The sequence below is a fragment of the Myodes glareolus genome, chromosome 14, assembly GCF_982192425.1.
Source record: "Myodes glareolus chromosome 14, mMyoGla1.1, whole genome shotgun sequence".
Classification (NCBI taxonomy): domain Eukaryota; kingdom Metazoa; phylum Chordata; class Mammalia; order Rodentia; family Cricetidae; genus Myodes; species Myodes glareolus.
Genome location: NC_142039.1, coordinates 4,738,299 through 4,804,049, shown reverse-complemented (window position 1 = coordinate 4,804,049; position 65,751 = coordinate 4,738,299). Strand labels below are relative to the sequence as shown.

Below are 65,751 nucleotides of genomic sequence, written 5' to 3'. Positions count from 1 at the left end.
CAAAAATAAAGGGGAGCTCCATGGATGCATTCCCATGACTTTACAAGTGGAACTCCAGACCGGCAGTGGTGGCACACACCTTTAATCCCAGCACTTGGGAGGCAGAGGCAGGCAGATCTCTGTGAGTTCAAGATCAGCCTGTTCTACTAAAACTAGTTCCAGGACAGGCTCAAAAAAAAGTGTTAAAATACAAAGAACATTTTGTATCATTATTAAAAATGTTTTTCAGAAACAATCATGCAGTGTAGCTCAGGCTGGCCTGAAATTTGTTTCAACCTCTGAAATCTGCCTTGTTACATGAAAATGATTTTTAACCTAGGTTCCACTGAAAAGGTCTTTAGTCTTGTAGAATATTGCTTTAAGATGTGTTACATTTGTTTCTGCTGTGGAGCATTTGTTTAATGATGCAGAGATGTGTAGTATTCTTTTACATTGTATATGTTTAACTCTGCAAAGCCATGTTACTTTGCCTGTGTAAAACACCTGATTGGTCTAATAAAAAGCTGAATGGCCAATAGCTAGGAGGGGGAAAAGTCAGGTGGGGCTTCCAGGCTGAGAGAATAAATAGAAGAAGAGATCTGGGGGAGAAAAAGGAGCAAGATACAGCAGGAGAGATCAAGGAGTGAGGAAAGAAGGGGCAGGCCAGCCAGTCACAGAATAAGAATGAAAGTAAGTCTGACTGCAGAAGTGCAAAAAGGAGAGAAGCTCAGAGGTGGAAGGTAGATGGGTAATTTAGCTGGAAAAAAAGTCAAATTAAAGCTGGGCATTTGTACGAAAGAATAAGACTTGGAAATATATAAGAAAGAATAAGACTGGGCTGGAGAGATGGTTCAGTGGTTAAGAGGGCTGGCTGCTCTTCCAGAGGTCCTGAGCTCAATTCCCAGCAACCATATGGTGGCTCACAGTCATCTGTAATGAGATCTGGCGGCCTCCTCTGGTGTGCGGGCATATATGGAGGCAGAATGTTGTGTACATAATAAATAAATAAATCTTAAAAAAAGATTATTTATTTACATAATAAATAAATAAATCTTTAAAAAAGATTATTTATTTACTAAATAAATAAATCTTTAAAAAAGATTATTTATTTACTAAATAAATAAATCTTTAAAAAAAGAGAGAGAGAGAAAGAATAAGACTGTATGATTTATTTGGGAGCTGGGTGGCTGGCCCCCAAAACAAGCCAAAAGAGAAAAACAACAACATATTTATGTAACAACATGAGTTATATATCCATGTAGGGCCTGAGAAAGCTGGGGGGTAAAATGTTCTTTCAAGAAACCCTGCTGTACAGGGGAGTGCTTAATCAGCATTTTTCACACTAAATAGAAAGTAAAAACTATATAAAAAGCGTCTGACAGTGCAGGGCACAGCAATTCCGTAGCTGGGGGGTTGATGTGGTTCCAGGTCAAACAAACTTCCAACCAGGCAGCAAGCTTTAGGCTTGGCTCTCATGAGCTTAGAAGTAGACAGAGCCAGACAAGAAAGCCACATGGAGGATCCAGGTAGCTTAGCAGTCTAAAGTTTACGCATGCGATCAAAAAGGACTAAAAGAAATGCAGTAAAAGAGGTCCGGACAGAAAAACCTCTAAACAGGTTCTAGTGTGTTTTACAATATATGTAGGCTTAAGAAAGAAAGAAAAAGGGTATAGACAGTCATAGAAAGACATAATTTAAAAATTACAGTCTTTTTTGGGTTTTTTGTTTGTTTGTTTGTTTGTTTTTCATGACAGGGTTTCTTTGTTGCTTTGGAGCCTGTCCTGGAACTAGCTCTTGTACATGAGGCTGGCCTTGAACTCACAGAGATCTGCCTGTCTCTGCCTCTCGAGCACTGGGATTAAAGGCGTGAGCAAAGAGAGCCTGAAAAATATATATAGTAAAGTCTTTAAAGAGAAGTAAAATAATAAAAAAGAAGAGATGGGAAATACACAGGAAGTCTGGATCCTATATAGTATTGTGTTAATTTTGTTTTTTTATTTTTTTATATATTTAAAATATGGAACGCTTCACGAATTTGCGTGTCATCCTTGCGCAGGGGCCATGCTAATCTTCTCTGTATCGTTGCCGAAGCGAGCACTATTGTGTTAATTTTGAACTTCTGAGTATTGAGTAAAGAACAGCTGCGAGGAGACCTGGAAATGAAGAGGGATTGTTGGAAGAAACCAGCCTATATACTTGAGGAATGCCTTAACTTTAAAAAAGTCAAAAAACGCATTTATCAAGGGGAAGTTAAAAATGTTTTTGGAGAAGAGGTTTTGCTTTTGTTTCCACAGGAAACAAGAGGTTGTGAGTTCATTACAGGTTAATATAGATCAGGTTTGATCAAGGGAGACTTCCTGAATCTTGTCAGGTAATATCTATCAATGAGGGTTATAGCTGGTCTTCCCTGGACTTGATCATTAGCTCAAATTTTGTCAAGGACCTTAAAGATGCCTTTACCCACATTCATCAGGAAGCAGTCTAGAGAACATGATGTCCACATTCCTAAGAGTTGGGCTCTGGGAGGCTTTTGGCTATTGGCTATTTCATGAATTGTAGATGTTTGTTCATAATTTAGGGGGATATAGAAATATAGGAGTATAGGATTAAAAAGACAAATATGAATCTCAGATATTTTGTATTGGCATGGATTTTGGTATAGTAACACAAATTTAAAGTTATTTTTCTTCTTTCTTTTGTTCTTTTTTTTTGGTTTTTTTTTTGAGACAGGGTTTTACTGTTTAGTTCTGGCTGTCCTGGAACTCACTTTGTAGGCCAGGCTGACCTTGAACTCACAGAGATCCACATGCCTCTGCTTCCCAAGTGCTGGGATTAAAGGTATGTGCCACAAACACCTGGTTTAGTCATTTTTCTTATACTGTATATATGTTTCTACTCTTGTTTGGGCTATTGTGCTTATGCAGTTCATTTAAAAATACAATATGTAGATAAGAAATGAGATCAGCAGTTAATCTATAGTAATAATCAAACCAGTAGTGATATTAGGTACATTTTCTGGATTAAATGGGTATATTTTAGATAGATAAATGTTCTTCAAACACTTCAAAGATCTATAGAATATCTCATTTAAAATGTTTTGTTAACATAAGGTATTTTACGACAATGAGACCCATCTGCTCCTGGCAGTACCAATTTACTTCAGAGATGATGGTCACTGAAGACACTCCTTATGGAGTTTGTCTTCACTGTGGAAAGCTTAGCCACTGGGCAAAGAAATGGCTCTTTCCTTTGATGGTGATGTGCTGTGAGGACTGGACATACAGAAAACATGGGGGGAAATTTGTTGAAGTTCGTCAAAACAAGGTAGGACAGTCCTTCAAAATTCCGGATTTACAGAAGAATTTGCAGACATTCTCCAGGACATAGAAGAAAGCAACTGACAAACTTTGCCAAGACAAGGCAGGAAATCTCTCAAATTTCCTGCTTCACTGGAAAGTCTGCTGTATGTTCTAGGCCTGTAGCCTGAAGATGATGCCCCAACATTGCAGAGGAACTTTGGATAGACTGTGCAGGCAGCAAGATGTCTCTGTTGTTAGGTAATATTGCATCCTTCTGCGTCTTTGATGGAGTTAAGGACTAAATAATTAGAGTTTCAGTGTTCCTTCTGATAGAAAGTAGGAGTCAACTGAGATGGGATGGACGGTAGAGTGTTTTCTCTGAGTTTGCTAAGTACAAATGGACTGAATATTGTAAATGTAACTCTTCTTACCTGATAACTGTTTTTGTTGTATATGTTTACTATGTTAAAGTTAAAATTTTTCATTTTTATTTAGGCGCAAAGGGGGAATGTAGAATATTATTTTAAGATGTGTTACATTTGTTTATGTTGTTGAACATTAGTTTGTTGCAAAGATGTGTTGCATTCTCTTATGTTGCATTTGTTTAACTTTGTGAAGTTGTTACTTTGCCTGTCTAAAACACCTGATGGTCTAATAAAGAGCTGAAAAATCAAAAGCGAGGCAGGAGAAGGGATGGGCGGACTGGAGACAGAGAATCAATAGAAAAAGAAATCTGGGGGAAAAGGAGAAGGAGAAAAATAGAGCAGGAGAGATCAAGGGGTGGGGAAAAAAGGGGGGGGGCAGCCAGCCGTGGAGTAAGAGTGAAAGTAAGGTTACAGAAGAAGATAAACAAAAGCCCAGGGCCAAAAGGTAGGTGGGATAACTTAAGAAAAGCTGATTAGAAAAAAAGCAAGCTAAGACCAACCATTTATAAGAAAGAATAAGACTCTGTGTGTGGCTTATTTAGAAACTGGGTGGCAGACCCCTCCCCTCCCCAAGCCAAAAGATTAAACAGAGTAAAACAACCAACATTTTAGGAATTTCCAGAGGTCCAGATATTGGAATCTGAGGATTCCAGCGTAAGAGAGACTGGCAGAGTGTGCTGCTGTAGTTATAAACCCATCACTTACATTGATACAAGAGGATCATGAATTAAAGGCCAGTCTCAGCATCTCAGCTACACAGGGAGTTTGAGGCCAGCCTGGGTTGTGTCAGAGTTTGTCTCAAAAAAAAAAAAAAAAAGAAAGAAAGAAAAAAAAAAGTACAAATTCAAGTGCTATGAGAAGAGAGATTGGTATCATATCTGGATAAGATTTTATTTTGAGATGGTCTCACCACACAGCCTCAGGGATGGGCCTGGGAACAATGAAGGGACAGGACTTCCTAGCCTACTGTCTCAGCCTCCTAAATACTGGGATTGCAAGGTGAGAGCATCGTACCTGGGTCGAGGATAGGGTATTAAATGTATTTTAAAGGATTGGCACAGATTGGAAGAGGTTGGGAGGGATAAATTCATTCATAGGTAGAAATGGAGATGACGCCTTCACGTCCAAAGGCGACTAAATAACAAAGGCGCGTGTTGACCTTGTATTTCAGGTTGTTTTTTTTTTTTTAACTTTTCTTTTCTTTTCTTGTTTTTGTTTGTTTTTCGAGACAGGGTTTCTCTATAGCTTTGGAGCCTGTTCTGGAACTCACTCTTGTAGACCAAGCTGGCCTCGAACTTACAGTGATCTGCCTACCTCTGCCTCTTGAGTGTTGGTTTTAAAGGAGTGTGCCACCACCACCCAGGCCAGTCCCATCTTGTATTTCAAAGGGGGAAGTTTAGCTATCACTGTTGTAAAGAGATATTATTATTATTTTTAATTTGTCTGAACGTAAAAACAAGAGGCCGGGCGGTGAGTTCGAGGCCAGCTTGTTCTATAGAGAGGGAGTTCCAGGACAGGCTCCAAAGCTAAAGAGAAACACTGTCTTTTTTTTTTTTTTTTTTTTTTTTTTTTTTGGTTTTTCGAGACAGGGTTTCTCTGTGGCTTTGGAACCTGTCCTGGAACTAGCTCTTGTAGACCAGGCTGTCCTCGAACTCACAGAGATCCGCCTGCCTCTGCCTTGCAAGTGCTGGGATTAAAGGCGTGCACCACCACCGCCCGGCTGAGAAACACTGTCTTGAAAAACAAAACAAAAACCAACAAGAGCCCGGAGTGGTGGCTTAATGGGGAGGCTGAGACAGGAAGATTGCTAGTTCAATGCCAGCTCAGGCTGTAAAAGCAGTCCAGGCCTGCAAGAGTCACCTAGCTTGACCCAGTCTCAAAAACTCAAAACCACATACAAATAAAACAGACACCTCCCTACCCCCAGTGATTTGGATATCAATAGTCCCCAATTTGGTAGGTACTGCTTGAGCTCAGGGAACTGCGATTGCCTCATTGATAAGTGTGCTGGATGATGCATTACTTTGACAATTGATTGCAAGGGCTTCGCGATTCTCGAAGCGTGTCTCCCTACGCTTGCCGTAACCTGGACTGGACCATTGCATCCTGCGGGTGTGTGAGTGCAAGAGGCTGAGAGAGCAGAGCGGAGGGCGTGTGTCGGGCAAAGCACAGAGCCCTGGAGGACGCCTAGCTCCCCGAGCCCGCCACCTGCCCGTCCTCCTCCCCTGACCCCGTCCCTCCCCGCGGCAGCGGCCTGGTCGGTACGGCTCCCTCGGGAGCAGGTGAGTGGCGGCGCCTTGCTCCGGGCACCCCCGTGGCCCCCGGGCGGTGGCGGTGGCCGGCCGGGGAGGCGGCCTCGGCGCACAGTAATGGCAGCGCTGTGAGCCGGGGAACGCGAGCTGACAGCCGCCGCCGCCCACCCTCCGAGCCGGGGGCTTCGTCCTTCACGCCTGCGGGTTGCCTCCCTCCCCGGGCCCCTGCCCTCGCCCTGCTTCCGCTAAAGGTAACCCTGCTGAAAGCTGGGGAGCCGGGCTGTGGGCGCAGGGAAACTTCCCTTCCCGGCGAATGGGTGGCGGGGATGGGGCGGAGGAACGGAGTTAGGGGCGACCTGGCGGAGGGGACCGGGCTGCAGGCCTGGCAAGATGGTGTCCTGTGAGTGACCTCGGCTACCCAGACTTCTGACCCTTAAGCCTAGACCGGATCCCAGGCCTCCCCGATCCGCTACCGGCCGCCCCTCCCTCGGCCTCATTTTCCTCCTAAGGAGGGAAGGTGAGCGTGTGCTCTCCGGCTTATTTACGTGCGCACATTGAGACCAAAGTCTCTGTTGAAGAGGGTGGCATCAATCTCATCCATCCTAGCCACGAGTATTTTCACTTTTGTTTCCGCAGACAGTGAAGATTGATAGCTTTGGGGAGGAGTATTCTACGTGCATGCTGCACCTCCTGCCTCAACACTTCTGGGGTGGTGAAATAAGAGTCTTTGGCTCTCACCAGCACTTGTTTACATACTAGAGTCTAGAACCCTTTTCTACCATTACGTGTGTGCAAGTAGTACATCTTTGAATTTCTATTGTTATAACTTACCCACCCCCCATATTCCTGGTTGGATGGCGGTACCCTCTAAGTTTCAATTTGTAGATGTAAACTACTAAGTAGGAGCTGTAGCCAGTGCTTCAACACGTGCCTAGTATGCAAGAAGCCCTGGGTTCAACTCCAGCACCGCCTTCTGCAAAAAAAGGAGAAAAAAAGCACGTGCGTGTGTGTTTCTTTATTGACTTCAATAGAAAGTTCCCAAACCTAGAACTTACCTTAAACTCACATTCATACACAGTATGAAAGATCACTTTATTCTCTTCTTTCATCTTAGTGTCATTCCACGACATAAAAGTGATCTAATTAGCTAGTTTGGTTCATTTTTCCCCTATACAGTATTTGGAGGCCTTTCCCAAAAAGTCACAAATGAATTAACAATAATGGACATTTTTTTTTTTTAGTTGCTCCTCCCTCCCCCATGCTGTTTATGAGTAGTGGGACTGTTTGGTGTGTGTGTGTTGGGGGCGGTGTGGTGATGGTTATTATTTATTTATTTATTTTTTTGCTTGCTTGATTGCTTTGTTTTTTGTCTTTTTGTTTTTCGAGAGAGGGTTTCTCTGTAGCTTTGGAGCCTGTCCTGGAACTAGCTCTTGTAGACCAGGCTGGCCTCGAACTCACAGAGATCCGCCTGCCTCTGCCTCCCAAGTGCTGAGATTAAAGGCATGTGCCACCACAGCCAGGCGATTGCTTTGTTTTCTTTGAGACAGGTTATATGGGGCTCACTGTGTAGATCAGAGGGTCCTCACCTGCCTCTTTCACCCCAACTGCCTTTACCAATTGAACCGCTTTCATAGACCCACTGGAATCTTTTATATTTATGATGCTAGTCATTTGTTAAATAATGGTCCTTAGCCAGGCGGTGGTGGCACACTCCTTTAATCCCAGCACTCGGGAGGCAGAGGCAGGCAGATCTCTGAGTTTGAGGCCAGCCTGGTCTACAGAGTGAGTTCCGGGACAACCAAAGCTACACAGAAAAACACTGTCTCGGAAAACCGTAAATACATAAAGGTAGTTTTCTCTTAGAAGAGCTGGTTCCTGTGCTGAGCAGTGTTGCAGGAGTTAGGGCTATGACTTTGAACTCTGCTGAAATGGAGACAGTAGATGAAACAAACAGTGGACTAATGGTGCTCTGGAGGAAAGAAGTACAAGTGATCGGGAGAAGTGGGTCCAGATTCTGTGGTTGAGAAAGGCCTGTCTGAGGTGACCCTTGACTTATTTTAAAAAGCCAGCAAGAACAGGTCTTTGAAAGAAATGCAAATGGAAAGCCCTGAGGTGGAGTGGACTAGAGTCCAGCCAACTGGAAGCAGCTAGAAGACCCTGTGGGAGTGCTTGAACCATAGCCAGGGGCCAGGGTTTGGTTTTGTTGTTTGTTTGTTTTTATTTTTTGCCAGTTTTTTTATTTTTTTGCCTGTTTGTTTTTCAGAACAGGGTTTCTCTGTAGCTTGGGGGCCTGTCCTGAAACTAGCTCTTGTAGACCAGGCTGGGCGGGATGGTTATGGTGCACACCTTTAATCTCAGCAATTGGGTGGCAGAGGCAGATGGATCTCTCTGAATTCTGGGCCAGCCTGGTCTTCAAAAGCTAGTTTCAGGACAGGCTCCAAAGCTACAGAGAAACCTGGTTTCAAAAAAAAAAAAAAAGGTTTTGGAATTTGAAAGTCAAGAGTAATTATCTGATTTATAGTCTTTAGGTTAGAGAGTAGATGTCAAAAGATATCCCCCACCCGGGGTCTGAGTTTGGCCTTGGACCATTAAAAGACTAGTAACAAGGTTTCCAGCTACGTTGAAGATACTTGTTGAACGTGTTGTTATAGTTTGGATAAGAGTGAAGTTGGTGGAGATAGGGGTGTCTCTTGGGTTTTAGAGCTAAAACTGAGGATGATGGTACCATGTAAGGGATGGGGAAAAGGTGAGAGAAACAGGAGCTTATATAGAACGGAGTTGGAGTGAATGTCTTATGAGTGAGTCATACAGTTTGTTCATTGATTTCAGGAGGGTTTTTCAAGGTATGGACCCGGCAACTGGAATAGTGAAAAATAAGACAAATCTCTGCCCTCATGAGAAGTTGAAAAGATGGATATAGAGTTTTATCAGTCTTTAGCTGGTGGCCCATTGAATAAAATCAAACCTTAGATTCACAATTGGAAAGGTTCAGTAGGGCATAGAATTGAAACCCTCTTGTCTCCCTCTTAGTTTTCCCTGGAGACAAATAATGTTAACTTTCTTACATGTTTCCAAAGACATGTTTCTGTGCCTCTAAGCGGGTGTGTATATATTCTTTGCAAAAATGGTAGCACACCTTACTTTGATACTTTGTAATTTTTAGAGAATTAGATAGTCCTTTAAAAGTTACCAACAGGTTAAGGACACCTAAAGAAAGTCTGGGAGGAAAAGGAGAACGCTGCAGGGAGCTGCACCATTTTCTGGTCTGCTCCTTGCCGTTGTTTAGTATGTGACTTACAGATGGGATTTCTGGCAGGCTGAGTGTGCTTAGTTAACCCAGGCCTAGCACATGTGCTGTGTCTCAGGCTGGTCTTTATGTTTGGGTATTTCCTGCATCAGTCCCTTTCCGAAAGTACAGGGATTCCTGATGTGTTTACATTGCTTGCTCGGGTGTATGTTCTTGGAAGAACATTACTTTATTTACAAGAAACTTGTACTTTTCCACCTTGCCTGCCATTTCTTCAAATGTGCCAGAAAATGTTAGGTATTTATTAAAAGGAACATTTTCTTATGTGTACTACCCACTGCAGTAAGTTCATCACAGGGTCAGCCCCTGGAGGTCAGTATTAGAAAGACTTAAAAAAATAAGGCTAACACCAGGCCTGAGGGTGGGGAATGGGTAGGTAGGCTCCGCCTCTGATTGATTCCAGCCACTCAGGGTTCAGATTAAACTCAAGGTCAATTTGAATTTAGCAGACCCTGCTTTAAAATAAAAATCAGTCCAGGTGATGTTGGCACACTCCTTCAATTCCAGCACTCCGGAGGCAGAGGCAGGGGGCTCTCTGAATTCGACTTCATCTTGGTCTACAGAGTGAGTAACATGAGAGCCAGGACTACACAGGGAAGCCCTGTCTCGAAAAATCCGAATAAATAGTAAATATGGGCCTGGACATCACTTATTGATAAAGTGGTTGTTTAGCGTGTCTGGGGCCCTGTGTTCCATCCCTCCTACTGGGCAAAAGCAAGGAAAGATAAAAGCAGAACTTTGGTGTGGTGGAGTTGGGAACTGATTCAGTGGTACACTTAATAGGCCTGTGGAGACAGGGGTGCCGGAAAAGAAAGGGCATTGCTCTGTAGGTGATCGCTGTTGGAGGTGTGTGGACTTGCTTCCTTCCTTCCTTCCTTCCTTCCTTCCTTCCTTCCTTCCTTCCTTCGTTTCCTCTCTTTCCTATTTTTTCCAGACAAGGGCTCATCATGTAACCCTGTCTCACTGAGCCTGCCTAGTTCTGGGGTTAAAGGATAACATGCCACTACACCTAGACCTGAATTCATTTGTATTAGTCAAATGACTGGTCAGAGTGATCTGTTTAGATTAAAAATGACTGGTCAGAGTGATCTGTTTAGATTAAGTCTTAGTAATGTATCATGTTAAATTGCAGAAGTTAGCATAATTCTTGTGTTGCTGTATTTAAGAGCTCTTGAAACATCTAGGCTGGAGATATGTTTGGTAGCCTGTTTACATAGCATACGTGAAGACCTGGGTTGGATCCCTAACACTACTGGGCAGGCCTGGCTGTAATCCCAGCACTGGGGAGATGGAGGCCAGAGCTACATAAGACCTTACCTCAGGGGAAAAAAAGCATTAGATACATCTGGTGTTATTACTTGATATTTAGCTTTTAATTGGGACAGACTTAATTGAAATTTTAGAATATATTATGAGCCTTAAAGTTTTAGGACCTTTACCATTGCTGAGATTGTTGTTTGTTTTTTGAGACTTGGTTTCTCTGATAGTCCTGGCTGTCCTGAAACTCATTATGCAGACTAGGCTGGCCTCAAACTCAGAGATCTGCCTACCTCTTCCCACTGAGTCTTTGGATAAAAGAGATGTTCCACCATGACCGCCTAAGATTCTTAATTTGTGTGTGTGTGTGTTTGTGTGTGTGTTGAGACTGGGTTTCTTCTAGCGCGACCTGATTTGGGACTTAGTAACCTTAATCACCCCCCTCACCAACCCTCCCCCACCTCTGAAGTGAGAGTTGCAGGATTTTACCTTGCCTGTCTCTGGTTGTGTTTAGCTCTCATGAAATGTTGACCATTTTGAATTCTGTCGACTAAATGTTTTAGAGGGGAGATAGGAGTTTTCTTTAAGTTGCTTTAAGTTTTATTTATTTTACTTTGAGATCTGGTCTTGCTGAACAGCCTAGATGTAGTGGTATTTTGTTTGTGTTTTAACAGATAAAGCTTGCCTGAAGTCAAAAAGTGGTGGCACACACCTTTAATCCCAGAGTTTAGGAGACAGGGGTCTCTGAGTTCAAGTCCACCCTGGGCTACCTGAAATCTATCTGAAAGAGAAACAGCTCTTACAAAGGCGGTCCGAGCACTTGGGCTCCACGCCTTTAAGTCCAGCACTGGGGAGGTGGAGGCAGGGGTGATATATATGCCTGGGTGGAGGGAGGAATCTAAGGTGAGAGAAGACCGGAGCAGTGCTGCCTGAGGACAGGGTCTCCCTTTTGTCTGAGCGTTGGTAAGAACTCTCAGGGCTGGTGCTTTGCTTCTCAAACACTCAGCTTCCATTCTAACATCCGGACTCTGGGTTTTATTTATTAAGACCAGTTAGTGGTGGTGCACACTTTTAATCCCAGCACTCGGAGGCAGAGGCAGGTGGATCTCTGTGAGTTCGAGGCCAGCCTGATCTACAAGAGCTTGTTCTAGAATAGGCTTCAAAGCAACACAGAGAAACCCTCTTTCAAAAAACCAGAAAGAAAAAAGTTTTAAAATATGTTGTGTTATGCTTAAAATGCTCAAGTGCTCAGGTGTTAATGTCCAGTTTGAAGGTTTCAGTTAATTAAAGGTTTTTCTTTATTTTATTTTATTTTGGTTTTTCGAGACAGGGTTTCTCTGTAGCTTTGGAGCCTGTCCTGGAACTAGCTCTTGTAGACCAGGCTGGTCTCGAACTCACAGAGATCCGCCTGCCTCTGCCTCCTGGGTGCTGGGATTAAAGGCGTGTGCCACCACCGCCCAGCAAGGTTTTTCTTTTATAGACTTAAACATTTAGTGTTACCATTGTTAGTCATTGAATTGTAGCCTCATAAGGTATGCCAGAAGTTTTCATAGAACAAGTTGGCAGTTTATCATGCTTTGTTTCTCTGATGTGCTCTAAACTTAAGTTTTGCAAGATCTCCAGCATCCTTTGGAAGTTGACTACACTAAATATTTAGTAAGTATATTAACTCAGTAAAATCTTTGTTCTAACAGAAGCTTTTTTTGTAGCACGATTAATAAAAACCCGTAAACAGATAATCAGGTTCAACCTGAAGGCCAGAAAGGTAAAACAGCCAGCCACTGGCTCTTATCTCTCTTCCTCAGTCCGAAATGGCGACTCTGCCTCCAGGAATCTAAGAGACTGTGTCTGCGAGCTGTCTCCTCCTATTGTATATTCCTCTCCAGGGCTGGATTAAAGGTGTGCGCTACTACTGCCTTGTTTGGATGGCAAACTAACGTGGTTACTATTAAAATACAAATGTAATATCACTACACTTTTTTAAAAGACAGTATGTGGTGGAGAGTACTTGTTAAGGCCATATCTGTGAATGGACCTGCACTTCACACTGGGATTAAAAGCACCACTACCGCCCAGCAGCGTTCTTTTCTGTTTTTTTTTTTTTTTTAAAGATGATGTGGATAGAAAAATAAGAATGCAGAGAACAGTAGAAAACTCCATCTCATCTTTGAACAATATGTTTGTGTACTTCTAAATACTGCTTTTTTCATTATTTTTTATACTGTTAAATGGAGAAAATTCAGGAGCAGCTAGGTGGAATTAGCAGTCCTGATAGTATTAACTCATAGCCACCACTTAGCTCATTTCTGAGACCGATGCTGGATTTCTGAGTTTGAGGCCAGCCTGGTCTACAAAGCATACTGGGTCCTACAAGAGCATCAAGTGTTCTCAACCATTAACTAGAACACAGGAGGACAAGGGACAGTTTCAGAACTATCTGCTATGTGATATGCCAATGGACTCTTTCCCACCTGACCCTAGTAGGTGGCTCAAACATGGTTGGTAAGACTTGTATAGTCCATAATGAAAAGCTTTATTGAATTATATTTTTACTAAATCAGTGGCTTAGCATTTTTGTTTGGTTTTGGTTTCTCAAGATAACGTTTCTCTGTGTAGCCCTGGCTGTTTGGGAACTCACTCTATAGAGAAAACTGGCCTTAACTCAAAGATCCACCTGTTTCTGCCTCCTGAGTGCTAGGATTAAAGGTGTGTGCTGCTGTGACCTACTTTGGTATATTAATCATGCATATTTAAATAGTGCTATAAATAGAAATTTAATATAGAAGTGTTCTAAAATGTAATATAAAATTTCATATTTGTGATTAGGGTTGACTTTTAGCAAGAATTAAGTATCTTTGTAACTTTTCTTTCCTATTTTTTTTTTTCTTTTTGGGGGTTGTGTTATGTACTCAAGACTGGCTTAGAACTCACTGCTCTTTTCACCTTCCTCGGTGATGGGGGTAGAGATGTACCACAGGCATGCTATCACATCTAACTTAGTAATTTGAAATTATTTGTAGCCGATGATTTACACTGTGACTAAGGATGGCTTGAAACTCATTATAGCCTAGACTGTATTGTCTCAGCCTCCCAAGTACTGGGATTACATACAGGCATGTGCTACCATTTCTGGATCTGGAGGGTTTTTTAGGGTCCATGGTGTTCGTGGGGCCTACGAACTATATGAGTTCAAACAAACAAACAAAAATCCCACCTCACCAATTCAATGATAAGATCAAAAGAAAGCTAAAAAATTGAATTTCTGAGGGCATTCAGTAGGACACAATCTGATTGAGAATAAAAAGTGTATTGTGTCCCGAATTAGAACAAGAATGGAGAATTCACACAGACGTGTATTTAAACTGTTTCGGCCAGGGATGGACTGATGTGCAGTGGTGGTGCCCTGTGACATCATAGACTTAGTTTGTGTGAGTATGCCTTATGAGGGTCACACTGTCGAACAGTATGTATTCTGGGGTGTATCTCACGTGCAGGGAAAGTACGCAGCCCATATTTATATGAGCTTTTCAGTAGCTTGGAAGGCGGAAAATAGTATTGTGGTTGTGATTTTGATTCGCTTCTTTGCCCTGTGTTCCATCTTAGTGTAAGTTTTCCTTGAATTTAAATGTTATTTAAAGGATTTGGAGAAAATGAAGCAACTTAAAAAGGTGTTCTTTGAGGTTTTAGAGGATAAACCATCTAACATTATTTTTCGTGTTCTGTATTGGTTTGATGTTTGGTGTTTCACTAGGTTGGTGAAAATGCTGGTTGTTCCCTCCTCTTTGCTAGAATGGTTTCCTGCCAAGCATGGCTTATCACTGTATCACTACTGCCCAATGCTGGTCTCATTTCTTGGCTCTGTAAAGAGGAGTGGAGACTACTGCCATTAGAATTGCACACTAGAATAGTTTACATGCCTGGTTATATCGCCCTCACCAAGAAAGTTTTGTTTTTATGAAGCAGAGTTGGAGATTTTATTAAAAGCATTTTCATGTGGCTTACACAGGGAGGTTAAAAGAAGGGTGGTGAGAATGTAGGAGACTCAAATGTGAGTCTGGACCCAAGGTTTCTTAAAAGCAGTTGGACATGGATCCAGGTGGTATTTCATAGGAGTTGGGGAGTGTGTGTGAGGGGGAGTTATTTTAGGTTGAGAATCAGGAAGGATCAAGGCAGGATTTATGAGCCAGGTTAGTGAGTCAGTCAAGTGACCTCTAAGCAGAGAAGTGACTGTCAAGACACAGCTCCTGCCAGAGGAAGCTGTCTTATCTGGAATCTTTTCATGGAAGCTTGGAGTTTGGTGTTGTAAAGGAGTCTAAACTGCTTCCTGTAGTGGGCTAGGTCAGGGGATGCTTAGACCTAGGAGTGAGTCAGTCAACTTTTTGCTTAGGTTATCTCTGATAAGAGCAATTTCTGAGGTTCTTAAAAATAAAAAAAAAAAACCAACACGGCAACTATGTGTTTAGAAGTATGCACACCTGAGTGCTGCCGCTCTCAGGGTCTAGATCTGATTCTGATGTTAAGAATTTAGGACTCCTAATTTGGTCACCATCATTTTGGTGCCTTAATCATGGTAACAAGCACACTAGTACTGAACTCTGTAGCACCAGCCCAGAACTTAGATTTTTACAATGCATCCACGGAACCCAGGATGATGAATTCGGAAGGGTATTCTCTAAAAATGAGTGAAACCATGTAAGAGCTGAAAGAAAGGACGTGACCCAGGCGCTGTCTCCTGATGGCACCTGGTGTTTCTATGACTCTTACCCAGAAAGTGGCAAGAGCAATGGGATCTATCTACTTGTTTATTGGTAGGACTAAAGAAATGTAGTTTATGTCTATAATCCCAGCAAATAGACTAAGGCAGTGTAGGCTTGACTCTAGCTTGTGTCCAGTCAAGCTTGCTTTCTCAAGAAGTGTGTGTGTAGATGTGTGGAGGTCAGAGATCAACCTGTGAGCATTGATTTCTGGGTTCTAAGCATCAAACTCAGGTTGGATTTACTGGTGTGTTGTACACAATACTGGTTTTTTTTTTCTTAAGCCAATTTTCTGTAACATTGCAAGCAACTCATTAGTGCTGTCTGCCAGGCATTGGGCATCTTCTGGCCTCACTGGATCCCATATGCTGAAATGCTTCTTCAGTACTTTTGCTGTGCAACCTGAGAATCTGTTTAAGCTCTCTCTTGGGCAAGCCTGGCATTTCTAAGTCTTAAAGTTCATGTGAGCTTTGCAGTTTTTACTCTAAAACTCTTCCCTGCTTATTTTTTATCTTTACAGTCTTTATTATGTGTTGCCTGCGTCTATGTATGCATACCACATGCATGCCTGCTGCTCATGGATACCAGAAGAGGGTGTCACATCCCTTTGAATTGGAGTTAGATATGGTCATGAACAGCCTTGTGAGTCCTGGCAAGAGGAGCCAGAACTCTTAACTGCTGAGCCATCTCTCTAGCTCCTCCTGTTTATTTATATAAATGTAAACAATCTTTTTCTAAATTATATTTCTAGGAAGATAAACCCTTTCACTTGTTGATTTTATATTCCCTTATGTATAAATCATTTTCCAGATGAAGACCACAGGCAGCAGAATTTGTGGTCAGAGTCTTTATTTAATGTCTTTGCATATTTTTTATGAGAGTCTAATTTCTTCTGCAGTATACTAATTGAAGCTTTTTTATTTTTACTTTTTTATTTTCTGAGACGGGGTTTCTCTGTAGCTTTAGAGCCTGTCCTGGAACTAGCTCTTATAGACCTGGCTGGCCTCAAACTCAGAGATCCGCCTGCCTCTGCCTCCCAAGTGCTGGGATTAAAGGCGTGCGCCACCACCACTCAGCAAAGCTTATCAATCTTTCAAAGCACACACTGTTTATAAACAATTCGATTATGAAATGGTGGTGGCTAGCATTTATTGTGTTCCTGAGTTCATTTGTATTTCTACCCCTTTTACCTATCATGTGATTCAATTATGTGATACTTTAAATATTTATTTTTATTATTTTCTTAATTATGTGTCTGTGAGTATTTGCACATATGCAGGTGCCTGTGGGTGCCAGAGGCATGGGATGAGGAACCAAAGTTGCAGGAAGTGAGCTATCTGTCATGAGTGCTGGAAACCCAGCTCTGGTCCTCCACAAGAGTACTTGTTCATAACCTCTGAACCATATCCCAGCCCAAATTAACTGGTATTTCAAAAACAACCATCTTGTGGGTTTCCTGCTAACATGATTGTTGTTTTTAATTCACAGGTTTCAACACTAAAGTTGCACAATGTCTTTAAAACCAAGAGTAGTGGATTTTGATGAGACATGGAACAAACTCCTAACTACAATCAAAGCTGTTGTTATGCTGGAATATGTTGAAAGAGCAACATGGAACGACCGTTTCTCGTATCCTTTAGTAGAAGCCACAAGAAACACTAAAGCGAAGCCTGTTAAATGAAAACAAGGTCTTAGGTGTAACTGTTCTGGGTATATTTATATTAATTTCACAACCTTCTATCCAAATTCCGAGCACAAATCCTGAGTGTGTGTTTCTGGCACCACTGTGGTCTTTGGGAGTGTAGCAGATGAACCTAAAAGCATAAAATCTTTAGTGAAGGGTCTCACTCCAGCCCACACTTTTTTCAAACTCACAGGGGCCTTGCAAGTGCTGTTATCTTAGATGTAAGCCACCATGCCTGGATTTAACAATAGCAAAAATCTGGTATCAGGGCCTGGAGAGATGGCTTAGAGGTTAAGAGCATTGCCTGCTCTTCCAAATGTCCTGAGTTCAATTCCCAGCAACCACATGGTGACTCACAACCATCTGTAATGGGGTCTGGTGCCTTCTGGCCTGCAGGCATGCACACAGACAGAATATTGTATACATAATAAAATAAATAAATATTTAAAAAAATCTGGTGTCAGTGCTTCTAGTAATAAGATTTAATAGCTATTACCAAAGGAAAAAAAGAACAGGGTAAACAGCTGAGCCATCTCTTCTGTCCTCCCCCCATACTGTGTCTTTTTAATCAGGTAATTTGGTTTATAAGGTTTATTATATACTACAGATAACACAAGTGTATTGGTGATTTTACTTTACCTGTGTGGTTGTGGCACATAGCATGCTTCATGTCCAGAAAAGGATGTCTGCAGCTGAATTAGTAGACAGCTGTGAGCTATCATTGGGTGTAGGAACCGAACGCAGGTCCTCTGACAGCAGCGAACATCCCTCCAGCCCTTTCTGTGTCGTCGTATTTCCTGTTCTTTGTGTTTAAAGTACGTATGCATGACTCCACCCTAAATAGCCCTATGTTTTCAGTTTGTATCTGCATCTTTGGTCTTGATGGCGTACACCTGTATTCCCAGCAATAGAGGTAGATGTAGCAGTTCAGGATTACAGAGCACCATAGCACCCAGGCTGATGTTTCTTCTTTTGATGCCATACACAAGTATCATGTTTTGACAATGAGAACCTTAATAATCAATCTAGAGATATCTATGCTTTATGCGTGGCCTATCCTGAACCACTTGGAGAAAGACTTTATGCAGAAACAAAGATTTTTTTGGAAAATCATGTTCGGCATTTGCACAAGGTAAGGGATGATACAGTTGTGATGTGCCTGTGCTTACAGCTGCAGAGTTATCTGACTAGCTCACTGATTTCCAGAGGAAAACATTCCATCAAATTAGGGTGGTATTTTTTTGTTTTGTTTTTAGAGACAGGGTTTCTCTGTGTCCGGCTGTCCTGAACCTGGAACTCTGTAGACCAGGCTGGCCTCGAACTCAGAGAGATCTGTCTGTCTCTGCCTCCCAAGTGCTGGGATTAAAGGCATGCACCACCACTGCCCGGCTTGACCTAAATTTCTTAAACAGCAGTGTTATTTGGTTAACAAGGGAAATCAATTTGGTATTTCAGTGTTTATTTATATCTGCTACCTAATCTCAAATTTAACCGATTTAAAATGAACTTTTGTGACCCCTGAATGGTCTCTGTAGACCATTGGAACTGGAGATCAGCTGCAATCTAAACTGGAATTTGCCATCTGTCTTAATTAGTAGTTGGGCAACCATCAGGTCTTACTTCATAGTCAAACAACACAGCCTCTCCCTTGATAAGGAATGGATGCCCTGTTGATCCAGAGAGCTGAACAATTAATATTTCTCTTAAGACATGTGGGAGAAATATATTGCTTTTAATGTGTGTTTATTACCCATTGCATGTATTCTTTAGTGTGTGAGTTTATCAGCTTATGGCAGTGGTTTTGATAGCAAGTACTTTAAAATTGTTCAGTGTTTAATATGTTGCATTGGGTCAAAGTTTGACTATTATAAGCTAGTGAGCTTGGCTATAGATAATTCATAACCATGTAAGATATTGATTAATGTTGGAATTTATTAACTTAGGCTGTGATTGGTTGTTTTCTTTTTGTTGCTGTTTTGAGATAAGGTATCATGTTATCCAAGATGACCTCAAACTGCTAAATAGTCTAAGCTATTAAATAGTCTAAGTCTTGAACTCCTGATCTATCTCCTATGCACTGGGACAGTAGGAATGTACTGTTGAGGCTATGTGGGTTTTTTGTTTATTTATATTGTTTGTTTCTTTTGAGAAGCAGAGTCTCACTGTAGCCCTCGTTAGGCTAGAAATCAGAGAACTGTACTAAAGATGCATGTCACTATGCTCAGCACAAATTCTTTGAGAATTAATTAGAATTGAAGCTGCTTATGGCTCAAGCCTATAATCCCATCACTGGGGAGGCTGAAATAGAAGGGTTTCTGTGAGTACAAGGTGATCCTAGGCTACAGAGTGTTCTGGACCAGCCTAGCCTACAAAGTCACATTATCTTAAAGAAGAATTGAAGACTGACTTAACTCAGTAGGCTGCTTATCTAACGTGAAAACTAGGTTTCTTTCCCAGCAGTGCACACACTGGTTGTACTGTTGCACACCTGTAACCCCAGCTTAGGGGAGCATTGCAAGTTACAGGCCAACTTAAGCTGTGAGTGGTCCTGTCTCAAAAACAATTGTTAAAATAACTTTCATGCAGAAATCCATGAATATAGTAGGATTGTTTTCTATTATTTTCATGGTGCTACAGATTGAACACAGAGCTTTGCTCATACTAGGTGAGCATGCTACTACTGATCTACAATCTCAGCTCATGTCATCTGTCTCACATAGAAAAATCTAAGCCAGGTGGTGGTGGTGGCCTCCGAGTTCAAGGCCAGCCTGGTCTACAAGAGCTAGTTTCCAGGACAGGCCTCAAAGCTACAGAGAAACCCTGTCTCAAAACAAACAAAACAAAACAAAAAACCCACTTAATTATAATCATTTTTCCTTTTATTTTGAAGAAATTTTTGGATAGTCACTTTCTTATTCTAAGGCTCACATTTTTTCCCCCAGTTTCATTTGTAGTAAAAAAAAATAGTTAAAATTTAATTTATAAATGTGGATGATAATGCTTGATTTATGCTATCTTTAGGAGTTTGATTCCGTACCTTCTATACTTTTATTGTAATGAAAATGATTAGTACTTTCAAAGCAAAAATGTTTTTTCTGTTTAGAGAGTTCTGGAGTCTGAAGAACAAGTGCTTGTTATGTATCATAGGTATTGGGAAGAGTACAGCAAGGGTGCTGACTACATGGACTGCTTATATAGGTGAGTGCTTCAGAATCCTGACCACTTACAGTACTGCCTGCATTCATAGCTCATTTTTAAGATTATTTTTATGTATATGGGTGTTTTCCCTGTGTTTGTCTATGCCTGGTGTCCTGGGGCCAGAAGGGCATCAGATCCCTTTGGTTGTGGCTATTAGAACTGGAAGAGCAACCAGTGCTCTTAACCACTGGGCTGTCTCTCCACCCTAATAATTTATTTTTAGTGTATATTATACTAATTATTAAGGAGTAATTTATATTATTTCCCAGTGGAATATGGATTACTAATAGGAACTTTGTTAGATAGGTCTACAGTCAGAGAAAGGTGTATCTGAGACAGGTAGGTATGTAGGCACTTAACCCTGTGGAAAAGACAAATGTTTTGAGTCTGTTCCTTCAAATGTGTGGACCACATGGTAAATTTCAGCAGGAAAGGTGCAAGAGCTCTGATTGGATGAAGCTTAGGGTAAATCTAAGCCATGTCCCCATGTACATTTGGAGAAGACTAATGTCTTCAGGCTTTATTTGGCCACTGTTAAATACTTGGTAGTTTTCTTTAAGGTCCTCTAGGCCATGTTGATTCCGCCGTAGCTGTGCTCCCTGCTCTCTCTTCCTGTCTTCCCCCCATTGCTCCGTCTGGCTGTACTCTGGATGACTAATTCTGGCATGCTCTTCTTAATATTCCCCTTTCTAAACTTCCCTTTTCAGCATCATCTCCAGCTTAGGTCTTGTATTTCTATGGTTCTCTGTGCTGCTCCTATTTGATTCAGTCTCGTAGACCATAAAAATAGAACAGTTGTCTATTGCATAATGACAGATCTTAAATTCTAATAAATGTCATTGATTGTTTATACATAAGCTAATATGGTTGTGCCATAACTAAGCACTATAGTCTTAGGGATCCTCTGAAAATGACTAGGACTTGCTCAGCAAAGCAGACTTTTTTTTGGTCTTAATTAGGGTTTTTATTGTGAAGAGACACAGTGACCATGGCAACTCTTATAAAAGAAAGCATTTGAGGTTTTGTTTTAGATGTTTAGCCCGTTCTCATCATGGCAGGAAGCATGGTAGCTGGGAGTATGGTGGAGTGCAGGCAGACATGGTGCTGGAGAAGTAGCCAAGAATTCTACACCTTACAGGCAACAGGAAGTGGTCTGAGACATTAGACAATACCTGCCTCCACAGTAACACTTCTTCCAACAAGGACACACCTCCTAATAATACCACGATGTCCTATGAGATTATGGGAACAATTACATTCAAACTACCACATTACACTTCCCGGCCCTTATAAGCTTGTAAAAATATCATAATGCAAAATTCATTTGGTCCAACTTCTAAAGTCCATATTGTCTGTCAGTCTCAACAATGTTTAAAAGTTCAAAGTTGAAAGTTTCTACTGAGATTCATGCAATCTCTTAACAATAATCCCCTATAAAATTATAATAAACACCACATACTTCCAACATAAAATGGCACACGATATACATTACATTTATCGACAGATAGTAAGTGAATACCAGACACTGACATGAAGTAAGTGTAGCTCTTCCTCTTGGGCCTAGAGAGTCGATAATTTTATCCTGTGTTTTCTGGCTTGGCCACAGATGGGCCCAAGTTTCAGCATCTTCCTGTGGAGAAGCTAGCTCTCCAGGCACAGTCTGCTCTCCCACCCTGCTCTGTGGCAGTGCCTACCTCAGCGCCAAAACACCTCAGTTCTCCTGATTTGCTGGTTCAACAGAAGTATAGTTACTTTATCTAAGTTGCCAATGTAGAAACTGGACTTCACAGTGGCACGGTGGCTTTTAGAAAAGCAAAAAACGTAATTTAAAAGATTGCCGGGCAGTGGTGTCGCATTGCCTTTAATCTCAGCACTTGGGAGGCAGAGGCAGGCGGATCTGAGTTCAAGACCACCCTGATCTACAAGAGCTAGTTCCAGGACAGGCTCCAAAAGCAACAGAGAAACCCAGTCTAGGAAAAAAACAAAAACAAACAAAAAAACCCACTGATCTTTATCAGTTTACTATGAAGTGCAGGTTTATTGTGGGGTTAAATTCTGAGGTATTATTAAAATAATGTTTAGCTAAATTGTAGTGTTTGGAATTTGAAGAGTGAGTGTGTGCATGCTTTTGCCGTTGCTTATACGCATGGGCCTTTAGTGTAGAGCATACTGTGCCATGGGGGGGGGGTCTCCTTAGCTGAAGTGGCTTGGGAAAGAGCTGCTTTCCTTGGTTGTAATTTGCTCTGTGGTCCTATTCATCAGGATGGATTGACAGCTGAATACTTTTTAATACTATTATGCCAGTACTAGGTTTTTTTGTTTTTTTTGGGGGGGGTTTTTTTTTTTGCTTGCTTGTTTGTTGATTTGTCTTGTTTTTTGAGACAGGGTTTCTCTGTGTAGCCCTGACTTTCCTGGAACTAGCTCTGTAGCCCAGGCTGACCTCGAACTCAGACATCCACTTGGCTCTGCCTCCTAAATACTAGGATTGAAGGCCTGTGCCACCGCCTGGCTGTGTTAGTACTGGTTATAAGGCCCTGTGAGGTCTGTAGTGACTCTGAGGTCAGCTAGTTGGTGATTGAGGCAAGATGGAAACCCCATCAGTCCAACTACAGAGCTCGTTGGTTTTATTATACTATACAATTTCTACATGCTTTTAAGAAAATTTGATTTTTTAAAATTTAACAAAGTCTTGTCAACACTTGAACTCAGTCTGTAATTGACTACTTCCCAAACACTAGGATTATAGGTATATGCTGGTTTATGTTATCTTACTTACCCTTGATTGCAGTGTAAAATCACTAACTCCCACTGTCTATAGCGCAGTCATAGAGCTGATGACTATGGCAGTCAGTTAATTGTCCTCTGTAGTATTGGTATGAGAACTGGTCATTCTTTTAATTTTATCGATAAGGTTAGTAATAATGAGGCCTTTTCACAGATGCCGGTATTTAATTAGATAGAAACATAAATAGTGTTTTTCTTCGGTGTTTCTGAGCATTTTGTCTAGGCCATTCCTTGTTTACAGACAATCATAGTCTGCAAGATTATGTATAATGACATCAATGTAAAGAGAGAAATGCTAGGTTCACAAGTAGTTTTGTTTTAAGAAGGGAATCTGTCTCGCTGTGTTCATCAAGCTGATCTGGAATTTTTTGGGCACAGGCTTCCCTATTGTTTTAGCCTCACCAGGTACATAACTATTTAAAAATTATTTAAATAATCTACTTTAAATTTTTTTTTGTTGTTATTTGTTTTAAAACAGGGTCTTGATAGCTTAGCCTATCCTTGAACTTGGTGATCCACCTTTGCTGTCTCAGTCCTTTCCTTATCTGAAAGGCATTTGTTGTTCAAGTTGTATTGTTGAAGGGCTGGGTGCTGGTGCAAACCTTTAAGGTTGGAAGGGGAGAAGGGAGGAAGGGGAGGGGGTGTGCAATATATATGTGTATATCAATTAAAACAATAAAAAAAGAGAACTGGGGTGAAAGCATACTTCGGTACTGAGGCTTAAACCCAGGGTTAGTAGCATACAGGGGAAATTCCTGCTGCCTGAAAATGCGAAGTGGACGTTCGAAGTGTAGTAACCCTTGTAGAAAGTTTGGGGCTAGTAATTTATTTTCACTTTTCTGACTTGTATATAATTTCTTTTGGAGTTATCACTGAATTAGTCTGTAAACTTATGATCCTAAGATTACTATTTTAGATTCTTAACTTATTTATTTTCCTAACTAATTTTGAGTTTAAATCTTGTGTATTTGTGTTTGATTTTTTTAGGTATCTCAATACCCAATATATTAAAAAAAATAAATTGACGGAAGCCGATTTACAATACGGCTATGGTGGAGTAGATATGAATGAACCACTTATGGAAATAGGAGAGGTAAGAAATTACCTCTTTTTTTTTTTTGAAGAAGTGACTGCAAACATAAATTTGTTTTTAAATTTAAATTTGTTATGTGTATAAATGCATGATGTATATGTGCCCTGTTGCATGATAGAGGCCAGAGGATTATTTTGGTATCATTTCTCCCTTTCTACCTGTATGAGTTGTAGATTTAGCCCATCTCTACCTAGTATATAAATATTTCCTAATCAATAAGGATTTTATAAAGCAGCTGCTTTATGAAGATTTTCCATGACTGTTAAAGCCATAGAGGAGGTGGAGCGGCTATGGGACAGTGCCTGCCTCCCGACCTGCTAAGACTGGCAGGCTGAGTTTGATACCTAGAGCCCACCGAGTTCTCAGAAATGTGTGCTGACTCCATGTGTGCACTGTGGCCTACAGGCCCACACACATGTTACACAAACAATTCTGATGTGAGGACCGCTCCTTTAAATGAGAAGTTATTTTTCCTTCTGCTTTTACTTGTATTTTAAAATATGAATATTTCTGTTGATGGGTATTTCTATTTTAAAATGCTAGAATGAATGGGAAGAACTACCTAATTCAGCCTTTGATTTCTGTTCCTGGCAGCTAGCATTGGATATGTGGAGGAAGTTAATGGTTGAACCCCTTCAGAACATCCTCATCCGAATGCTGCTCAGAGAAATCAAAAAGTGAGTGTGGGTTTTCCGTTTGAGCATAGTGACCGACCACTGTGTTCTTAACACGTAGTGGTTATTTCTGTCAATTCTGACTAATTTTGAGTTCACTTTAATTTCTTTCTTCAGTTTTTAATTTTGAAGGTTTTTCTGGTTATTTCTCATAGCAAATACAAAATTGAATTGCCTTCTTCTGATTTAAGTAGTTTGCTATTGGCCAACGGCAACACTACTAATTTCTGTATGCTTATTCTGTATTCTGTGAATGAATTCAGTTACTTTAATAATTTTTGTAATGAATTTGTGGTATATGCCCTCCAACGCCACATGGAAACCAATACTTTTACCTTTTTTTCTTCCCAGTTCGAATGCTATTTAGTTCTTCCTGTCTAATTGCTGCGGCTTAGAGAGGCTGTCTGTCCCCCCATTCAGTACAGTGTGGTGCGGCCTGAAGCCCAGGAGTCGGTTCCAGCTGAAGAGCTGTCTCCGCTAGTCACGCCACATTGTTTCCATCACTGTATTAGCTATAATGATGATGATAACGAAAAGCTGTTTCAAACTTAATGCCTGCGCTTTGACCTTATAATTTTTATTAGGGCATTAAGTTAGCAACTGTGTATTGGCATATACGTCCGCAGATATCTGTGTTCTCAAGCATATTTTGTGTTACACTTTGTTTCAGTGATCGTGGTGGAGAAGACCCAAACCAGAAAGTAATCCATGGGGTTATTAACTCCTTTGTTCACGTTGAACAGTATAAGAAAAAATTTCCCTTAAAGGTAAAAAGTCTACTTCAAAACATGATGAGACCTTTAGTTTCTGAAATTATTTCATTTTTTACTAATAAAATTTTAATTGATTTTCAGTTTTATCAGGGAATCTTTGTGTCTCCATTTTTGACTGAAACAGGAGAATATTACAAGCAAGAAGCTTCAAATTTATTACAAGAATCAAATTGCTCACAGTATATGGAAAAGGTAAAGAAACACTTCATGTTACACATCTGGCAGGATTTTATTTAACAGCATACATATTTAGTATTGCCTTAGTGGAAAAGGTTCTGTTGTATCATTTCTCTTAAGGGAAAAATGCTATTTTAGTTACATTATTAAAATTAACATAATATGGGCTGGATAGATTGCTCAGTGATTGAGAGTATATACAGCTCTTGTAGAGGACCTGTGGTGAGTTCCCAGAACAACCATTATAACACCAATTCCAGAGGCTCTGATGATGCTCTTTTCTGGACTCCATGGGCACCTGTACCCTGGTGTACACATACCTACACACAGGTGCATACATCCACATTCTAAAAAGTTCATATAAAATGGATATTGTTCCACGGTTCAGGTGTGGTGATCAGAGAACAATTTGGGGTGGATTCAATCCTTCCATCATGTGGGCTCTGAGAATCCACCTTAGGGCCTTAGGCTTTTATTATTAGTTTCTTGCTGTTTTGACAACAAGTCTTATAGCCTAGGCGGACCTTCAAGTACAGCGGTCCTCCTGTCTTTACCTGCTGAGTCCTGGGATCACAGATGTGCATTGTTGGCTGGTTTAACCAGCTTTTGGTTTGCAGTGTTAAGGGTCAAGCCTCTTGTTACTGAATGATTTTTGTTAGTTTAAACAGGAAGATAAAATATTGTAAGAGCTAGCGTAACAAGCACCTTTTAAAATCTAGAGACCTTTATTCTCTCTAACTACCTAGAAACTCATTACTAATAGGTATCCAGTAGAATAGAGCCTCATTGAGTGTTCTAATGAGATTGTTATATTTCCAATAACTTCCTTCCATACTTACAGACAACCACCGATCTTTAAAGGGTCACACTTATGCAATTCCTTGGTCAAAGTCCAGAAACTTTATTTCCTTTGCTTCCTATCAGAGTGGTTTCCTAGTCTACACAATTGTATGTAAATGTGCCCGCTAGCATAGTCTTCATGGCTACAATATTGTAGTTTTGTTTTGTTGAAGAATTAGTCAGATTTTTTACCTTCCACCTTTATTAGCTTTTTTTGAACTGCGTTTTATTTGGATTTGATTCCTTTCCATACATGATAATCATTAATAAAAGATCTTGGCTGCCATATTTGACTCACCATGAAAGTCTGTTCTTAAGCCAGGCAGTGGTGGAGCACACCCTTAATCCCAGCTCTCAGGAGAAAGAAGCAGGCAGAAGTTGGAAACCTACAGTTTGAGTTTCATGGCAGCCAAGGCTGTTATATAGAGAATCCTTGTCCTGGGGGCAGGCAGGCGGGGAAGGAGTCTTTAATGTGACAGTTAAGGATGGTTTATGTTGTTCCCATTTTACTTCACATATTGATCTTTACACTCCTGTTTAGTGTTGGCTTCCCATACAGCGGGTGATTTGGGCTGATGAGTAGAGGTAGTTCTTGTTCAGAGTGCAGTGGGGGATGTAGGTGAGAGTCGGTAGCCTAAGTAGATCTGAAGTGACATAAATCTTTTGAGTTGAAATTGGTTATATATAGCTTTTCCATAACCTTACCTGCATTCCCTAGAGGCAGTAAGAGTTGGCTGATGTTAAACTTTTCATCGTAGTTCATGATTATAAGAATATATTTCTGTAGGTTCTAGGTAGATTAAAAGATGAAGAAATTAGATGTCGAAAATACTTGCATCCAAGTTCATATACTAAAGTGATTCATGAGTGTCAGCAACGAATGGTAGCAGATCACTTGCAGTTCTTACACGCAGAGTGCCACAACATCATTCGGCAAGAGAGAAAGAACGGTAAGTGCTCCCAGTGGGCGTATGAGTGGAAATTAAATGATACGTCCGTCCAAGTTTTCTATACTCCCCAACATATTATATATTCTTTTCTGACTCAATATAGTTTAGACTTTTGGAAGAGCATTTTCAAAGTACAGTCTAAAGTAAAAAGATGAATGTGATTATGCTTTTATATGTCTTTGCTTAATATGTTGAGAATTCCGTATCTACAATAGAAAATTAGACTGGGAAAGAAGTATAGAATCAGGAAGGATAAAACAAGGGTGCTCAGTCTAACTCAATTTAAAGCAAAGTACACTGAAATACTAGCTATAAACTGTGAAAACTTTGTTTTGTATACTCAGTTGCTGTGTAGTCAGAACAAATAAAGAATATATTAGGAAGCATGTAGAATACATGGGACTTTTTGTACCCTGACATGGGAATATAAATTGATGCAGCCATGTTGCAAAGCTAACACTGAGTACCAAAGCGCAAGTATATATGTATATTTCATGATCCAAAGTCTCAGGCATGGGGCTCCTTCCCTATGCATAAGTACACGTGTGTACAAAAATCTACAAGGATCTTTATAGCAACATTCCTTGTAATGACTAGAATCAACCCCTATGTCCAGTGAATGCTTATACCAGAGACTTACAGAAGAGAAATGAGCACACTGAAAGCTAACCACAACACAGACAAGCCTTCAATAAATAAATAAGTAAATAAGTACATAAGTAAATATTGAACAAAAGAAATCAGTCAGAGATGGACGGTGGTGGTGCAAGCCTTTAATCCCAGCAGAGTTCAAGGTTAGCCTGGTCTACAGAGTTCGCTGCAGGACAGGCTCCAAAGCTACACAGAGAAATCCTGTCTCGAACAAAAACAAAACAAAACAAAATCTAAAACAAATCAGTCGGAAGCATTGTGTAATTGTGTTCATAGTTGAGGCCAGGTGAGCTCAGCCTGTGGTGACTTGTGGAGGAGCAATAGTGGTAGGAAGATATAGGTATAGGTAATCTGCATATACGAGGTGTGTGCTTGTCTGTAATAATTCAGAGTCATAGTTAAAATATGGACAGCTTCCTGCGTGTATATTAATACCTCAGTAAGATGTTTAAGGTAAACATAATATACAGAGGCATCATTTCTCACCGTTCAGTAGCATAGGAGCTTCTTGGTATTTGGTTCTCTGCTTAGAAGAATCTCCCTACAAGATTGACACAACCATAGCACCTTTAGGGATTTTTATATTACAGGTCTTCTTCCCCATATTAATAATTGTAACATCATTTTCCAGTAACTTTAATAAAGTTGTGGGGGTGGAGAGATGGCTCAGAGGTTAAGAGCACTGACTGCTCTTCCGGAGGTCCTGAGTTCAATTCCCAGCAACCACATGGTGGCTCACAACCACCTGTAATGAGATCTGGTGCCCTCTTCTGGCCTGCAGGCATACATGGAGGCTGAACACTGTCTACATAATAAATAAATAAATCTAAAAAAAAAAATAAAGTTGTGAAATATGTGGGATTGCTCTTTGTACCAGTATAAAATACTTAAGATCTGCTGAAGTTGCCAATAGCACACAGTGCACATAGCACTTGAACAAGGGGAAGAATGTTTTCTTGAATGTTCATTTGTCATCACTGCATAACATCAACAGCACTGAGGGAGCTACGGTGACTGGGAACTGAGGGGGCCTTTGTGTTCAAGTGGGGCGTGTCTTTATCCACACATTTCTTTAATCTCTGCATTTTAAAGTGTGCATTACATAAGGCTGTTTGGAAAATTGATGAATTCTTTTTCCTCTCAGACATGGCAAATATGTATGTCTTGCTCCGTGCTGTGTCCACTGGCTTACCTCATATGATTCAGGAGCTGCAGAATCACATCCATGATGAGGGCCTCAGAGCAACCAGTAACCTTACTCAGGAACACGTGAGTGCACAGAAGACTTAAAATAACACTCTTAGCCAGAGGTTTGCTTCTGACCTTGATGGTTTATAAAAAAAAAAAAGGGTTTGTCATAGGAAACAGACATTTATATTCAAATCTTTAAATGTCAAATTTGGGATTAAGTTGTGAGAAACCATTGAGAGCAGGCTGCCCCCTAACAATACTGATTACCATGGAGCATTTGTTAACTTCTGACAGGAAACTATTTGTAGTTTGTATATAATTGTGTTTCTTTGTAAGTGGCAGATTTTAAAAGCTTCCCCGCTCTGTGCATGGCATTCCAAATGCCACAGTCACTCTCCCTCAACTTTCCTAAACCCTCAGCTTCTGATAGTGACCAAGTATTGTCGGTGTTAGTACTAGGGATGTTCAAAATTTATTACTAGGTTTGCAGATTATTCAGAATATTGAGTGACATTGAACAAAAACTGAGCCTCATTTCAGGGCTGAGAGGTGAGATTTTGCATTTGTGGTAGCTCTCTAATTCAGTCATCGTCCTTCAGAGGGAAAGCAGCTCTTAAGTATCGTGCCCCTCTAGGCTGTAGGGGAATTAGTTCTGCCCACTGCTAGGGTCTTATTCTCATAGGCATAGGCTTTCTCCTTCTCTTCTCCCAGGTTGCTTGCTTGCTTGCTTGCTTGCTTGATTGCTTGCTTCCTTCCTTCCTTCCTTCCGATTTTTATTGCGCTCAATATTTTTCTCTGCTCTCCTCCCTGCCTCTCTCCTCCCCCTTTCAATCCTCCCCCAAGGCCCCCATGCTCCCAATTTACTCAGGAGATCTTGTCTTTTTCTACTTCCCATGTAGATTAGATCTATGTAAGTCTGTCTTAGTGTCCTCATTGTTTAAGTTCTCTGGCATTGTGGTTTGTGGGCTGGTTTTCTTTGCTTTATGTTTAAAAACCACCTATGAGTGAGTACATGTGATAATTGTCTTTCTGTGTCTGGGTTACGTCACTCAAAATGTTTTCCAGCTCCATCCATTTTCCTGCAAAGTTCAAGATGTTATTTTTTTCTGCTGTGTAGTACTCCATTGTGTAAATGTACCCTATCTTCCTTATCCATTCTTCGGTCAAGGTGCATTTAGGTTGTTTCCAGGTTCTGGCTATGACAAACAAAGCTGCTATGAACATAGTTGAGCCCATGTCCTTGTGGATTGAGCATCCTTTGGATATATACCCAAAAGTGGTATTACTGGGTCTTGAAAAAAGTTGTTTCCTGATTTTCTGAGAAATCACCACACTGACATGCAAAGGGGCTGTACCAGCTTACATTTCCACCAGTAATGCAGAAGTGTTCCCTTTCCCCACGACTTCTCCAGCATAAGCTGTCATCAGTGTTTTTGATCTTGGCCATTCTTACAGGTGTAAGATGGAGTCTCAGAGTTGTTTTGATTTGCATTTCTCTGATGACTAAGGATGTTGAACATTTCCTTCAGTGTCTTTCAGCCATTTCAGATTCCTCTGTTGAGAGTTCTCTGTTTAGGTCTGTACTCCATTTTTTTTTTTTAAATTGGTTTATGTGTTTTTTTTGTGTCCAATTTCTTGAGTTCTTTGTATATTTTGGAGATCAGACTGTCTGATGTGGGGTTAGTAAAGATCTTTTCTCATTCTGTAGGCTGTCGTTTTGTCTTGTTGACCATGTCCTTTGCTATACAGAAGCGTTTCAGTTTCAGGAGGTCCCATTTATTAATTGCTTCTCTCAGTGTCTGCTGCTGGGGTTATATTTAGAAAGTGGTTCCCTGTGCCAATGTGTTCAAGTGTACTCTTACTTTCTCTTCTGTTAGGTTCAGTGTGACTGGCTTTATGTTGAGGTCTTTGATCCATCTGGACTTGAGTTTTATGCATGGTGATAGATATGGGTCTATTTGCATTTTTCTACATGTTGATATCCAGTTATGCCAGCACCACTTGTTAAATATGCTTTTTTTTCCATTTTACATTTTTTGCTTCTTTATCAAAGATCAGGTGTTCGAAGATGTGTGGATTGATATCTGGGTCTTCTATTCGGTTCCATTGATCCTCCTGTCTGTTCTTAGGCCAATACCAGGCTGTTTTCAGTACTGTAGCTCTGTAGTAAATTTTGAAGACAGGGATTATGATGTCTCCAGAAGTTCTTTTATTGTACAGGATTGTTTTGGCTATCTTTGGTTTTTTGCTTTTCCATATGAAGTTGAATAATGTTCTTTTGAGGTCTGTAAAGAATTTTGCTGGGATTTGAATGGGCATTGTCTTTCTTTATAGCCGCCTGGTGTTCAAACAGAAGATTGATATGGCAGAGGACTCATTAGGCCTGGTATTGAATGGCAGTTCTATTTGATACAAGAGTCTTAGATTTTTAGACCCTGTAGCTATAGGTGGCAGGTGGAATGTGTATATGAGGGATGGGGGATATGATATAATTTGGGGGTGTAGGCGTTACTCTTCTTGAATATCTTAAAATGTGGATTTATACTTTGTATTTTATGCTTTTAGATGCCAACACTATTTGTGGAATCAGTTTTGGAAGTACATGGCAAATTTGTTCAACTTATCAACACTGTTTTGAATGGCGATCAGCATTTTATGAGTGCTCTAGATAAGGTAACAATGGTATATGTACATAATTCTCTTTAACATGTAATGTAAAATTTTCAATTAGGCATCTTTGTTAGACATCTAAGTTTGAGATCTTTGAGACACTCAAGTTCTCATTAAATAACTACATTGAATTTGAGAGGCTAAGTAGTTTTAAACTGGTTAGGGAGCTCCCATAGAGTTTCCTGTGTCAGTTGTTAGTACACTGTCTATTAGTGCCAATCCTTTCTTTGCCTAGTCCCAGCAGCGGTAGGGCTGGTATTTTTCTATAATCTTTGCCATATTTCAGCTGTATTCATTCTTTGAAAGACACCAGGAATTTGAATTGGTATTTGACATAGGAAATTCACTTACAGATTATAATATAGCAAAAAGTACTGCTAACGTTTCAGTGATGAGTAGTAAATACTATCTTATAATGAGGAAGGGCATAGGTAATTCTATAACAATATTTTGATTTGTGTGGTGAGTTATTCTCTCAGCGTGATAAAATACTGAGTTAAGCAGAAGGAAATTCTTTGCCTTATTTTGGTCTTTCGAGACAGAGTTTCTCTGTCCTGGAACTCGCTTTGCAGACCAGACTGGCCTCAAACTCACCAAGATTCACCTGCCTCTGCCTCCCAAGTGCTGGGATTAAAGGTGTGCGCCACCACTGCCTGGCTCTTTATTTTTTTCAAAAAATAGTTTCTGCCTTTCTAATTGACCGTGCTACATGCTACCTCTCAAGGTAGATGAAACTGGTCACTGAATGGTGACCTGAAGAAGCAGAGAGAGGGGGAAAAAGAAGGGCCCAGAGGTGCCAATATCCTTTTCTAACACATAACCTTAAGAATTGCTGGGGAAATAGCTCAGTCTCAGCACACGTGTGAAAAACAAGTATGGCAGTGTAATCCCAGTGCTGGGGAGGTGAAGAAAGGCATCATGGGGCTTGCCGTCCAGCCAGTTTAGCCACAACACAAAGTGGATGCTCTTGAACAAGGTAGACCTTGCCTCTCCATGCGCAGGTGCCTGTATTCTCCCTTGGGAGAACACCTACACATTCATGCACTAGACAGAGAGGGGGAGATAGCTGAACCGTGGGTATTATAGACACGATTACAGCTGATCCTCAGCCTCCTGTGTACTCTCGCCTACTCTGGTAACTAATCGTAGGCTGTCTTCTTGTTTAGGCCCTTACATCTGTTGTAAATTACAGAGAACCCAAGTCTGTTTGCAAAGCACCTGAACTGGTAAGTTTAGTTGCTTAAAAGTAATCTCATGCAAAATCAGTAAAGGAAAAATTGGTAGACTGGCAAATTAATTTGTTTTTTGTACTTATTTCAGAAGATGAAGCTGTCTGTTATATATAGTCTTGAATTTATGTCCAGAATGCATTAGACCATGTGCCCTTTCTTAACCAAAGGAGAACATAGTTCACAAATAGCATGATAAAAAGAAAAGTATACTGCTTATTATGGTCACTAATTACCAGTTAGATTTTCCCTTTCTTTCTTTTCATTCTTTCCTTCCTTTCTTTCTTTTGTTCTCATGTTTTGTGTTTTTAAAATTAACCTGATGCTGCTTACTTTATATATAAACAGAACATCTGTTGAGGCACTTTGTTTGCTTTGCTTTTTGTGCTGTTGCTGGTAACTATTCCTGGCCTGTTCTCAGGGCTGGGTCCTTACGCCACTTCTAAGTGGCCCACCTATCCATGTTTTGTGTTGCTACCTGTCTGTTCCAAGGGCTCTTTGTAAGATTTATTACCAATTTCTTTTTGAGCTTGCTAAGTACTGTGACAACTTGCTGAAGAAGTCAGCAAAGGGAATGACTGAGAATGAAGTGGAGGACAAACTCACCAGCTTCATCACTGTTTTCAAGTACATCGATGACAAAGACGTTTTTCAGAAGGTAAGCCGAACACAGTGTTCAGATTTTATTTTGCTGTAGTTTGAAGTTGAAGCCATAACCATTTTCATTTTCTTGGCAGTTCTATGCAAGAATGCTTGCGAAACGTCTAATTCATGGGTTGTCTATGTCTATGGATTCTGAGGAAGCCATGATCAATAAATTAAAGGTAACACAAATCTTTAGTGTGATAATATAAACAATACAATATAAATATTGTACCAACAGCCAAACAGCTCATTTTATGTAATGACTGCATAATTCACAGCAGTCCATTTCTTACTGTGTGTGCATATATAAGTGGTCAGATGTAAATGTATTTGCATACAATACTATATGTCAGTATGAGACTCAGAACCAGAAGTTTCCATTGATTTAGAATGATCTCTAAGTTCAGTATTAATTCAAAACAAAACAACCCATCTCTGGTCTCCCGATTCAACCTGGCTGATTATTCTTAGTTATGTTATATGCCTTGCAATTTGTTTTCCAGCAAGCCTGTGGTTATGAGTTTACCAGCAAGCTGCATCGGATGTACACAGACATGAGTGTCAGTGCTGATCTCAACAATAAGTTCAACAATTTCATCAGAAACCAAGACACAGTGATAGATTTGGGGATTAGTTTCCAAATATATGTCCTTCAGGTATGACAGTGCTTGTTTACATTTGTGAATTTGACGACGTGATAAAGGTTAGCAAATGACTCCTGTTGATAATGCATGGTCAGCTGATGAGTTGTAGGCCACACTTTATAGACTTGTAATAAAATGTGTCCTGACGGTGAAGGCCATTGCATGGTCAGCATTATGAGAATGGAAAAGGTCTGTTTCAGCTGCTTGCTTGTCCAGTAGATTTCTTATCTGTTGAACTTTTTATTTCACTGTTCCTTTCTAGGCTGGTGCATGGCCTCTCACTCAGGCTCCCTCATCCACATTTGCGATTCCCCAAGAGTTAGAAAAAAGTGTACAGATGGTAAGTGTGCAGGAAAGATACAGTAAACAAAGGCATTGTAATGACTTTGTGTATGTCTGATTCACAGTATTGGTTCTTCAGCAGTTTGGGTATTGTATGAAGGTTTAGGGCTACTTTGAATGTCTCAGTGGGTAATGGCACTTGCCTGACAATCAGGATTCAGTTCCCAGACTCTACATGATTGATGTAGAGAACTGGCTCCCTCAGGTTGTCCTCTCTTGCGCGTGGCTCATAACATGGACGGTACTCCACCACCCCAATAAATAAATGTACATTAGGGAAAAGAAAGCTTCAGTGTCATTCTAACTTTTCACTTGAATTTTGAGGCCATGTTTATGCTTCATTTAGTCCTAGTAACATTTTATCTTTCCTGTAATTTAAGCAAATGTTATATTCAAATTGAGATACCAAAAAATAATATATGGAGTCAGGCGGTAGTGGTACACATCTCTAATTCCAACTCTTGGGTGGCAGAGGCAGATGGATCTCTGTAACATGAGGGCTGGCTTGTTGGGGTTTCTGTCCCGCCCAGTACCCCACAGCTGGCAAGTCCCAAAGAAAATCATACAGAGAACTCCATAAGATTATAAAACTGATTGGCCCATTAGCTCCGTCTTCTTACTAACTAATTCTTACATCTTATGGTAACCCGTAATTCTTGTCTGTGTTAACCATGTGGCTCAGTACCTTTTCCAGCTTGGCAGATTACATCTTGCTTCTCTGTAGTCTGGGCAGGAATGGAGGAATGGGCTTCCTCCTACCTAGCCTTCTCCTGTTCTCATTGCCCCGCCTCTACTTCCTGTCTGGTTGACCCGCCTATACTTCCTGCCTGGCCAATCAGCATTTTATTAAAATACATGATTGACAGAATACAGATAATTCTCCTGCACCAGATCTCTATGATTTCATGTCCAGTCTGATCTACAAAGGGAGTTCCGGGACAGCCAGAGCTGTTAGAGAAACCCTGTCTCAAAAAAACAAAACAAGGGCTGGAGAGGATGGCTCAGCGGTTAAGAGCAATGCCTGCTCTTCCAAAGGTCCTGAGATCAATTTTCAGCAACCACACGGTGGCTTACAACCATCTATGATGAGGTCTGGTGCCCTCCTCTGGCCTTCAGGCACACACGCTGACAGAATATTATATACATAATAAATAAATTTAAATATATACGTATGCTACATATCCAAGTAAAAGTCTGTTACACTCTCACACACAAATAGGGGTGTGTATTTTGTGTGAGTGTGTGTGTGTGTAGGTTTCTCTTTGTAAAAGCTCTGGCTGTCCTGGAACTCACTTTGTAGGCTAGGCTGACCTCAAACTCAAGAGATTCACCTGCTGATGCCTCTCAAGTGTTGGGATTAAAGGAATATGCCACCATGCCCAACAATTTTTTAAATTGAAAGTGAAATATAAAATAAAATGAAGGAAGCCCTGGGTTCCACTCCATCACAAAGCTAAGTGTAGTGGTGCACATCTGTAATCCTAGCATGCAGGAGGTAGATGCAGAAAGATCAGAAGATCCTTCACAGCTATGTATTAAACTAAAGGCCACCTGGGCTCTCTGAGACCCTTTTGTCAAAATAAAAATGTGAGACTGTTCTCTCAAATTCACACATTCATTATAGGTAAGGGATTTTCCACATTTTAATTTATTCTTTAATTGTACCTAATGTACCATCTGCCTGTGGGTATGTGTGTGAGTGCAGGTTCCCACAGGTCAGTGAGGTGATGGAATCCCCTAGGGCTGGAGTTATGCGCAGCTATGAGCCATTTCTTGTGGGAGCTTGGAATCAAAATGTCATTTGCAAGAGCAGTATGTGTTCTTAACTGCAAATTCATCTCTTTAGTGTCCATACAATTATAAATTTAAGTGCAATATCAACAAAAGACTCTGGATAAAGAGGTACCTTGAACCCCCAACTTTTGTTCACGTCATTGTTGACATGGATGTCATGGACCCTGTTTTGTATTAACCACACATGCACTGGTTAGCCTGTAAACTATGGGAGTCTATGTGCTGGTAAATGTAGGTGTGACCATCATGTATATGATGGTATATTGTTTAAACAAAATCTGTAAAGTCCAAATTAATATCAACAGTGATAAATTGATGCATTTCTGATTTTATGCAAAGATGTAAAATTTGCAGGTACTGATGTTTGAGAAAACTGGACAGGCTGTAAATGAAGAGTTGGGATAGGACCGAGGGCTTGGTGCAGTGGACCTGAGCTCAGATTCTAGTGCCCAGTGCCTTGGCGGGGAGAAGATACAAGGACTGGGAGTTCCTGGCTGACCAGTGCAACTGAGATAGCAAGCTCTGGATTCAGTGAGCGATTGAGACATGTCCATGTTAACTAGTACCCTTCACAGATACACACAAGCTGGGATAGTTACATAACATGCTGACATGTTGTGGTAACTCAGATTGTAGCAGAGAAATATTTACATAGACTGATTCCTGCATAGGCAGCCTTTTGCCTGAGTTACTCTGTCCTTCCTCGTTTAATGCTGTTTCCAAGGGTGGCCTCAAATTCCTGGGCTCAAGTAAATCTCTGCCTTAGCTTTGCATGTCTCTGTGACTGAGTGCACACACACCATAGCATTTGGCTGCTCTACTTTATGGGTAGAATGCTTTATATGCAGGAATCCAGAGCAAGTCACTGCCGACTCAGTAGATTCACCACAGGTTGGTACCAGCACATAGCAGTTAGATTATTCATGATCTTGCAGGTACTCTGGACAAGGTATATCATTAAGTGAACTAATATGCATTATCTTTTCGGGATGGTAATAAATTCCAGGTAAAAAGTTATAGGACCTAAAAATAGTTTAACATCTCTCTCTTTCAACAGTTTGAATTATTTTATAGCCAACATTTCAGTGGAAGGAAACTGACGTGGTTACATTACCTCTGTACAGGTAAAGAACATTTACTGTTTGTTCAGTGATATTTACCTGCTTGTATTCATTTAGAACAATAATTTCTATAGTCTAATTATAGTTTTTCTCCACCTCCCTTTTTGGTACTGCTAAGGAAGCCTACCACCGTTGAACTATGTTTATAACCCTGATGATAACGTTCCCTTTAAATTTTTTGGGTTGTATGACAGTGCATTTTTGTAGCATTTTATAAATATTAGAGAATTTGTTAAGAAAGGCAGACTAATGGGTTAGATATTCTTGAATAGCTGTTCTCCGACGTTTCCTGAGCCCTGTACATTGACTTTTATTTACAGTGCTGTCATGAAGTGTCAGAATAGAAGCAGGTATTCTAAGATTGCCTTTCTTCTTGGTTCCGTGGAGATGTTCAGCCAAAGCAAAGGCACGTATTCTTTTCCTTAGGCTCAAATGATTTTACTTGGTTAACTTGTGTTGAGTTATGCATGGGTGTGCTTGCCCTCTGGGTGCATATGGAGATCATGGTCAGTGCTGGCTGATTTCCTCCCCCTTCTTTTTGAGACATTACCTGTAGCTCACCAGTTCAGTTAGAGCTGCCCAGCAAGCCTACCCATGCTTGTCATTGAGGTCACATGAGGTCACCCATGCTTGTCATTGAGGTGCCCTGGCCCTGGCTGTCTGTGGTGGCTAGAGATTCCAACTCAGGTCCTAGCACTTGTGCAGCAAATACATTACTCTCCATCAGGGTTTTATTAGTTTTTTTGTTTTGTTTTTAACTTTTGAAAAGTTGCCTGACACCTAATTCCAGCACTTGGGAGGCAAAGTTAGTGACCATTGTGGTCTGTCTGTATCTATTTGTGCATGTGTGGAGTGTACCCAAGCCTGCCACAACTGTCATGGGGGCATCAGAGGGAAACTTTGGGAATTGGATCTCTTCTTCCACAGTGTGGGTCCCAGGGTTGAACTCAGGCTGTCACGCTTGGAGAACACACAAGCAGTGATGGTATGGTATTGTAGGTTTTATTCTTTGGGGGCTGCCACCCAATTCATAAATAAATGCACACGGAGTCTTATTCTTATAAATTCCCAGCGTTAGCTTGACTTGTTTTTAGCCAACTTTTCTTAAACTATCCTGGGCTTTTTACCTTTCTTTATTCTATAGATATTTCATTCCTTCTTTTCCATGGCCGGCTGGATGGCCTTTTATTCTCACTTCTTGATCTCTCTTGCTCTTCCTTCCTCTCCTCCCAGATTTCTCCTTCTGTTCATTCTCTCTGCCTGTCAGCTCTGCCTGTACCCAGCACTCTCACATGACAGTCCTATGTCCTGCAAACAAGAACTTTGAATGGATGCCTTCCCAGGACCTTTAAGATGTCTTTAGTTTACTTTTTTAAGGGAAAAACAATTCAAACTATCATTTATGGCAGCTTTGAAATGAAAACAGTTCGTATAATCAGTATATTGTCAATTTTTGTTTTATTTGTAGGTGAGGTTAAAATGAACTATTTGGGAAAACCATATGTGGCTATGGTTACAACCTACCAAATGGCAGTTCTTCTTGCCTTTAACAACAGTGAAACTGTCAGCTATAAAGAACTCCAAGACAGCACTCAGATGAATGAAAAGGAGCTGACCAAAACAATCAAATCATTACTTGATGTAAAAATGATAAACTATGATTCAGAGAAGGTAACTTCCCAAGGGACTCTAAACTCTACCCGATGAAGGTTCTTTTACGGGTATTGGTTTTAAGGTTTTGGTGTTGTCCATTTGACTCTGTAAACTAGCCCTCTGGCTAATTTACATGAGAAAAGACCCCTGGCTTTTCCACAGATGAGCAAAATACTATTGGGCGGGTACACTGACTTTCAGAACCTTGGAAGCATAGCTTCCTCTAGAGCTGGCTCACTTGTCTGCAGTATGATTACCTCAGCAATGTTAGTACATGTAATGACTGGGCCTGGAAATAGTTGCTTTCTAAATAGAAACTGTTTAAAATTCTGGTAAACATGAAATAAAAAAAAATTTTGTTTTAAATATAGGAGGATATTGATGCAGAATCATCATTTTCTTTAAATATGAGCTTCAGCAGTAAGAGAACAAAATTTAAAATTACTACATCAATGCAGAAGGACACACCACAAGTAAGTGCTTGTTGAAATGCCAGTTCTTTTAGAAATATTTAAGTAGTGGTTGAATGAGTCCATTTTATACCCAGATCAACCAAACCTTTGCACTCTAAAATTAATAATGTGATAAATATTCAATTTGTTGGCCTTACAATTATGTGTCTGCCAGTACGTTAATGTTTGAAGGATAGGCAGCTTATTCAGGGGAGCTTCAGTTCAGATATCTACTCATTAATTATGTCAGTTATAAATGGTGGTAGGTTTTGTTAAATTTTCATCTGTGTACACAGTGTATCTCTCATCCCCTCTCACTCTGCTGACGCCCTCTTCCCCTTGGTCCCTCTTGTTTTTTATTTTTAATGATTCCATAAGTTTATTTAAGATTGCTTAAGGAAACTTGGGCAACTTAACCAGTGTCTACACTATTGAGCAAAATGCTTCTTTCTTAGCAAACATTAACTTCATGAGGTGGGGATTGTGGGTTCATAAGGGAGAGAGTATATTAATGAATGAACGATGGAATGAGTGAATGAAAGTATGTAATGTATGTATGTGTGTGTGTATGTATGTATGTATGAATATAGCCATTAAGACATGCTGTGTGATTGCTCTGACAATGAGCTATATCCCCAACCCAGTATTTTATCTTAAAACATAGTTTGGGCTTGTGTGTGAAGATCGAAGGTAGAGTGCCTGCCTAGCACGTGAGTCCCTAAAAGAAACTAAAGAAGGAAGGGCAGGATTCTTATGTGTGGATGCACAGCTTGCCCTACATGGTTTGTCTGGTATTGAGCTAGCAGGAGTGCAATTTACTTTTGGATGAAGCAGTGTGACTGGCTTTTGGGTGATTTCAGTTATGATCACCAGACTTGATTCAGACTTTTCTGACTGCCCTTTGGATTCTGGGATGGGAGGTAGATAAGATATCAGGCCCTTGGGAGACACACACATTGAGTTTTGAACCCTAATGTAACCAAGGTCTCCCAGTTTCCAGTACAGTGAACAACAGTCTAAGGGATTTGTCCTTAAAAGACTGCTGTGTAATCCCTAATTTTCTGGCATCATCTGCCTCTCTGCCTCAAGCCCTTGTGATATCATTGTGGATCACCGTTTTCTGGCCTGTCTTCCCTGTGTTCTCTTCATGAACCAAAGGAGCCCCCTCCCCCACGCCAGCCCTATCCTATCCAATCTGTGCTAAGCACTGAGCATGCTACAGCTTCATCTGAGAGCATGTTTGGCGCAGAGGCTAACTGATAAGACAACAAACAGTCTTAAAATTTTCTTTTGTGTAACTTAAGTCCTTTTAATTTTTTTCTTATTTATATTGCAGTATAGTTTAAAATAGTGTGTAAATTTCAAAAGTAGTCTAGCTTTATCTTACACATTATGTATAACCCACTTTACCTGATTCCCCGGCCCTCTGTTTTTTTTTTTTTTAAGACTTTTTTATTTTGTATGTCTCTTGAGTGTTTCGCCTGACTGTATGTATGTGCACCTTATTTATGCCTGAGCCAAGAAGAGTCCAGAAGAAAAGAACTTGGTCCACTGTGTGAAAGTAGCCAATGCTGTTAACTACCGAGCCAGCTCTCTAGCCCCTGATGCTAATTCGTAACTGGAATTTTAAACATTTGCTAGTGGAAACTTAAACAACATTCAGTGTCTTATTTGTGGGTCTCCCCTGTTTTCCATAAAAACAGGAACTGGAACAGACTAGAAGTGCTGTAGATGAGGACCGGAAAATGTACCTCCAAGCTGCTATCGTCCGCATCATGAAAGCACGCAAAGTACTTCGGCACAACGCCCTCATCCAAGAGGTAAAAGGGGAAAAGTCCTCGGGATTTTGTCATGTACCCTGTTAAAGTTGAAACAACTGATAGTGACCAAATGGCATAAAGAAATATTGGTTTTAAAGAGCTCTTACAGTTTCGGTGGTAGAACCACCACTGCTCTGCTTTGAGCTTAGAGATCCTAAAAACTTGGCGATTTGCTAAATCACCTTTCCACCTGGAAAAAGGGAACACTTCAAGTGTTCGTGTGTTCCTTCATTCCCTTTACACACTAATTTGTGTGGGACAAAACACCTTAAGACTATTCTGCAGTGCAGAGATGGTATCAAAACTATGCATCATCCAGGCAGTAGTGGCGCATGCTCTTAATCCCAGCACTCGGCAGAGGCAGGTAGGTGGATCTCTGAGTTTGAGGCTAGCCTGATCTATAAGAGCTAGTTCCAGGAAAGCTAGGGCTGTGACATAAACCTTGTCTCAACCTCCCCCCCCCGAAAAGTGTGTGTGTGTGTGTGTGTGTGTGTGTGTGTGTGTGTGTTAGAAGAAAAGTAGAGTTAGCATTAGACTTGGAGATATTGAATTTGAATATGTAGGTAGGTAACAATGTTGGTAATTTTACTATTTTGCTGTATTTTATATTCTGCACTTTATTTAATTCCTCTATCATCACGCAAAAACTGATCTCCCTTTGCTTTGCCTTGTTCTGTGTGTTAAAGCTAGTGTTGCATAGTGACGTGTGCTACATCAGGTCTGTCTGTTACAGAACCTTTTTTCAGTTCAACATTTACGCATCCTTTTCTGTCAATCTCCTTACAGCTAATAGGTTGGAAATGGGTGCTTACGCTTATTAACTAGAGATTGACTCCCTGTCTCTCTCACAGGTAATAAGCCAGTCAAGAGCCAGGTTCAATCCCAGTATCAGCATGATTAAGAAGTGCATAGAAGTTCTGATAGACAAGCAGTACATTGAGCGCAGCCAAGCATCTGCAGATGAATACAGTTATGTCGCGTGACACCCTCTTCTGGTGTGGGTGTGAGGTCATTGCCATCACCGTTTGGTGTGCTCCTGTGGGAAGAAGCAGGCCTGTGCCTCCATACTTCGGTTATCTGGCAGCCCCTGTTTTTCTGCTGTTTACAACATCACCAGTGCCACGTCAGAGCGTCAGAAAATGCCTAGCGATATTTCAAGCTCATGTCAGTATGACATTTCTTAAAACTTTAATAGAAGAATGAGTGAAGTATTGCTGAAATGTGGGATTTGGTTGGGTACCATGCTTTCTCCCCTTCACGTTTGCAGTTGATGTGTTTTTTTTTAAATGTATCTTAAAGGACATAAAATAAAAACTTAAATATTGTAATATGACAGATAACCTAATAATTGTATCTACATTAAAATGACAAACATGATGTTGCTGCTTGTCAAATAAAAAAATAAAGAAACAGAATGCCTTTTTCTATGTGGATGGAATATCAGGTTGGACAGAAAATAAGACATTCAAGCAGCCAACAGCGTCTCATCTTGGTGATGAAGTCCACTTGGGCTCCTGTCTAACCCTCAATTAAGACTTCCATGTTATTGTTTTTGAATACATAAAATTGCATCTGGTGTAAAATTTCCTTCTGTGAATTTGAGCTAAATAAGCAATTTTGCCTCCTGAGGATGTAATTCTGTCAGTGGTTTTCGTGATGTAAAAAACACGATGGACAAGAAACAGAGTGGCGGCTACTGTGGTGACTTCAGCCTGGCAGAGCAGGACCTGTTCTCCTGACTCACTCTGATAATGACTATTGTTGATCTCCCAGAGTTGTAGGAGACTTGACTCCAGTGAATCCCTTCTCTCCCTGCCCACCACCAGCACCCCTTCCCCAGTGCAGATGACCCTCAACACTCTGGCCCATTACACCACCACCTTGTATAGGGACATGAAATCTCTCGTTGGTTTGTTTACGGCAGATAACAGGGGCATTAAAATACTCTGGTCTACCATATCATCCATCTGCCATCCCTATACCATTGCTTTTTTTAAGCCAGAGTATTTAAAGCATATACAATACAAATACTTTCATGTTTATACTCAATTTATATCTCTTAACAGATAAGGCCTTAAACCCACAATGATAATATGCTGAATAAATAAACAGTACTTAATTTACATTCTCATGTGGTTCATATTTAAATTTATTTAATGATTGATTTGATTGTACCTTTTCTTATTTTAAGGAGTTCAAAAAGTCTACTGGGGTTCTAATGGCATCTGCTGTCTTCATTGTCTTGCCTTTCTTCCTTCTGAGTATAATGGCAATGCATATGCTGTTGTACATTCTTGGTCAAGAAACAAGGTTCTTTTTTCATAACTTTTTTAAGTTTTCCAAATTTAAAAATATTAAATTAAGCCAGAACCTGATACTGTCAAATGCTATATTGAAAAGTACACAGGATACTTGTGATGGATTCAAGTTCTCTTCTCATTTCTCCTTATTTCCTGACAAGCAGAAGGGGTGAAAAAGGTCAGGTTAAGTTCTGCTGAGGCCCCACTGAGGAAGTGAAATGTGCTCACTGAGTCTATCCAGCACCCTTCTCCCCCGAGGAGCCCCAGGCAAGAGCTCCAGCTTGGCCTTAGTGGCTCAGAGGTCACCTGTCAGGGTCACCGTCACATCAGCTACAAGAAGGTAAGAGGAAGGGAAAAGAGGGCTTTTATGTTTAAAAAAGTAGAGTAATATAAGCAAAGCCCTCACAGCATGCATCATTGCAATGCAAAGACTTTTAAGTCTTTAATAATAATGTTAGGTCTTTTAACAACAGTTTACAAATAGCTTATCAGTATTCTTTCCTTTTGAAATAACGTGTAGAGTTATTCTGTGACTTTGGTAAATTTGTTTGGCATTTTGTTTAACCCTGTTTATTTTGTAATTGCTGTAACATTTCTGTATGCTGTTTTAACCTTTGAATACAAACTAGCAAGTGTTCCACATATTATCTTATTTAACTTTTCAGATTACCTCTGTAGGTAGACTGTTTCTTCCTTGCCTAGAACTGGAAACTAAACAGACTTCTGAGTCTAAGCTGAACCTGAATCAAATCTCATTTAATGCCATAGACCTACTTGCTGTCTCTGGAGACTTGTCCATGAATAAGCTCATCTGGATGTGGTGGTGGAAGCCTACAGTCCCTGCCCTTGGGAGGCAGATGCACTCAGATCTGAATTTAAGACCAGCATGATCTACATAGTTCCAGGCCTGCCACAACTATGTAGTTTCTGTCTTGAAAGAGAGAAAAAAAAGCTCCATCTCATACATATGGAAAAAAATCTGACTTTTAACTTTGTATGTGATCTTTAACATGTGTGATCTTTTTACTTAAGATGTTATGTACATCAGTGGTTCAGTTACCTGTGAGTTTAATATTTTGTTAATGTAAAACTATAAAGTTTATTTTATAATCTATACATCATTAGGCTATCAGCTTAAAATTTTGAAGTATTTAATAGCAAAGGTAATTATTTGGCTCTTTAATTTTTTGTTCCAAGGAAAATTACTCATTGAGCAACATCAGTTTAAAAATGAACTTAAAAATGGTTGGTGCTGAAAGCTTGTGAACTTAGGTTGTGGCTAAGTTGAAACTAATTGAAGAATCAGAGACCAAAACAATGTGTAAGCCTTGATAAGGTAGATAGCACCTAAAATGTTAGAGCCCAGCTATGCTGATTGATGGGGAGGAATGCTGGGTTCTCACTTCTCTCTACCCACAGTCTCAGGTCATTCCTTCCTTTGATCACCTGACAGATATTGCTTAGTGCCAGTCCACCATACTGATTCAGTAGCCAACAGTCATGGTCTCTGCTCATTTGGAGCTCTTAGTCTGATAACAATTATAAATCTCTCATGTAGGTAAGTATGATGGAGAGCCCCAGATACCACAAGAAGGATTTCTGAAAGGAGTAAGAGCAAAACCTGTGATGAACCACTAGAACTCCAAACCAGCGGACCAGTGTGGCCGAGTTCTGTACACTGTGTAACTTGGGGAGTGGGTTGGTTACATTTCAATTAAAACACTGATACACCACATGCATGTAAGAGCATGAGAGGAGTCACATGATGCCAAGTCACACAGAGATGGGCAATAAATGGCTATTCAGGGATAAGACATTTTCCCCTGGACCTATAACATAATCTCCACTGTCATTGAACTTCTAATCAGATGATCACTCTTTATAAAATGTTCAGTATAAATTGTGGCTGACTTCCTTCCAGGAACTACATTAGAGTGAATGGGTAGTGTGAAAGTAAGTAGTCCTGGACACTAGTGGTGAAGACACTATCTCCTGAGGGACAAAGTAGGTGACTTTCTCTTGAGATAGTGTATTGGGTTGGGTAATGGGAGAAGAGACAAGTCAAGGCGACACATAGAATTGGGACCATGGGTGTACTACTGAACTCCAGTGAAAGAGAATTATATTTTAGATTTATTATATTATGTGAGTGTTTTGCCGGCATCCGTGTGTGCATCATGTGTGGTTTTGTGCTCACAGAGATCAGAAGCTACCATCTGATCCCTGCAGTAGAAGTTACAGGCAGTTGTGAGCCACCCTGTGGGTGCTGGGAATCTAATGTAAGTCCCCTACAAGAACAACAAGTGCTCCAGCCCCAAGATAATTCTGTTTGTCCTCTTTGATTCTCAAAAGATTGAACTATGCTATTATGTCCCACTGTTTGGGAAGATGTGAACAAATGCCTACTTAGCCCAAATAGGGTACCAGCAACAGAGAGAAGTGCAGATACCGCCAATGTTCAGTTTGGTGAACCAATAAGCTTTGTTGGAGTTACAGAAGCAGAAATGACAGTTCCATCACTAACCCACCCCATGGTGTGCTGCAAAAGCTGGAGACCTGCACTGCACAGCTTGCATCTGATATGCAGGATAGCTGATATGCAACCCTCCAAAGAGGTCGTGACCCACAGATGGAGAGCCTTAGATTTAGAGCATCCAGTGTTTCTACACTGTTACAGGAAACAATGTTTCACTTCTTAGATCATCCTGCTTTAAACAGCTTCCCTGAAAGTGGTTGTTCCTTTCAGCAAATTGCTGCATAACTTGTACTGGTGGGGGTGGGGGCACAGGACACCTGCTCAGCTAGCTGATCCACATGCTAAGCCATCTAGAGCACCCTCAGATTCTAAGAATGAATGTTTAGCTAGGCATCTTAATATCCCTTGGTCCACTCAATGTGACATGTAAAAATAAACGTTACATCTAGGTTTAAAACATTGACTATAATTTGTTTTTACGATAAATGTGTCAGCCTAAAATTAATGTCTCTTTAGAACCTTCGGCTGTGACCTCATTTGGAAACACGGGTTTTATAGATGTAATTGAGTTTACACTAGCATAATATACTAATATAAGGACTTTATATGAAAGGGAAATTTGGATGCACACCAAAGACCATCTGAAGACATAATTCTGTCGTGATGAAGGTACAAGCTGAGTAACTCCAGGGGTTTCCATCAACAATATGCTAAAAGATGAGGAACCCCTGGAACCTTCAACAATAGCATGGTCCACCAACTTGAGTCAGACTTCTGCGCTCCAGAATGGTGAGACAATTGATTGTTTTTTTTTTTTTTTTTAGAGAGAGTTTCACTGTGTAGCCCTGACTGCTTGGAACTCACTATGTAGACCAGACTGGTCTCAACTCGGCTCCTGAGTGGTGGTGCTAATGTGTATACCACCACGATAGGCTAATGTCTGGTCTTTTTTTAAGATTTATTATTTTATGCATCAGTGTATGTGTACCATCTCCATGCCTAGTGTCTGCAAAGGCTAGAAGATGGTGTCAGAGCAGTTTCAGTTGGTTGTGAGCTGTCATGTGGATGCTGGGAATAGAGCTGGGATCCTCTATAAGAGCAGCAAGTGCTCTTAACTACTGGGCCGACTTTCCACTCCCTAATTTCTGTTGCTTTAAGTCCATGAATTTGCTGATCCTGGAAGCAGTTCTGGACCATGCATCAGAGGGGCAACAGACGGACTCAGTGTGGAGGCCTGAGAGATGTAGCAAGAATTGCCACAGATGCCTACTTCACCCATTTTCTAATGGGGAGGGGATCCAATGAATAGACACAAAGAGGACATATGCCTTTAGTCTATGTAGTTGCCAGGCTGTTCCCAAGCCTTCTGTCTTGTGGGCCCCCAAAGAGCTGAACTGTCGTAAACACTAAACTTTGCAGGGCTGGGGAGATGGCTGAGTCAGTAGAGTGCTTGCTGCACAAGATAGAGCAAATGAGGACGAGACCTGGCGTCAACCTCTAGCCTCCATGTACATAGACACACCACACCTTCTGACACAGACAGTTAAGCCAGCCCTTCCTACACTGACAATGCTTGGCAGCCAATGGGCTTTGCAAAACCGTCCTGAATCTTGAATCACCATATTCTTAGCTGCCTCTCCAGTCAGCCCTCACTTGGTTTTCTCCCCTGGCTTTCCAGTGACCCCAGTAGTACACTTTGCTATCCTGTATATCTACCACAATACCCTTGCGGAGCTAGTGTGCTAGGGTCTCCTCGGTCCAGAGGATCTCTTGTGCTTTTTCATTTCTGTCCATTGTGTGGGGACACCAGGCTGGGCTCTACCCTACTGCCTTAGTTCCTGTCACACTATCCAGCTACCTTCTGAGTCTGCTAGTGCACAACCCATGTGGGCTCACAGGGGCCATGTCTTCTCCCCCCGCCACCTTTCTCCACATTACATTACCACCAGCTGTGTTTTTTAGAAAGCTTCTGGTGTCCCTGATGCCTGCATACCTAGCCGAGTAATTTTCTTACTGGTAGTGAATTTATTCTGACCTCCGACACTGGGTCCTGAGTTGTCTGCAGCCTTTGCTAGAATTGGATTCCAGGTATACTGATGGTTTTCCACTCTTGATTCTACCAGTTGTCCCCAGACTGCTTTGGTGCCTTGCTTCCCTGGTGCTCGATGCTCAAGACCATTGGGCCTCTTTGGTTCTCTGGAGCTTCAGAGAACACACGATCCCTGCTGCCTTGCATCTGTGAACTGTATTCTTTGACAGTGGCTTTTCAATCCCTTTTTGCAGCAGGGATCAAACCCCTGGGAAGTGCCTGCTGTTACAGACAAATCCACTGACCATGAGCTTCAAGAATTACATGACTGCCTCTAAGACTAGAATCCACAAATCAATGGCCAAGGTTATGCCAAGACAGCTTTGGGCTGGGATGTGGTTCATGGCTTATGACTTATGGTCTAGCATAGGTTCCAATTCCAGAAAAGTTTGTTTGGGAATTTCTCTTACTTTCCCCTATACCTCCTTTTCTCCCATCTCTTTTCTGGGTCATTATATGGCCCAGGCTGGCCTGTTACTCATGTAGCACAAGCAGGCCTTAGTCTTTCAATACTCCTATCTCAGTTTCTAAGTTGTTGATGCTACAATAGATTAGTCTGATACAGGATTTTTCTAGCATGTGTAGCTAAAATACACAAATCAGTTTGGCCTCCCATATAAGTCTTTCTCTGAACCCACTTGAAGGGTTTCCAGAATTTACAGATGATGTAATATGTGAAAGTCAACAGATGCTCTCCCCCTTTTTTCTAGATGGATGAGGACTGAGGGCATCTACTTCCTCTTCCCAGGCTCCCATTGTAGAGGTAGCTGGGAACCTGTTCTCTAGAATGGAGGCCTCAGGACACAAGGGTCAAAAAAATGTAGGACCATTTTCTTCCAACCATCACCTTTACAAGAATGTCTAAAATTTCTCTTTTCATGTTGTTTGCCATGAGTTTGAGGCTAGTCTGGGCAACAGTGTAAGACCCTACTTCATAAAAACAGGGCTGGAGAGAGGGCTCATAAGTAAAGAGAGCATGTTGCTCTTGCAAATAACCCATACCGCCTATAAGTCCAGCTCCAGGAACTCCGATGCCCTCTTCTGGATTCTTAGGGCATCTTCAGCCACACCTGCACAATTAATGAAACAAATTTGTTTGTTTTTGTTTGTTTTCTTTCAGGAGTCCTATGAGGGTTTAGATCAGTAGTGGACCAAGCCTGGTCTCCAGCACTCATTCAAAAACACCAACAAAAGTTAGAAAAAGCGTTCCCACTGTCTAACGCATCAGTTAGAAAAAGTGTTCCCACTGTCTAAAGCATCATAGTTAGAAAAAGTGTTCCCACTGTCTAAAGCATCATAGTTTTTGGCTATTGTGCAGACTAGTTTCCTGAAAGTCCTCCTAAATCTGAAGGACTGTCTGTTTCTGCCATTCTCAGTTAGGTCCCAGTCTGGAACTCTGGTCTAGAACACTGGTGTGTAGCATCCAGTCTGATGGAGATTATTAGACTCTGGCAACGGCAGGCCAGAGAGTGCCCAGGAGTTGGAAGGTCAGCAAAGGCTGGGGTTCAGGGAGCAACTGGATTTGGAAGCAAAACTACCCCCACCTAACTCTCCAATCCTATTAGCCCCTCACCCCACCCTGCCAGGCTACAGATCTTTGTCTCCCTCTGATGGAGGCAAGTAGAGTGATTCACCCATTCAGACTGGTGATTTTACTAACAGCATTTTTGTCATGTTGTCATGGTAATCAATGCAAAATCAGGCTGCAAGAGCAGATGCTACAGAGCCTGGATTGTTCAAGGGGGCTGCATCCAGTCCATGGTACAAGAGAGGTAACTGTAATGTATTAAACAATCCATTTCCATGTAGTACTGGCAAAAGTTGACCCTGAGAAAAATCATTTAATAGTTCTCAGTGAACAGACACTATAGCGCTGTGAAAACGTCTGTATCAGTCCCTAGCTCTGTGTGCCTTTGGTAGGCTCATGTGCAACAGTAAACAGTACTGCAGCCTGCTGTGTGCTACACTAGTGAATCTGGCCCTTGGGAGGCTGAGGCAGGATTGATTTGCTCTGGAGTCCGTTTCTTCTTCCTGTCATCTCTCCCACTTTTCCCTTGTGGGATGCCCTGCCTATATATAGCCTCCCACATGACCCATGTGGTCTGTTTGGGGGTTCAGTAGCACAAGAATGCTGCAGGGAACTGCAGCATGGCCAGTTTGTGCATTTGCCCAAGTTAAACAGTAGAGAATAGATAAACACAGGAGTTGTACTGAAAACAGAATAACAGGCATTTAAAAGAAGCAGAAAATAAGTGTTCAAGGAAGGTGAAGACCAGCTACGGTATAGGGACTGCTCCTAGATGGAATTCAGAAGGTGAGCCTAAGAGAGATGATGGGACTGGTGCTGTCTGCAGAGTGGATGGGTTGGGTCTGGCGTGGCCACCTCCTCAGTAGACAGATGACCCACTGTGGCACAGGTGGGATGCGAGGAAGGTAAGGTGTGTTTGCTGATGCACCAGAAGACTCACCACAGACAGCAGGTGTGCTGGCCGGGCTGCTGTTGCACCTGGTGTCTGGTACACAGGCTGGCTCTGGCTCCAGAATGACTGGTTTCATTGTTACCAGTAAGCGTGCCTCACACACGTGACTTGCTGATGTGTGGCCCTCGAGACCTAAGGATGGAAAAGATGCACTAAGGATGGAGGTAACTTGAGATGGGAGGTAACAGTGAAGTTGCAGAAGGAAATAGGACTTCCAAGAGAGCCTTCTTCAAACCTTTCCCAAAGACAGAGGAAACCCATCTTGTTGGATAATCCCAGACCTTGTTCTATAAAATGATATCTGCCCAGACCAGCGTGCAGTGGCAGCTCCTGCAAACAGCAGCCTCTGGAGCCTTCCCTTAGAATGCCCTGTTCTGAACTGAGGCCTCCTCAACCTTGAACTCTGATTTACTGGCTTCTTTGTCCTTCAACTGAGTTGGGTATATGGACTGTCAGACCTAAGCAGGACATGTTTAGAAGCAAGTAGGCCACCAGCTGGCAGAATGGACAGGTCTGAGGACTGGCAAGAATGAAAAAAATTAATTGCTAATTTAATATTAACAAAATAAAAAGTTAGATAAGCTCCAAAGCCAGGGCTCTGAGAACTATCCCAAGTATTATAAAGTCTACTCAAAAATGTCCCCAGTAACCACAATGTTCAGGGATAAAACTGACAAATCTCCAGTGTCCGGTCCACCCGTAGCATACATTTTTAGACTTCTTATGTTACTGACCATGGTGTTACATTATCTTTAATCCCAGGACTCAGGATGCAGATGTCTGTGAGTGTGAGGCGTGGTCTGTGTAGTGAGTTACAAGCTAGCCAGGCTACATCAGGATACCCTGCCTCAAACAAAATAAAAACAAAGCATAAAACTTATTTTTATGTGTATGTATGTGTATCTGTATGAGTGTACGCTACATGTGTGTTGGTGCCTGTGGAGACCAGAAGAGGGCCTTGGATCCACAGGAGCTGGAGTTACAGGTGATTGTGAGCAGCCCAACATGCTGAAAATTGAACCCAGGACCTCTGCTAGAGCAGCAAACTCAACCATCAAATCACTTCTTCAGCCTACTTACCGCATCTTAACCTACATAAGTCCACAGCTTCTGTGGACTGCTGTCCTACCAGACTTACAAAGATGGACATACACTGCATTGTCAGCATGCCAACAGCAGTTCTATGCAGAACACATGCCCTAGGCTCAATGGGAAGTTCTTTAGAGTATATTACATTTCTTTTACAGCTCAGCATATTCCTGAAGTGATTATTAAAATTACACACAGCTTTTTGTAAAAGGAATGGCGGGCTATGTCCCGCCACCCAGCTCCCGGCTAGCTTTACCCAAAATAATTACACAGAAACTGTATTCTTTTAAACACTGCCTGCCCCATTACCTCCAGCCTCTTATTGGCTATCTCACATATTGATCCAACCCATTTCTAATAATCTGTATCTCACCACGAGGTCGTGGCTTACCGGGAAAGATTCAGCATGTCTGACCTGGCAGCTTCATGGCGGGCGGCTCTCTGCTTCTCCTTTCTTCCTCCCAGAATTCAGTTCTGTCTTCCCCACCTACCTATGTTCTGACCTATCAGGTCAGGCAGTTTTCTTTATTAATTAGCCAATGAAAGCAACAGATAGAAGAGTCTCCTACATCAGCTTTTGTCCATATTGACTGCCCCTGACCGGCCAGGGTCACATGTGCCAGACCCAATGTAGAGATCGTGGCCAATGGCAAGCCTGAGGAGAGCCATCTGCATATAGTGACAATGGTGGGGTGACTTCCAGGGCATCCCCTCAGGAATCATACTTAGTTCCCACAGGTTTGACTTCATCACTGCCCATCCACCTTCCATCCCTGTAGAAAGCTGGGCAATCCTTTATGGAAGGGGTCATAGTTCAGACTTTTTAGCAGAATGAAACTACTCAGAACATACTTCCTGTCTTCAAATTGTGCATTGCATACTCGATGGTGGATGTGTACACAGCCGAGTGGAGAGGCCCCCTGCCCATTGCATGTTATCTCGTTCCCTGGGAGGTGACAGCTGCCCAGTTTATCTGATAAGGAGCCCAAGAGTGGACAGAAACTCCTGTTCAGGAGAACCTGCTTCACCACAAAGTTTGTGTCCCCAACCATTAGGATGACTGCTTCAGGACACAGCAGCAAGCCTCCACTGTCTGGATTCCTTGGGTCTCCTTCAGCATTCATGTGGTCTTTGTGGAGCCAGGGGCGTTTTCCTCATGGAATGTCAGGTATGCAGCCTCCCACAGGACCCATGTGGTCTGCTTGGAGCCTCAGTCCACAGGACACTGCTAGACCCTGTACAGCCTGGTGTGTAGACTTCATGACTGACTTATGCAATGTAAGAAAAAAAAAACAAAACAAATGAACACTAAGAATTTATTAAAACCAATACTTAATAAAGTGAAAGATAATGATTTTTTAGGAGTAAGGCCAGCAGTGGTGCTGGGACTGCTGCAGGGGTGCCACAGGGCTAGAGCCCGCAGTAGTGCTGGGACTGCTGCAGGGGTGCCACAGCGCTACAGCCCGCAGTGGTTGTAGGACTGCTATGGGGGTGCCACAGGGCTAGCGCTATATGCAGAGCAGATGTAAGATGGGCTGCCAGAGGAGGAAAGGGGGTGGCAGGGCCATTCTCTGGGGAGGTAGACCCACTGCAGCAAAGATGAAATGTGTGAAACTTGCGCTGTGTCTGCTGGCATGACGAGAGACACAGGATCCGCAGCTGCGAACAGGTGTGCTGACGGTTGCTGCCACATCGGGCTCCGACAGCAGAGATGTGAGAGAATCTTCTGATGATGTTTGTGTTCTCTGACTCTGGTCTGCTTCTGGCTCCAGAGTGGATGTCTTCATTGCTGGTTAACACACTTCAAGCTCTGGGTGGGCAGATGTTTGACTCCCCAGATCTAAGGATGGAGACAGATGTGCTGCTGATGTGGGTGTCTGTAGGAGGGGAAGCAGCAATGGAGGCACAGGAGGAGACAACGTGCTCAGAATGAGACCTCCTTTACAGCCTTTCCAAATACAAAGGAATTCCGATGCTTGCTGAGAATCTCAGACAAAAGGACACCTGTCCTTTTGGGTGCAGTGACAGACAGACAGCTCCTGCAAACAGCAGCCTCTGGAGCATTCCCTCAAACCCTCCTCACGAGATGACATTTACTGGAGACTTCCTCACCCTTTGATTCCGATTCACTGGCTTCTTTGTCCTTCAGCTGGGTCTGGAGCATATGGACACGGACTGCCAGATCTGAGCAGGGCACGTTCAGAAGCAAGTACGCCATCAGCTGGTTCAGAATGGACAGGTCTGAGGACTGGCAAAAACCCTCAGGGTACATGGACCCTCAGGACCCAGCCATGTCTCCAGGAAGGTGCAGATGGTGCTGGGGGCAGGGTTTAGGCAGCAGAGTCAGAGGCCTGGTCTCTTCTTGTTCAGCTCTCCCATGGGCCTTTCATGGAGGACTCCCATGCAGAGGATGCTCAGGGCATATGCAAATGGGCATAGAGGGCAGAGGTGTGAGGTCTGTGTGAGCAGAGGGCTCTATAGGGCTTCTGCCCAGGCTCTAAGGAGGACAACTGGGCAAACCTGCCTGGCATGGGCTGGGATGAGGATGAATCCTTATAGGAGCCAGACCCGGTTCTCCACACTCCCTCTCTTTCCTTATGTTCTAAAACCCTGCCCCCTGTAACTTTCTTCCCTTTGTAGGCAATATCCCAGATTTGAGCACTCCAGTAGAAATCAAAAGGTGTGTGAGACCCAGACATTGACCATCTCCTACTCTTGGTACCCGAATATTCCCATTCTGGAGACGATAGTCCTCTCTTGTTACCCAGAGCCGACTCGCTTCTTTCCCTGTCCGTCCTTGATGCAATAGGTTGGAAGTATGAAGATCTGGAAGAAACAAGGGAGGACGTCACCCGTGGAGTCCCAGGTTCCCCACCGAGAAGAAATCTAGGGGGCAAGACAATTCTAGGAGAGAAACCAAGTCCAGGGTCTAGTCTCAGAATGGGTAGTGACCCTGCATATAGTAGGATATGTTTGTGCAATGAATGAGCTGAAACATTTCTATCTAGCTATCTCAGGGGGCACAGGTTCCTCGGATCCCCTTCCAGGGGTCTCTGCTCTGTATATAGCTCTGTTGTGTACCTCTGATATCGATTCCAGAACTTCCTTTACAAATGGGAGAATTGTTTTGCATGAGGCTTCAGACAATGAGGCTCAGAACACAGAGCTTCCTTCTAGTACAGGGGACAGTAACACACACAAGACTATCAGCTCATAACTCCTACTCCTCAGGACGAAACCCGGGGGAAGCATTGTCTAGGCTGATGTCACTGGGTGCTGACAACAGTGTTACAGAAGCTTGGAGTGAGACAGAGCACTCTCTACAGCTAGGAGAACACTTTGGCTTAGATTGTGGCAAATCACTCCATAGGACCAGTGTCCCATGCTACCGTCTCGCCCGCAAGAACCATGTGGGACACTTAGGATCCTTCTGCAGGAAAAGCTTTAATGCGTCTTGAGAGAGAGAGAGAGCATAAGCTAACATGGCGGAGACCCAGGACGAGGGGAACCCAGCCCTTAAATATGAAACAGTTCTTGCTTCGGACGTGTCACCCTTGGATTGGTCCGCTGTCTATACCCCAGATGATGCCTCGGAGTAGGCGGGGACGCAGCAGTGGAAAGTTACCAAGCACGTGTGTGTTACCTTGTTCACCTGGCGGTGAAACCGGATGCCAGCGCCATCTTGTAATGGAGTATGTGGTTGCGGTCCTCTACAGACCAGAGAATACGCTTGTTTACAGTGGGGACAAATCACTCCGCAGGACCAGAGGATACTCTGGTTTACAGTGGGGACAAATCACTCTGCAGGACCAGCCAGGAGGGACTGAGACCTCTGGGTTTGGTGGTGGGCACTCACCGCAGGAACAGCAGGTTCTGAACGATGGTAAACTTTCGGTAGGTGTACAGGAAGGCAGGGACAAAGGACTCCCCACCCAACAGCCAAGGCACCAGACTGTCGACCAGTTTCTCCAGTGTCTGCACTGATGTGTGTTCCTGTGAAGGGCTCCTGCAGGCTCAGGTCAGACTCACTCTGAGGAGAGAACAGTGTGGATGGTTCAAACAGGCTGCAAAATGCTGATTGACTCATTGGCATTCCGCCTTTCCCTGGACGTTCTCACTCCCAAACAACCAGACAGAAATTTGGGAAAATTGAGATTTCGAAATGGTTACTTGGCCTGTGTGGTCCTGCCCCTGGATGCTCGGAGTCTCATTTGCTTCCTCTTAGGAAAATGGCCAGAGACATTGGAGGCTAGTGTGGACCCAGCATCTCCAGATAAGACCAAGGCCCCCGTGGTGGTTTTTTGTGAGGCCTGAGCCTCCAGGAGTTGGAAGACAGCAAGAGAACATCTTGCTCTCTCTAGGGTCTTCAAACCGAGCCTGCTGGGCTGACTTTAAGCCATTGGTTGCGTGATTGGTTGCGTGATTGCCGGAATTCGATGTTCTGCTTGTTTTTTGTCAAAGGAGTGAGGCTACTTCCTGGGTCTCCCCCTTATGGGAGGTTTAAGAGGTATGGCCTTACTGGGAGAAAATATGTCACCTCCTAAGCCTCCCCTGCAGTGCTTTAAGGGCTTAAAACTTTGAGGCTATTTGAATTCAATACGTTTGTGTTTGTAGTTCGAGATAGGAGTCCTCAGCTTCCAGTTCCACTCACCAGGCGGTCACTCTGCCATCGTGAACTTTACGCTGTGGAACCAACCATACGCCCAAAATAAACTCTTTTTCTGTATGCTGAGTTGGTTGTGATGTTTTATGGCCGTACTGAAAAAGTAGCTAATAAGAGTATCAAAGGGGGAGTGGGAAGATTGGTCTCTCTCACACCAACTATGATAAGTCACAGAAATGAATTTTACAAGCAGGAGAATGCTGACAATGATAAAGTAGTTTTTAAATTTTTTTTTCACTTTTGGAAGACTGCCAGGACATGTGGAGACAACACAGTGTTTAAATCAATAGCATTCTCCTCTAGAGATATTTGTCATTGTGCACACATAAATAATGCTTATACAGAATGTCCACCAATGGTTTTTAGACAATCAAAAGAAAGTTGTCAGAATTTTTAACTATTGTTTTATTTATGAAGACAAAATTAAATCTACATTCTTTAGAAACACTAAAAATCACTTTGTAGTTGACCATATAAAGGTTCACCTGCTGGCTTGCTGAAACCCCAAATTTGTATGGATCTACATATTCATTTTTCCAATAAACTTGAAATGCTTGCTACAAGAATCAATTATACAGTAGGTTCACACAGAGGGAACAATGCAACCAGTGAGAACAGCATGCATGGGTTTATAAAGTCAGACTTTTTTTTTTGCATTCTAACTCTTTAGCTTCCTAGTTACGCAAATTAGGAAACTTATTTTTCCAGCTCATTCTGTTATTTGTGGAAAGAACAGAGCTATTGAGGCCTGGGAAAGGGAGAAGAATGGAGTTCTTGAGGTGCTCCAAGGTTTTTCTGCTCTCTTCTCCTCACTGGCTGGTCTGCTCACCCTCCCACATGCTCACAACCCAGAACAGTCTTCACCATGGCCAGCCTGCGCAGGAGATTCCCGTCTGACAATGGCATCAAGCAAGTGTATGGGATCCTGCCTCGTGGTGAGAAAGTTGATGTTCTATGATATCTGGATTGATGGGATTGAAAAGCCAGTGGAATACGCCTGGTCCTGTGAGACCCAGAGGGAAGAGTGATCTAAATAGAATTCTGATGGCTCTCATGCTTTTTAGTCTATAACTTCTAACAGTGACAGTTACCTTGTCCCTGATACCACATTCAGGACTCCTTCTGCAAAGAACCTAACAAGCTATGTGCTATAGTTTTCAAATAAGACTGAAAGCCTGCAGCAAACAATTTGAGGCCCACCTGTGAATGCTTATATAAATGATAAGCAGCTAGCACAATGGCTTGGGAGGGAGAAGGGTGGACTTGTGTGGAGACAGGTGGTGGGTCCCTCTTTGGTTGGCCTGCCAATGGCTTTCCTGGTCCCAAGGTCCATATTACTATACTCAGCCAGGCCATCCTTTAGAATGCTAATCCCTAACTGTCAAAATAAGGTAAGAGAATTCATGCTGGCTAGGCCAGCCCTACTAGATTTGTTCAAAGGAGCGCCAAAGTGGAAGCAAGGCGGTTAATGCTCTGACAGCACATAGGAGAGATCTTGCTAGAAGAGGGGATACACTGAGAAACAAAAGAGTCAAAAATAGCTCACCGACTGTCATACCACAAAGGCGAACCAGAGGAAGACACAGCCAAAGCACACTTCAAACAGCCAGAGGCAAATCAACAGAACACAGTACAGACCTTTGTGACAGGTTCTAGGAGAGGGAGATCTGAACCCGTGGCTCAGTGTGGGTCAAGGCCAACCTGGACTCGAGCCACACAGAGAGACCAGAGGCTCTTCCGGGTAGAGAGGCGGAGTCCTGAGCACTGGAATGTCAGCTTCCTCAGAGCCCTGTCCAGGCTTCAGGTTACTGGTGGGTTGGAGCAGAGCAGGCACACTTACTAGTGCCCCGTGTCCAACCAAATATCTCTGCTACTCATGCCGCTTGTAGTGTGGGGGTGCATCTGGTGCAGTCACCCTAACTTATAGGTAGTGGCCACATTATGTGGTGTTGTCTGTTACTTGAATGGATCTTTCTAGTATTGACTGTTTAGTAACCAGGAGGGGCCTGGAGCTCTTCTCTGCTTAGGCATTGGTGCAAGTCCAGGGGGGAGGGGAAGGAATTCTAGCACCCGCCCCCCCAGATTAGGGTTTTGTGAACTATCTGCAAAGGGTCGGAGACACCTAATGCAGTGAAGCAGAGGCAGCAAAAGTTGGGTTCTTTCTTCCTCTTTGCTGTTATTGTGGGCATCCCTATTCAACAATGGAACCTCAGACCTAAACCACTGAGCCACCTTAGGGTTTCTTTTCATCTGCCCTTTCCTGTTCACAGACCCTTGGCAATGTTGCTATGTCTGATACTCAGCTTTCCCACCCTCAACCCAGCTCTCTCCCTAGAACCGCAGCCTCCTAACTCAGCTTCTGACTCAGCATCTGCATTTGGTCATTGAACGGTCATCTCACACTTGTACCAAATAGAACCTTTTGACGTCCTCCCCTTTCAATTTATTCTGGTTCTTTCTCCTTCTCCCCATTTCTAAAAATTTTACATTTATTTCTTTGGGAGGGAGGCATCTGCCACGGGGGTCAGAGGGCAACTGGTGGGAGTTGGTTCTCTTTTTCTACCATGTGGAACTTGGGCTTGATGACAGCCGTCTTTATCCACTGAGTCACTTAGCTAGACCCTCCAATCCCATTTATTTAGTCTCCACAACACTTGTTACCACTTAAAGACTATTTTATTTATTTACTTATTTATTGCTGGTCTCCCTCTAAGGCAGTAGAACCACCATTTTAATACTTTGCTGGCTAGAACTTGCTTCATGCTCAACTCTTCCACACAACACATATCCTGTTAGTACTATCTTCAGTGCCACTTGGTATTCACTGGGAATTGGAAACAGAACTGTGGATGCTAAAATCTGCAGATGTTCAAGAATCTTCTATAAGATGATAAAGTATTTATGTACGACCTTTGCACACTTTCCTGTATACACAAATTATCTCTAGATTATATGCTTAAAGAACAGAAATCCTGTGTACATAATTGCTATATCATGATGCTTAACAATAAAGACAATTAAAAAGGTCTGTACATGGTGCAGAAAGATAGGTAGATAGTTAGAGCCCTTATTGCTCTTGATGAGAGCCTGGGTTTTGTTCCCAGAACTTGTGGCAGTTACTGCCTATAAGAAGCTCTCTCGTGACCTCCAAGAGCACCGCACACACGTGGTGCACATACACATGTAAACATAAAATTAAAAATAAGTAACTCTTTAAAAAGTCTCTTGGGGGAGTCTATATGAGCGAGGGAGGAGGAAAAGGAAAAAGCCTCACTACAGACGCAAACTTTTAAAATAATCTTTGCTCTGCACTGGGTTTAGTTGACAGATGCAGGGCTCAGACACAGAGCGCTGACTGTTAATGGAGAGCTCACCACTTCTCACCACAACCACCGCCTCCTTCGCCTTCGCCTCCTACATAGGTCATAGCCCTACCCTCCTACTGGCCTCATTGCTCGCCGCCTCAGTACAGTGGACAGACGGATTCTTTGACAACCCAACTCACTTCTTTCCTCTGATAAAGACTGAGCACCACTTCCCTGGACTTTCTGTTCCTGTCCTGTTCTCCCTCCCTTGCTAAATCTAGCTAGTTCTCGCCTCCACTCTCAGGGTTTCCAATTTTATCTTATCATTGCCTGAGGCAGGAGAGTTTAACAGCACAGCTGTTAAAATTTTTATCTTCTGTATCTGCATCTTTGCCATGCTTATCAGAAGATTAAGAGTTCCTTTTCAGCCTCCAGGAATGAGTTTGATCTCTGTGGAATGCTGTTTCCCAGCTGAGAATGCTCTGACCTTCAGATATAGCTCAACCTCAGACCTCAGAGCTAAAGACTGACTCTTCCTGAACACGCTTCTGTGGTTATCTTACCTATTCTCTCACCCCCTGCTGGCCCGTGGAAGCAGTTTACTAGAGAGACCGTGCCTGGTCACTATTGTGAAGAGCAGTCTTTTTTTTAAATTACAGTGTGTGTGTGTGTGTGTGTGTGTGTGTGTGTGTGTGTGCGTGTGTGCGCGTGTGTGCGCGTGTGTGCGCACACACGCACACACATGCCTGTGTGCTTGTGTGTACCTGTACTTGCCTTGGCTTGCATGTGGAGGTCAGAGAACAACCTTTGTGAGTCTATTCTCTCTATCCACCATGTGGGACTCAGGGGTTAAATTCAGGTCATCAAGCTTTGTGGAAGTACCTTTATCCACCGACCCATCCCACTGACCCAGGAGTACTCTGCTTTCATTTGTTCAGGACCCTTTTCCTTTCCTAGTTCTATCCACTTCACCACCTGTCACCATCCAGAACCTACAGGTCATTGAGGTCTGCCTCCCTCCGCAGGAGGTATGTTCTAGGAGGCATGTTCTAGGAGGTGTATGTTCTAGGAAGCATGTTATAGGAGGCATGTTCTGGGAGGTATATGTTCTAGGAGGTATATGTTCTAGGAGGCATGTTCTAGGAGGTATATGTTCTAGGAGGCATATGTTCTAGGTAGAAGGTGTATGTTCTAGGAGGTATATGTTCTAGGAGACATGTTCTAGAAGCCATGTTCTAGGAGGCATGTTTTAGGAAGCGTGTTCTAGGAGGTTTATGTTCTAGAAGGTATATGTTCTAGGTAGGAGGTGTATGTTCTAGGAGATATATGTTCTAGGAGGCATGTTCTAGGAGGCATTCATATTCGCCGCTTCCTGGTGTATGGCACCTAGTCTGTTGATACCTGTTGTGTGCTATCTCCATACCTTCACATTATCCCTGCTCTCACCCATGTGGCTCCACTTCACAACATATCCTGGTTTCTCCTGTTTTATCTATCAAACTCCATCTTTGCTTTCTGGTCAAGTCAAGTGCCCACTTCTTCACCTTCTTCCTGGTTTTAAATCTTTATGACCATCGGAAGTTTTTTTAAATTTTATTTTATATTGTTTTTGAGGCAGAATTTCTCCATGTAGCCCCAGCTGTCCTAGAACTCCCTGTATAGACCAGGTTGGTCTCAAACTCAGAGATCTGCCTACCTTGCCTCCCAAGTTCTGGGACTAAAGGAGTGTGCCACCACTGACCACCTGCGTTGTAAGTTCTTATCCCTACACTCCTGGTAGGAATTGTGGTATTAATATTTATTGATATATACTATAGAAATATTAATATGATATATAGAATAATAATATGTAGGTTTATAAATAATATAGTGTATATGCAATATGTAGACATATATAGATATAGATAATATATAGGTAATAACAGAGAAAACTGAGATCGTTAGTCCTCTGCTTAATCTGCTTCGTGATGATTTGGAAGAATCCAGACATGACTGATTATGCTTGGAACTTAGAATTCACATGTCACTGGAAGACCAAAAGACTTCCTAATTGAATATGTGGGCACTGAGAAAGGAGAGACCCCATTTAGTCTACAGGCTATGAATACAACTTTCAGTGTTTTGGATGAGTCTAGTTGAGCTTGTGCTAGTAGAAGCTAAAAATCTTTCTTTCTTTCTTTCTTCCTTTCTTTCTTCCTTCCTTCCTTTCTTTCTTTCTTTCTTTCAGTGCTGATTTTTAATTCATCACATCATTTAACTCAGGGGTCTCAGGAAGTATAAACTGGAACATTTCATCAACAAAAGAATATCTTCCCTGTGCAATAAATGCCAACGTTCAAATTGACATTCCCTGAACTCATATTATTAATGAGGAGTTAAAAGGGAAGAACAGAGAGTATTTCTGACTCTGACATACACATTGTGACTTTTGTTGTTTTAAAAAGAAAATGACCCTTATGATGATCTATTTTGTGTGTGTTTATTCATTTTCTTATGTGGTCTGTTGGGAGCCACCTGGAGGCACAGGTGGTCCTGCAGTTTGGAGGTAGCCACGTGGGGCTGAGCAACCCTGCCTGCACCCTTGCCTGCACATGCTCAGACCAGCAGAATGGCATTAACCAATCAGGACAGCGTTCAAGCTGCTCCACCGTTTAAAAGCAGATGCCTCGGGACCCTACTTCCTCTCTCTAAGCTTTCTCTCGTCCCTGCTCTATCGTCCCTTCCCCCAATTTTCCTCAAGGGAATGCTCCAAATAAAGATGTGACCAGAGAAGGAATTCTCGTTTTTGGTGGGGTTCATTCCTGCTGGACAGGATGGCGCCCCGCAACTGGTGCTCGAAACTCCGGGACGCTGAGGGACCCTGACAACTACGCCGGGGGACCCTGAGAAAGCCCGGGAGAAAAAGCCAAGATCAGACACCAGCACAGAGAGCCTTGAATTTCAGAACTCTGAGAACATGGAGCGGTGAGTGACGTCGGTTGAAATCCCCAGAAAGGGGAGGAAAAGAAATGTAAAAAGGAATTTCAAAGGATAGGCCTAAATAGAAAAGAAAATACAAAAAAAAAATCAAAGTTAAGGTATCTGAAAGAAGGTACAGAAAGCAACGGGGAAGAAAAATCCCTTAAGTTCAGTGCAGGAGGAATGTGAACAACAGCAAAAAAGGCGAGGTAACTAAGGCGGGACTTTGAGGACGATGGGGTACGGGAGACCGCGGCTTCCGCTCCCTCTCTGTCCACCTGCGTACTCGCTGATAGAGACTGGAGGCAACAGTCTCGTAGGGAGGCAAACTTGATCACTGCCTTCCCTGTTCTTAAAGAGCCACAGAGTTTCTGAGGTGATTTTCGCCTAATTTTGTTAAGAGAGCTCAGTCTCTGGCTCTCACGTACAAAAAACTTTAATTTTTGACTGAGAAAGACAAGCTGCTTGATCGTGCTGAGAGTGCTGGCGGCAGCCGGCCCGCCTTTGAGCGGTAATGCCTGATTAGAAACACGGAAGTGGGCCAGGCACGGTGGTGCACACCTGTGATCCCAGCTACTCAGGAGGGAGACGCAACCAGTTGCTGGCGGGGAGTTTGCTGGAGGCCTGCGAATAGCCAGGTCGCGGGCGGGCTAAAGTCCGTGTGACATCAGAGGCCTTCTGGCGGGGCTATGGTTTTTGGAGGACTTTTTCAGCACCTGAGCGGACTCGCCTGACTGAGGCGGAAGCTGCGTGGTGAGCAGCGGCGCCATAGAAGGCAAAGAGGAGCTGAATCGGCTCTGCGGAAAAACTGTGTTTCCATAGCATCATGGGCGGGCGGAGATGAGTTCCCAGAGAACGGGGCTCTGCGCGCAGGCGGACCGGGCAGGAGAAGCCCCCCCACGGGTGGGCGGATGCCCCCCCTCGCCGGAGCTTGGCGGTGCGAATTCAATGCCTGAGGTGAGGCTGAGGTACAGTTCGCAGTTACGGGATAACCGGCGAGCCCGCGCACGGCCCGGGGCGGAGCCATGCCTTTGGGCCATGCGGAGCGCGCCACGGTGGGCCGCGCCTCAGAGGCGGAGCCGCCGCTGTCCGCTGCTGCCGCCGCCCTCAGCCAAGGTCGCCAAGAATTCAGTCAGATAAAAACATTTGTCGCCAAAAGATTAGTCAGATGAAAACATTTATCCCCCAAACATCGCCCCTTTGTCAGCAGGAAGTAGTAAGATGATCGATGCTACGCCCATTCTCCCTTAAAGAACTGGTCGTGATTATCATAATAAAGGCATGTTTACCTGGTTACCGTATCCTAGGTAACAAAGAAAGGCGGACCTTTTGCCTGAGGCACCTGGTGAGATAAACAATGCTACCTAGAGGTTTTTTCATCTAAATAGGGAGCTGGAGAGATGGCTCAGAGGTTAAGAGCACTGACTGCTCTTCCAAAGGTTATGAGTTCAATTCCCAATGACAACTGCTTTGGTTTTTAAACAATAGAGGGGGACTACACTACCAGTGACAGCTTCCCCCAGAGAAAGGATTTCTCTTGCATTCTTTACACTTAATTTTTAATTCAAAATTTTGCTGGTACAGGCAAACAAGATTTGCTTTTTAAAACAGAGACCTGCAAGTCTCTAAGTTCAAAACCAGCCTACTTCCAGTACTGATTGTGCTGAATTTTTACACTGAGAGTTTTTAGTACTCTTAAATGTTAATTTGGGAGGAGAGTTTTGTTTATGTTTTTCTAGAAATGCTGACATACATCTGGATGCCAGCGAGACCGACCAGAGAGATAAAGAAAGACGACCCAGTGGATGCTGAGTGTCCTGCTGTGGAAGATTCGTGCAGAGGAGGCAGCAGAGATGACCTTCTGGGCGATGTCAAGAGCAGCTGTCTCACGTTATCGCCTTGAGCAACACCCTGTGCAACCTCTTATCTCTTAACAATTTTCTGACTGACTCTATTCTGCCTTTCTCCCTCCTTGGAGATGGGTGGGAGCAGAGATATCCTTGGCATGCTGCGTCTAGGTGGGGACCAGATTGGAAAATAGTTTTGCCTTATTGCTCTTAAAGACAATAATTAGGGGGAGATGTTGGGAGCCACCTGGAGGCACAGGTGGTCCTGCAGTTTGGAGGTAGCCACGTGGGGCTGAGCAACCCTGCCTGCACCCTTGCCTGCACATGCTCAGACCAGCAGAATGGCATTAACCAATCAGGACAGCGTTCAAGCTGCTCCACCGTTTAAAAGCAGATGCCTCGGGACCCTACTTCCTCTCTCTAAGCTTTCTCTCGTCCCTGCTCTATCGTCCCTTCCCCCAATTTTCCTCAAGGGAATGCTCCAAATAAAGATGTGACCAGAGAAGGAATTCTCGTTTTTGGTGGGGTTCATTCCTGCTGGACAGGATGGCGCCCCGCAGTGGTCAAAGGTCAGTTCTCAGTAGGACAGAAAAATGTCTATTTCTCCAGAGAGCCCCTGTCTTAGTGGGCCTCTTCCTGGCAGAATAGAAGCATGCTGTGCATAGTTCCAGCCTCATCTCTCCACGCTGATGAACCACAAGGACCACCCCTAGGCTGGAGTAGAGGCTCTTGAGCCAAGTGTTTTCTCTAGCAACCTCAAGAACTTGAGCAGAGAGTTGGGAGCATTTCTCCATAAAGAGGGCAGTGATATCAACATGTTACCTGTGACATAGACCAGAGCCAGTGATATAGCTGTGTTTGGGGAGGTGGACTTTTCAAAAGCCAG

At 42.4% G+C, this 65,751-nt stretch overlaps 1 protein-coding gene and 1 pseudogene across 2 annotated transcripts; one reads left to right on the top strand and one right to left on the bottom strand.

Moving 5' to 3' along the window:
• Nucleotides 1–1,990: 1,990 nt before the first annotated feature.
• Nucleotides 1,991–2,069, bottom strand: LOC125417698 (U6 spliceosomal RNA; annotated as a pseudogene).
• A 3,762-nt stretch (nt 2,070–5,831) lies between these two features.
• Cul2 (cullin 2) lies at nt 5,832–43,783 on the top strand. 2 transcript variants are annotated; one of them, XM_048460897.3, is made up of 21 exons: nt 5,832–5,985; nt 16,762–16,902; nt 17,987–18,089; nt 20,061–20,155; nt 23,927–24,032; nt 24,627–24,709; nt 25,377–25,473; nt 25,561–25,671; nt 27,284–27,446; nt 29,242–29,366; nt 31,854–31,961; nt 33,125–33,184; nt 33,717–33,845; nt 33,925–34,011; nt 34,336–34,488; nt 34,739–34,816; nt 37,670–37,736; nt 39,202–39,404; nt 39,758–39,859; nt 41,542–41,658; nt 42,510–43,783. In XM_048460897.3, the coding sequence occupies exons 2-21, from the start codon at nt 16,784–16,786 to the stop codon at nt 42,639–42,641; spliced, it is 2,238 nt and encodes a 745-aa protein (XP_048316854.1). In that variant the 5' UTR covers nt 5,832–5,985; nt 16,762–16,783; the 3' UTR covers nt 42,642–43,783. The 2 variants fall into 2 exon arrangements, with proteins under 2 accessions (XP_048316854.1, XP_048316853.1); XM_048460896.3 differs by lacking the exon at nt 5,832–5,985 and adding an exon at nt 6,050–6,206.
• Nucleotides 43,784–65,751: the final 21,968 nt, after the last annotated feature.

Excerpts from the sequence above, each read along its gene's own strand:
- Cul2 (XM_048460897.3), top strand. The coding sequence starts at position 16,784 with ATGTCTTTAAAACCAAGAGTAGTGGATTTTGATGAGACATGGAACAAA. Across the intron at positions 24,710-25,376 it reads CTGCTCAGAGAAATCAAAAA|TGATCGTGGTGGAGAAGACC; the intron begins GTGAGTGTGGGT and ends ACTTTGTTTCAG. Across the intron at positions 39,860-41,541 it reads TGCAGAAGGACACACCACAA|GAACTGGAACAGACTAGAAG; the intron begins GTAAGTGCTTGT and ends CCATAAAAACAG.